Source organism: Rhagoletis zephyria, unplaced genomic scaffold, assembly GCF_001687245.7.
Source record: "Rhagoletis zephyria isolate East Lansing unplaced genomic scaffold, Rhagoletis_zephyria_1.1 Rzeph_scaffold_03784, whole genome shotgun sequence".
Lineage (NCBI taxonomy): Eukaryota > Metazoa > Arthropoda > Insecta > Diptera > Tephritidae > Rhagoletis > Rhagoletis zephyria.
This window is the reverse complement of record NW_016160867.1, coordinates 1-58,285: the sequence shown is the minus strand read 5'-3', so window position 1 is coordinate 58,285 and position 58,285 is coordinate 1. Positions and strand designations below refer to the sequence as shown.

The window sequence follows — 58,285 nt, the reverse complement described above, 5'->3', positions numbered from 1 at the left end:
GCTACTAAAGCGACCACAAAGCTCAGCGCAAGCCGACTTGCTAGCGCAGTGTGTTATTCCCAAGAAGCGCAGCCAACGCAGTGGCGCTCTGCTGTAAAATGCTTTATAACAACATAAACACACACACACACTTTCAGGTACTTAGGTGAAGAAATTGAAAGCGAAAGCAAATGAAAGTACGCGTCATCGCATCGAACTGCTTGGAGTTTAGTAAATCCGCCATAAAATTTACGGCAGCGATGAGCAATGTTAAGCGACGTAATCGCCGAGCTATTTGAAAATGAAATGGCAAAGTGAACAAGTAAAGAAGTATAAGTTCGGGCGAAACCGAATTTTATATACCCGGCGGAGGTATCAAAAATCATCGGTTCAACTCTCTCTAAACTACCTAAGAGTGTTTATTTTTCATAGATTGTTGTAATTATTAGCTTGGAGTATATGGGCGTCCTCAGTTATTGAAATGTCGAAGTTTTCGTATATCCGAAAATTTACCGTTATACGGAAAGAGGGCGCTGAAATCGTATAGCGTATAGCTTTTCCGTCCCTAGGTTATTAAGTTTGATAGAAATTGATAAATCGGTTATCGAGATACGCATTTGTGGTCATAAGAGGGCGGCGCCACGCCCAAAATCCAAAAATTGTATAATAATCTAATTTTCTGCTAAGTGGTTATTCCACTAGTCGATTTTGAGTCAATTAGCTTTAGTAACCAGTTACTGATTTATCGCAATTTTCGTATTTCAGTAAATTACCGTTATATGGGAGGTCTGATCATTTATGTATACATTTGTCTATATCTAAATCGATTCCTTTAGGCTGTTACAAACAACCGTTATGCGAACAAAGTTATAATACCCTTGTGCCAAAGTGCGCTCGGGTATAAAAAAGTTTAAACTTAAAAGCTGAGAAGTAAACAAAGAAAATGTATGAAGGAAAGCCAATTGTAAAATAGAAAAGACGTAGATAGATAGCGCAGCTGTTGGCTGACCACGTACCACGAGTCAACTGCAGCCGCTGCCAATGAGCAACCTGTCGCCAACAAACGCTCGCAAGCTAACGCACCTGTATTTGTTAATCCGGCGCTGACTGTGACTCGCAAGTGTATGTGTGAGCGCGCCGCAGCCTCTGCTGACGTCGTCAAAGCTTAGACGCAAAACGGAAATGATGCAGAAAATCATTGGCGCTGACGACGCTGTGGCTTAAGTGTTGAACTAAAGCGTACATATTACCGAGTTTTAGAGAGAATACATGAAGCTATAGATAAAGAGCGTAAGAGACCAAAGTTTATTAAATACGCAAGATTTAGAGCAATGGGTAGTGTGAGTAAAATGTATGCCTGTGAAAATAGAGTTGGAAGCAGGAACAACGCTGGCGGAGATTGATGCGAAATCATAAATGCTAAACAAGCAGGAAGCAAGTGAACAGTGTTCAGTATGCACTCGTTGTGGAAAAATAAAGTTACTCGTATAATGCTAAAAGCGGGAAAGAAGAACGCAGTTGGAACTCAAAATAAGCGGTGGGTACCATTAAACAAATTTATCAAGTTCGTTCCCTATTTGGACGTCGTAACCAATATTTCATAAATTTTTAAAATTTAGGAAACATGGAAAAATCTTTTCCCGGTTAGCTTGAAATTTTACGATTATGATTTAGTTCATACCAGGTGATAGCAGGAAAACAAAAGCAAAATGGCGGCCAAAAAAATTTAAATCGAAACGTTTTCCTGAGGTGTTTTTTTTTTTTTATTGCTAATTACGAATCTGAAATCAGAATGGAAAAAGACAAAAATGCGTTTTAAAATTATTTCTCTGATTTCAGGATTTTTTAAAAGCACCTTGCAATTTCAGTGATATGATTAACTCCAAAAATTATTTTAAGAACTAAATATTAAAATAAAAGATTTGGATTGCTAATTACGAATTCTACAGAACTTCTTCTTTAGTTTCATAACCACGATGGGTTTCTACACTGCACTGAAATTTTTAAATAAGTTCTAGAAATAATCTTATTTTTTTGTTAATTTCAAAGTCCTTTAATAAGAATCCTGACGTCAGTGAGAAAAACCATAAAAGGAGTTTTACAATAATTTGGTCAAGATTTTGCGAATATATAAATTTTTTATGTAAATTCTATCGATAAATTCCCGAATTTTAAAAGACACAAGGCGCTGGTATCACAACCGTCCGCCCTCCTTTTTTACTTGTTTTGGGCAGGAAAAGAAAAGAAATTTTACTTTTATCGTTTTGTGGGTATCGATAATAAAACATGAAATCTTGCGTAATTATTCGAAATTTTATTGGCTCCTTTCAAGGTCCCCAGTCAGTAGTATTTTCGTGCATACAGATTTATTTTGTTTTTAGTTTGCAACTGACCTTACGCACTGTGCAAAAAAGAGTTTTTCTGCTGTGAAAAGTTGAAGCTTGTGAGTTTTTTACATATTTTTTTTTCTCATGAGCATAGATTTTATTGTTAGTTAGCTGATACTTGTGTTTAATGCAAGGAAATCATCGCTCATTAAATAACAAAAGACTTAAGGCGCGAACCTGCTTCGATTTTCCACTATTGGCTTAGTATGTATGTATGTACCTGTGTATGTACATATGTATGTGTGCATCATTGTCTGTACTTCCAACCAATTGCTGCTATTGTTAGCACAGCTATTGCAAAATAATAAAAAAAAAAACAAGCATACACATTGATGTAAGCAAGCGCAATCAAGGCAAGTCATGCCAGAGTTCATTGCAATGAAAAGATGCAAGTCAATCGGAGTTTTTCGTGATTTCAGTGCTGTATACTTGCCGTGGAAAATTACTTCTGCTCACGCTTACTCATCCGAATGTAGTATTGGAATGTTTGCGAACTGCGAAATTGCGCAAAATAATTGCAGCCAACGTCATTGGCCAACATCAATTCGAATTCTGTTAAGCTTTACACACAACAACAACAATGAACGCAGCGGCAAAAAAAAAAAAATTATAAAACAAGTTTTGCAACGCCAAATAAAACAATTCTTAAAGTTCATTGCACTTTTTCAGACAAATTCAGCCGGCAACGACTTAACTAGAACCAGCAAATGCAAAGTAAATTGCAATAAGTCGCAATAACAATTAATTCATTTAAAGGATTTAACATTTGGTTGCACTCTGCAAACTTTGACAAACATAACTGAGGATGGCATTCATTTAAGGGTCAGATCTTTTTTTTGTGCGCATTGACTCTTCAAAAGTAAATTGTTTTTCGTTGGCAAAACTGATTTTTTAACAACAAAAAAATTACATTTAGCCGCCACTCCTTTCTTTTCAATATTTAACTGTCTCAATTCAAAGTTCAACGAATAGTCAAAATCTTTATATAATGTCATAACATTAAAATCCAAAAAGCTATAACCTCACCGCAAAGAAATCCGTAAGATTTCTACATTCACCAATTGTTGCACACTTAATCACAACTTGTTACCATCGTCTTTGTTATGCCTCAATATCCAATGCGATGCCCATTACGTGACTCACAAATGAAATTATTATTTTTTTTCTTTGTTTTTCGGCGCTCTGATATCAGCTGGTGCCGTCGCATTTTGAACGTCGAAAACGACGCCGGCATTGTTGACTTCGACGCTTCATTCGCTCTGTTATTCAATATCCACATTTGCTTGTTATCATCATTTAAGTATAAATCCAGTGAAAGTTGTGATACTAGAATTTTGGTTTTTGGAAAAAGCAAAATTGTTTAAATTATATTTGGGTAGTGAATACACATACATATGTATGTATGTTGGTACCATAAAAGAGGCGAATAAAACAATCAGGCCGATGAAACCTTCAAATATTTCTCTGGATTGTTCCGGGGATTTTTATGACTATTCTGTTTTATTTTGGCCTTTTAAAATTTTTCCTGTAATTTGTGGCTTTACTGGTATATTCACACGTTAACTTTGCTTTCATGAATTAAGGCGTTTTAATTATTTTCTTCTCCAAAGTGTCAGGCTGCAGTGGCACTCATTTCGGACTTACAAAAAAAAAAAAAAAACAATAGTGCATCTAGCTGCTACACGGCGAAGAAGTGAAACTCATTGAAAAAATTGTAGAAATGAAGTAGTTTTAAATATACATATTTTCTAATATATTGTATTTAGTTAAAATTTTTTTGTGGGAAAATTATTTTTATTCTCCACTAGCATTTTCCTGCAGTTGTGATTTCAAATGTAACAAAGAAGGAAATAAATTATCCCCCGAAGTTAGAAAATTTCAAATTAAAATTTGCTGATTGTCTCATGGTTTCATAATTTCATAAAAAATGTCCACTAAATTGGCAATTCCAGCTTAAAAGAAATGTATCTTTCTTAGGTAATCCTATTTAATAATAATTTGAAAATAATTTAAAAAATGTGTCTGAACAAAAACATAAATATATGTATGTATGTACATAACAACATCTTTTCTTTCATATCAATATGTATCTCATTGTTATATTTCACTTATTATTATGCAGAACAAATTAATTAAAATTTGAAATAGGTGGAAAACCTTTGCTGTATTGACGAGCAATATGGTATTTTGCGAATTTTCACTTTCATAAACTGAACTTCATTTTGTAAACAGGTGGGTGAAACCCTCTTCAAAGCTCTTTTAGCAATAAAGCTTTCTTACACATATGTACTTCGTTTGACATAACACTTCATTCTGTTTAACCCGACATCATTTTGAAATGTTTAATTTAATTTATTTACTTCATTTTAATTGAGTTTTAAAAATATTTTCGAAGCGAAACTTTCTCGTACCTCTTCCGATTAAAATCGGTATGGTAATACTTTCATTAACTTATTAAAAAATTGTATTTGAATTTTAAAACGGGTGGCAACCGGCTCAAAATTTGAAAAGAAAAATTATTTATTTAACCCTATTCGTTTGCCACCCGTATTGTAATACCTCGTTTTACTTATTTAACAAAAGTGATTTTCAACTTTTAAATAGGAGGAGATTCTCTTAGATCTTTTCATAATAAAGCTTTTTTAAATCTCGTTTCTTTGGCATCCCTATTCCAACTTGAACTTTTTAAGCAAGTGACAACCCTCTTAAAATATATCGTACTTATTAATCCAGGTGGTAGGTAGGTTATTTCTTTGCCGAAATTACTTACAAAATCCCATACAAACTTTCACATTTATAATATAAGCATAACTTTTTTAACTTTACTTTCGAACAAAACCCCTCTTAAAACTATCTTCCTCACTTGACAGCCATATTTTCAAAAAAAAAAAAAGCTTATCTAAATCCATCTCATCTAGTATCCATTTTACAATAGTTTATTTACCATATTATTTTAATTAATTTTTAATTTCTAAACCGGTGGCAGGCCTGTCTAAAAATATTTTTGAAATTAAGCTTTCTGAAACGTCTCTTTCTTTATTTAAATTTTGAATTGATTTCTTTAACTTTTTAATGAATTACACCAAAAGACTCTCCAATCTTTGCATTTCTGTGCAATTGTCTATGTCCATGTCGTTAGGAAGCTCTTAGAAAATCTCTCGAAAAAAATATTTTCCTAATGGGTTCTCTTCTCTTTAGTATCTTTATCAAATATATTTTCAAGGCCTGCCCACTTTTGTGTTTACATGCCTACGCTGATGATATTCAATTACATGTAATACAACATTTAGACTCGATATAGATTTGGGCTCAATTTTTGAATGGCCTGTGGAAATCCAGCCTAAATACTCAAAAATCGTCTGTTCTCCCTACATACAAAGATGAATTCCAGATTTCTTAGATCGCTCACCTACATATACATATGTATGTTGGGACTGCCAAGGTTCGACAAAGTGAAAATTGTTGGTTTCATAATCTCTACTAGTTTGACATATAATGAGCATACCGTTGTAGGCAAAATTTTCATACATTCTGCTGCCTCAGATTTACCTATCTCTTTGTACCATTAGATACCCAGAGAAAAAAAATGAAGAGCTAAGTTGTTTCCCTCATTACATATTTTGAGTCTGCGTACAGTAATCCTGGCTCTCATTCTCGAAACAAACTGGATGTTGCCTTTAATAATGCCACAAGATATGGGTTTGGTGCTTTGACAATAGCAGATTTTATTTTAATACGGTATGCCTCCTGATTCGGCCAAATGAGGCTCCCTGATGTACTTTGATGAGCAACTAATCCCAGTCACAATAATATTTCAATACCTGTACATTTGTGTGTGTGTTTTTGGTAAAACATATCTAGCCTCTGATTGAAGTACCGAGCTTAGCTCGACTTTAGCTAGCTTAGACTAGGTTTCAGTAGATGCTATAGCTGATATTCTAGAGCTTTTTTCTCTCGGAATGCCATCGGCATAGACTTTCAACCCGCCTCTACTGCGCAGACCACTTTCACACGTCAATGTGAATAGAGATGGCTTCCTTATCATAAACTGGACTCTAGTTACCAAAAAACCTCGATACTTTTTTATCGACAATTCAAAAATGCGCAAATGAAAAAGTAAATTATTATTATTATTAAATTACCCTAAATAAAACACGGGCCTACGTTTTTTTGGAAACAAAATGTTGTGATGCGTTCCTGTTTTTTTAAAAGTCCTCGGGAGCGGTGTGTTTTTCGATATCCCCACCATGTTAAATTGTTTCCTCAGAGTTTTATCCCAAAATGAAATCTTTAGACGCCATGAGGGTTTTAAAAATCATAAAAGAAGGTCAATCCCCAGGATGGGGGAAGGAAATAAAAACTCAATAACTATATTGACATAGTATAATTACGGCGAAAAAAACTCAATTGCCTTGCAGACAACACTTTATCACTCTTTGTGACACGCCTCTAAAAATAATTGAGTCATACAATACTGCAACTAAATTAAATACACCATTAGTATGTGTGTAGATTTCTATAGCGTATGGACAATATTATGGGACAGACAGAAAACTAAGCAACTGTAACAGCAATGAACATTAAATCCAATCATGCGATAAATAAAGACAAGCTTCGCCAACCGCAAACCAAACGAAAAAAAAAAATTAATTTAAATACAGAAATGTAAAAAAATTAAAATGTGTATAAATGTTTGAAGTAGAAAAATGCATAGCTGTGCGTGCATACATACATACACACATACATATGTATGTCTGAGTATATCGCATTATTTCTATAACTAAACATAGTAAATTGGTAGCAAAGAAAAGAAAATGAAGAAAGTTAAACTCAAAGCCATTGCTCGCTTCACAGCTGCCTCATTAAGTGACATTCAGACGGATTTTTGAAATCGCGGACATAGCGCGCGCGCCAACTTGTGTGTGCATAATTTCGTTTGCATTCGTTTATGATTAAATATGTACGTATGTATATGTATATACCTCAACATTTTTATGGAGTATTACAGCAGACATCAGCTAGCAATGTCATGGCTACTACTCGTACCTGCATACCTGTTGAAAAGTGAGAGCGACTGCGCAAGCACTCTCGCTTGTGCTGCCACAGTCGTCGCTGGCGTCGACGTTTATAGATGGCAGCAACTATTGGCGCTTTTGTGAGCGGGAAATTAGCAACTTGTTTTTTACTACAAAACGCACAGTTGTTTATGCCGGCTTGTTGAGCAGGAAGTAAATTTGCGGTGGGAGCTTTTTTTTGCTAGATTTATGTGCAAGCCGCTTGGTGAAGTTGGTTACCATCGGGGCTTATTTGCTTAGCTGCATGCAGTTGTAAAAAAAAAGTAGAGAAATAATGAGTAAGTTGTAAAAAGAGCATGAAAACTGCTGCAATGCAGTAATGCCACAGTACTGAATAGCCGACGCTATTGCCAATAAGGGTAGATTCCAAAGAGCCATGAGGCTACTAATCGTATCGTGTCATCAGATTAAAGTTCTATGTATTTAATTAATTCTTGAAATAATTTTAAATTTAAATATTATTACTTTCTACTACTACTAGTGTGTAGTAGCGTGGTCCAAAAATGTATGTGAAAAAGTAAAGTCGGAATATTAATGCTCTCACCCCCTAGGATTGTTCCATCAAAAAAAAAAATAAAAATTAACCCCCGTTTTTTTATTTTGAAATCAAAAAAATATTTAGAGGTCGCTCAAAGCGCTCAAAGTTTTCCATGTGTTTAAAGCGATGCGGGACCCATTTGAGGTTTTAGGGGTCCTATGAAAAATTATTAATAATAGAAAATTGTTAAATAAATAATTGGGTATTGTTATCGGAAGTCTCTTGAAGGAAAATGAAGTTTTCTGACCGAAAAATATTGATTTTCAAGAATTCCATACCAGCTCTCCAATTTTTTTTTTTTTCAAATAAAGTACATGGAAACCTTTAAGCGCTTTGAGCGACTTCTAAATATTTTTTGATTTCAAAATAAAAAAAAAAATAGGGGTATAACGTTTTTCCGTGGGAGCATTAACATTCCGACTTTACTTTTTTTTTTGACCACCCTAATGTTAGTCTGTGCAAATTTTAAATGAAAAAGGATGTGTGATAACTTTTTTGTTATTGCAGTATTGAAAAAATTTACTACCGAGCAAAAAAATCGCCAGATTACCAGTGTTCGACCCTAATTTAACTGTGACAAAAGCTTTCGATCGAAAAATGTGTTTTTTCTCTGAGTTACGCTTTTTTTTGGAATTTGGGCCACTGAATAGAAATAGCCATACAATCTAACCTTTTCTGAGAAAAAAAAAATTAACGGAAAATCCTATCCTTAAGGTGGAAGAAGTTAAATAAATCACAATAGAGGTACAGCCACAAAATTACTCGTATAATCAAAATAATTATTGTGAGTAATATATTTACGTACATACATATGTAAGATTTAATGTTACAAAAGGGAAAACCATTGTGAAATTACTTCATAAATGGAAAGCAAGTAAGTACTTACCATTGTCAGCAAAAGCCGATTCACTGATGCGGAAGTAGGCTTGTGGGAGGCTCACAATCTAATACATACAAAGACGCCCATTGTGGGTATGTAGAGTATGCCAATAAGTTAATTGGTTCGTAAGACATATGTATGTATGTATGTATCTTGATAATAAACAAAAGCTACAAACTAAACACTTGCACTTGGTGTAACTAATCTAAGTAAACAACTGACCACATTTCCATGTAGGAATATCAGCTAGTAAATGTGAAATATACAACTAAAATTCAAAAAAAAAAACCTAACCAACCAGTCACCCAACTGTAGCATTACTAAACGACATAGTTGCATAGTTGGCGTTGCAGGAACACAAATTGCCAGACATGCGCCCAAATAATGGCAAGGCATACAAAAAACATAAACAAAATGTGGCTAAAATAAAGAGGAAAGCGACAAAAACAACTTATTAAAGTTTCCACTTGTTGCCTTAGCAAGTACTATTTAGTTTGTCTCTATGAATTGTATAGCTACATATGTACATATGTGTGTGGGTATGTATTGCTCATGTGAAGAAATGTTTAAAATAAATGTATAACACTTCCTTGTAGCTATTTTCCGATTGAGGAGTTGGAGTCCACAACAGCAAAAAACCTGTTGCCATAGCAGACCATGGCCGAGAGCCAGCGAGCAGGCGTTAGGTGCCGGCATTGGCAACAGCGCAAAAATTTTGTTTATTAAGTCAATAAGTGATTTGGCGGAGATTTGTGCAAGAAAGTAAAAAAAAAATTAAATTAAGAACTTATTGCCGTAAAATTACTATTTCAATTTCGCAGACAAGTAATTCTTTTAAGAGAAATCCTTGAAAATGAGCGCCGGTTCCAGAGCTTCCGGTTCGGATGATGAGCCTTTGGTGCCGGAGGATTTTGATGATGATTTCTATACGAATTTAATGGATAAAGTACCTGAGGTAGAGTACCGAAATAATTTTCTTATGCATTCTGCTACTGATTATACTCTCTTATTACATATGTACATATATGACTGCGTTGCAGATTACGAAAGCTCTGCGGCAGAAGGACACTCACGATAATGCGGACAATGTTCAACGTATGGTTATTTGCTCGAATCGCTACAAATCAGACTGGCATTTGGAGCAACTGCGCTGCCAAGAGCTTACCGAAGAAATACAGCGCTTGAAAGAACGTTTGGATCATGTCAACAAGATGAGTAAAATGGATCAGGCAACCATAGCGGAGTTGCGTACTGTCATCGGTGGGTGATTGATTGGTAATCGAAGTAATTAAAAAAAATGTTTTAATTAAATTTGTCTCACTAGAGGGCGCTTGGTTGCAAAAGGATGCCGCACAATCACTTTTGTCTCACTAGAGGGCGCTTGGTTGCAAAAGGATGCCGCACAATCACGTGAACAGCACGCTCAGGATGAAATGTTGAAGATGAGAGAAAAAATGGATACACTCGAGCAAATGGTTGAGCATTTAAGCGATAAGCGCTCTGGGTTGCAAAGGTAAGTGAGAGAGATTTTAAGCATTTTTCTTTGTACGAAACACAATATTGACTTTGAGGAATGGAATATGGAAAAGGACGGTCTTATAGTTCAAAAACATAAAACCAGCGCTACGAAATACCTAAACTGGAATGTAGGGATAGGTCTAAAGGGGGGCAGAGGTTTCTAAAAATTAAGTTGGCTAGTCTTCGCCTTCAACTTCGTGTTCGTTTTCATATTCCATATATATGGTATTCGTATTAGACTTCGCATTCACTATCGTATTCGTTTAAGTCGCTATTTTCGTGGTCGTGCGTGAATCATATATTTATTCGCCTCCGTATTTCCTCTTCATATTCGTCGTCGTAGTTTTCTTCATATTAATATATGTCTTCGTCATTGTCGTCATATTCGTATTCATCCCTCTATTCGTATCGCATTCGTGTCCGTGCTGGCTTTGTGTACGTCTTCGCAATCACATTTGTATTCGTCCTCTTTTTCATATTCGTGTGTGTCTTCGTACTCATCTTCGTCGCCGTTTTATATTTCGTCTCCGAATTCGTCTTCCTATTCTACTTTGGCTGGTCTGTGAATTCGTATTCGTATTCGTATTGGTGTTCGTGTTTGTCTTCGTTGCCATCTTCTTATTCGTCTTCGTGTTCGTATTTTCTTCGTATTCGTCTTATTACTCCCCTTCGAGTTCGCGCTCGTAATCGTCTTCCTACTCGTCGTTGCATTCTTTTCCGTTTTCCTCTTCGTACTCGTGTTCGTCTTAGTGGTCTTCGAGTTTTTGTCTTCGGTTGCTCTTCGTATTCGTTTTCGTATGCGTATTGGTCTTCGTTGTTGTTGTAGCGGCACTACTAAGCCCCGGCCAGCTATGTTTGTCCACCAACCTTCGTCGTCAATCTGAACTAGTGATAGGCCCAAGAAATAAGCTGTTCGACGGGGTTGGACCATCGGGAGAGGTTTGTTAGCTGATTAGGGCTGAGCTAAGGTGTGAAGAGGTGGTTGGTGATATTGGGGTCGAGTGCGGAATGTAGCTCTCAGTGCGGTTACAATATCCAGACCATAATTGGGACAGAGTGATGCGGGGCTCTCGTGACAGTGGAAGCTATGTGTCTGCAATGGCGGATCCCATATTTGTCTCCGTCTTCGTATTTGCTGAGATAGAGAAGGGCTGCGCAGCGATCCATAAGTCTATGACCCTTCATTGGTCTGCAAAGGGTTCTTTCAGAGAATGAAAAAGGAAGTGCCACAATACTGAACAAGTACGGATGGTAAACTACACAAAGACTGCTACAGAANGTATGGATACCCCGCCAGAGAAGGGCTGCGCAGCGATCCATACGTCTATGACCCTTCATTGGTCTGCAAAGGGTTCTTTCAGAGAATGAAAAAGGAAGTGCGACAATACTGAACAAGTACGGATGGTAAACTACACAAAGACTGCTACAGAATTTTTTACTGGTAACTGCATAACAATAAAGCACTTGTCAAGCTTGGGAATGTTTCTTTCTGTGAAGTACAGAAAACGGCAAGGTAAATTATTTATGTGCCTTTATGAAGTCCTTACTAGCACATACCCTTAATGGCAATTCGCCAAGAGATTTCGCGAGGGTCCTTAACGATGCGTTGTTGAAAGAAGACCTGTACCCATAAATAAGATTGTTATGATAGATCACTTCTAGCCGCCGTAACTAAATAGTAGATTTACTTCCTCTTCTGATTAAAAATGTAATCTAGATTTCCGCTCATCTTATCAGCAATTTCACTTCCTCCAATAATTCCACGTCGAGGGTCCCAGAAGTGAGGGATACTAAGATAACTCATTAAAAAAAAGAATAGTGAANTGTTGAAAGAAGACCTGTACCCATAAATAAGATTGTTATGATAGATCACTTCTAGCCGCCGTAACTAAATAGTAGATTTACTTCCTCTTCTGATTAAAAATGTAATCTAGATTTCCGCTCATCTTATCAGCAATTTCACTTCCTCCAATAATTCCACGTCGAGGGTCCCAGAAGTGAGGGATACTAAGATAACTCATTAAAAAAAAGAATAGTGAATTTGGACTTGGAGGAAAAAAAATCTTATTACCTCCTCAGCATCGCCTTTCTTCCTATTTTACATTCTTAAATGAAATCAAAGATCTATACCTCTTATTTTTCACAAGCAAACGGGATGAACAAAACGAGCGAGATAAACTTAACAACGAAATTCGGGAACTTAACAAGCGTATCCAAATACAACGCCTCTATACCAGCGAAGTGGAAGCAATGACACAAACACTGGAGGAAAAGAATAAAGCTTTAGTCAAAATGCTTGATGTAAATTCATTTTTTTGAACACTAATTAGCATAACGTGTCCACTTGGTTTGACAAACATCCCCAAAATTGCAGGAAACCTCGAATGAAGCGTACAACAACCGCAAACGTTTGGACTTGCTGGAAAAGGAGCTTGCTCAGACACGCAGCGAAGAAGCCAAAGCCAAAGAGAAGATTCAACAAATCAAATTGCACAATGATCAATTGATCAAATTAAAGGTGCGCCATAATCTACAAATCCTCTCACTAAAGAGCAATCTGGAGCATCTGCATACGCAACATAACACCACAAGCAACAAGCTAGCCAAGACCGTAGTGGAACTCGAATATGCGATACAGGAACGCGATGAGAACAAGCGGGCGTTAACGCAGCGCATTAGTCTGTTGAAGGTGAGTTTTAAGAAATGCTGTAGATTAACTTCTATGTCGATTGTTCGCATTTTAGACGCGAGAGGATGAGATAATCAAACTGAAACGTGAGAACGCAAAGCTGGTCAAATCGGAGGAGAACACCGCACGCAAGTACGCAACCCTAAATGATGCACGCTCCAAGGCGGAGGAGGAGAATGCGCGCTTGAAGTAAGTGAGCTTTTGAATTTACTTTCGACTGGAAAGTATTGATTGCCGCTCATTATTCTTCACAGAACCCAGCTGAGTACACAGGACAAGGAGTTGGAATCGATGCGACGCATTGTACATCAATTCGAAAAGAACAACGAACATCTGACTAAGGAGCGCGACACGCTGAAACGCGACTTGTTCGCCGAACATCAGACAGCCGAACAGACAGACGAACAGTTCCAGGAATCGGCAAAAGAAATTGCAAGAGGACTACAACAAGTGAAAAGGAGAAGACGAAAAAAGTAGATGAAATCCAAGTTTTGTTGGACAAAATCGATGCGCTGCAAAGTGAGCACTACCGGCATTAAACACTACCTATATAATGCTATAATAACTAATACTACTCTTCTTACTCTTAACCACAGACGAAATACAATTGAAAGAAAACTACGAGGTTGAACTAAAACGCGCCATAGGCGATCTCGAGCAAAAGACTAACAATCTACAACGTCAACACGATGGGTTGTTAAACGAGAAAAACAGTGTTATGCGAAATCTGCAGACTTCCGAGGAGAAACATGGAAAGTTGGAGCAACAAATTGCCAAGCTGCAGGAGGATATCGAGTGCTACAAAACTAAGGTTTCCCTCAGAGAGAGTGAAATGGGTCGACTGCAAGTGCAGATCGATAAATTGGAGAAAGAGCGCCGGCTGCTAAAGACTGAGCTACGCTACTCCCAACTGGCGCATCAGCACACACGTTGTGAATTGTTGGAGCGTAAGAAGCTGTGCGATAAGAACACCAAATCGCTGCAGGTCAGTAAGCTACACGCAATTATCTTAGGCTAGAATTAAAACGCCAATAAATATGTCTACTTCCTTTTTATTTTATTTTAGGAGGACAACCAAAAATTATCGCAACTGAAGCGTGAACTGGATCATATCAGAGACGAGAAGAATACCGTCTCAGTGGCGCTCACAAAATGCAATGACGACTACGCGCAGTTAAAAGATCAACTGCAAACACTGCAAACGGCCTACGAGCAAACCGAGCGGCAATATGCGCAAGCGCAAGAAGATATGCGTCTGATGCGCATGGAAATCAAGAATTTACGTACGGAACGCAATGTGTTGCGCAAGGATCGCGAAAATGCGGCAGATTTGCGTCAGGAACTGCTACAAATGCATAGGCTGCTGAATCAGGAACGCATCAAGGCACGCGCCATGCAGGAGGAGATGATGACACCGATGAATGTGCATCGTTGGCGCAATTTGAAAGGACGTGATCCAGAGAAAATGGATCTCATACAGAGAATACAAACTTTGCGAAAGTAAGTGTAGACATCGAAGTGGACTACATACATATCCTTCCTCCTCTTTATTGGCTCTGTAACCGTCTAGGTGATTTTGGCCGAGGCCAAAACAGCCACCAGGCGTTTCTCTTCTATGCCAACTGACGCCAAGTGAAGCCAAGTCCTTCTCCATCTGGTCTTTCCACAACCAGCATCGCGACTGCATATCCAAGTTTATGCATATAATGTTTGTGAACTAACGTCAGGAAAATCTCCCAGTAACATATGTGGAAAGATACAGAGAATCCTTAATAAGATTTATGAATAATGCAGTTTTCGGGATTTTAATGTAAAGCACAGCACACCTGGTTCCGGTGCATGCCTAAGTCTTACCGCGGAAGTGAAATATATTTACGTAACTGTAGAAAGAAGCCTTTAGTAAGACCGTCTATAGTGCTTTGGGTATAATCGTTTATTCACGTATTCTGATGTAGTATAGTGGAGTAGAATCATTTGTCTAGAATGCTGGACTGAGAATGCGAAACGCCGAGAATGCGACTAATTTCAGTGCCTACGAGCTTCATAGGATTAGCCAAGAAGTGCGGGCCAGAAGTTTCCATCTTAGCCTTGCGAAGCCCAACCATCCAAGAGTGGACCTCAGAAGAGCCATACCCGATGATAACATTTCAATGTCTTTGTGGTCCGGCGTCCAAATAAGCCGGATTAAGAAGTATTCCGACGCGATTTAGAAAGGTCAGATATTCCCTTACCGATTTCATCATAGCGGCGAGGGCCCTGATAGCCGCCTGGCTATCAAAATATGTAATAATATCCACCCTAATTGACGTGTACTCTTCTGCAGTGAGTCTCCCATTTCCTTGATGGCAGCTACTTCCGCCTTAAAGACACTGCAGAAGTTCGGAAGCAGAAACATAGTTTTGGTGGAGAAAACACCTCAACGAATCATGCCATCAAGTTTTGATCCATCCTACCACCTTCCTGTAGTCACGCGCCAGCCACACCTGCCTTGAAGAAATCTGGGTAGGAAAGGAGCTATTGGGAGCCATTTTGGAAGCACAGTAATATATTCATTCAGGGACGAAATCACAGCTCTCTAGAACTCCAGAGTGTCCAGCTTTCGAGTAAGTTAACCTTCTGGCTTCCCTTAGCCTAATGGAAGTTTGTGCTACGAAAACTCAGCCCGCAATATCTACAGGGCTGATGTTCAACATGGCGTCAAGCGGCAGTGTAGCCATTGATATGCCAATTAGAGCAATCCCTTGTACCCGCACCAGTTGCTTAGAAGTGTGACCTTCTCTACCACTCTCAACGCCCCGACGCCCCGTACCACTAGACAACGCCCCGTAAACAAGACACTCTTGACTATGCTTTCATAGTGCCAATGACTTTGGACGAGAGACACCACCTCTTACCAATAGCTCCGCTGCAGCAGAATTTATTGTGGACAAGCAGTAAAAGGCAAACGACGCCTTTCTTGCCCTTTCTTTATTGTTAGGATTCCCCAATATCTTCCAGGATCAGACCTAAGTACTTGACTCTGTTGGAGAGCTGCACATACGCACACCCCCGATCGGGGGAAGAGCTACACCGGGGACCTTGTACTTCCTAGTAAACAAGACCGTCTTACTGGAATTCACTACGGCGCGGCAGTTGGACGCTCACCTTTTACCAAGTTCAGGTTACTTTGCGTTAAAACAAAGACATCTAGAAATCTTCCCCTAACCATAAGCACCACATCATCTGCGTAGTGCATAGGCGATAACCCATCAGCCCAATTTCTCTCGTTCCTTCAGAAGGTCCTTTACAACCGCTAACCAAAGCAGTAGGCAGAGAACCACCTTTCGGAGTGCATCTATTGACTCTACGCTGAGGGCAGGCTTTTCGACTCGAAAGTTCTGTCGCGAAGTAAACCTTAAATGAGTCTTACTAGATTGGTTTCAACCCCTCCATAATCACATATTTGAAGGTCCCCTCGATGTCGGGGAAGGCTCTTACTGCATAATATTTTTGAGTGAAGGCTTACTCTATCCACTTTATTAATGTATGTTGGGCGGTATCCATCGATGTTGATCCCTCGAAAGACAGTGACGAGAAATCTCGTCTCTTGTGTGCAGATCAATCAGTATATCTATCGTAAAAAATGTAAAATGTAATCACATTCTCTTTGATTTGGGTACCACGAAGTTCCGGGAAAAGAGGCTGTTTAAAAGATTGTCAGAATATTACCCTTTTGTCGTTGGCCCTAAATATCAAACTAAACTCTCTATACCGACAGCTCCAAGAATAAAAATTAAGTTGGTTAAGCAACCAAGTGTATCCTAAAAATAGTGATGTGCGAAATTCCTTATCTAACACAGAGGGAAGGAGCTACGAACAATCACATTGATCGAGTCTGTCTCTGAGTGGAAGCACCGATCATTTCGTACGCGCTTTCCTTATCTAACCTAACCAACAAGCTCTTATATGAATAACTATAGGACACGATCTATGGTGGCAACAAATGGTGGTATTTATTGTGGACAACCCCCTTTCTACGCCTTGCTGGGAGATTGAAGATGGTATAAAGCATTTTCTTCACCATATTGATATAGTAAATTTTTGGGTTAGATGTACTGAGAATGACGAGTTAAGTTATCTTTCCCTCGACACAAACTACTAAAGTTCATTAGTGCCTAAAAATTTTTACACCTATTTCGCAATTCTTTTTATCCTTTCCATAGGCCTAGTTCTTAAATACCTGAAAAAACGATCTTGAGTTTTCCGGCCTACCATGAATCCATTCCATTCATTCTAAGTGGGAGTTGAAAGGGAAAAAGGAATGGAAATAAATTGACAGCTAAAGTATTTTTCTTGTTATTCTAGGCAAATACTACAACAAAACGTGACAGTACTGCATCACGAAGAAGCGCTCGAGGAATCGCAACGGCTTTATGAGGCACTTAAAGAGTTTATGCTTAAGCTGCCGAGTCATAAAGTGCGTGCCGAATTGAATAGCGTGAAAGTTAGTACATATTATAGTTGCTTGAGTTAAGCTGTGTTTCTTTAACTCGCACTGAAAATATATATACTTGCAGGCTACTTTGTCTGGCAAAGAGCGTAAATTGAAAGCACTAATGGCTGAACTGCACGTGAAAGAATTGGACGAGAAAAGTAATTCCCAAAAGTTAGACGAACTAAAGGTACGTCTTACCGATGCCAAATCTCAGCTGAACCACGAGAAAAGACAGAAGCAAAAACTTCTAGAAGAGCGTCAGCTATTGGTACAAATGCAGGCACAATGCTTCTCAGCGCCACCAAATATGCAACGCACACTGGGCGCTGGCTTCAAGCTCATAACTGGAGCGTAAACAGGAAACAAGTGTGTTCATGTTTTTTTTAGTTTATTTTTTTTTTAACTTGTGTATTTAATCGTGTTTTAAAATACTAAAGAAAATAGATATAGATATGGATAAAGTGCAGAAAATGAGCCGAGACTTTTATTATTTTTTGTTTATCAAGTTACAAAACAGGTATGGTATTTTATATGAGTGAAAGTTCCCAGCAGGAATGAGCAGCACATATTAATATTGAGAAGACGGAAATAAGAGATGTTCCTCTCATCTCATCATCATCATCTCTCATTGCACTCATCGTTGCTCGGCCTCTGATAAATTTCGAATACAATTATACATCTGAGAATGTATTAAGGTAAAAATTGTTTCCATAAAGATGCGTTCTTCGTGCCCTTAAACCGAAACTGTATATAAATTTCCACTTAAAAACATAAAAAAAAATAATAATATTTCGNGGTAAAAATTGTTTCCATAAAGATGCGTTCTTCGTGCCCTTAAACCGAAAATGTATATAAATTTCCACTTAAACACATAAAAAAAAAATAATATTTCTTCAGCGTGTTAAACTGTCTTCAGCTCCTGCGTATCTTGGCTGGGATCGCTGGTCTCCACAAAAATGCAATCCATATAATTCTCCTGGCTTGAGTAGGCGAAGGGCACAACGGCGCTCGATGTTGCAGACTGCGTTGGCTGTGTAATGCTTTGCTGCTCATAATTGTTTTGCTGCTTTGCTTTCTTTAGCGTGTCTTTGAATTCTTCAATGATGCATTCACGCGCTTTTAATTCAATTTGATTGATCGATAATTCCGCACTGAGCGCTTTCAATTTTTTTAACTGTGAGCGATTAATGCGCTAAAGAGAGAGAGAGAGAAATAGATCAGATGTAGAAAGAGTATCAAATGTTGTGTGAGCTCGAACTTACCTGCGTTACTACAAGCTTTTCTTTGACATCTGTTGTCGGCAAATTCTCCACCACACGTTTTAGAGAATCACACACACGATGCGTCTCTTCCAGCTTTTGCTCTAGCTTCTCTTTATATATCTCTTGTTTCAGATTTCGCCTGCGGATAAATTAATTCTTGTATATATGTATACTACCCCTTCCCACAGTAAAGAGACTAGTGCCCTTGGCTTTGTTTAAATTTTATAAGCGCGGAGATGTTCAAATGCTAAACAATACCAGAGATGAACTTTTTACCTTTCACATTGAGCTCAGTCAGTGATAGGCGCAACCATCAGAGTTTTTAAAATGCTGGGTTAGGGGGCAGCTCTTGGTAAGTGTTCATCCAGAGGCCGCAAAGAACCTTTGTGATACCCAGGAGAGGATTTCCCCAGACCTGCCTTTGCAACTCCTTAAAGCACCCTTGTCTAGTAGACCCTGTAGTGGAATTTTCCTCAAACTGTCTTAAGTTCTCAAAGAAATGATTCGCAGATCTTTTAGGCGTTTTCCCCGGAGTGCAGGGTATTCACATAGGAAGCGCTGAATGAATTATATCTCTTCTCAACATCGTCTATAGAAATTGTTACGCGGCACNTCAGATTTCGCCTGCGGATAAATTAATTCTTGTATATATGTATACTACCCTGCCCACAGTAAAGAGACTAGTGCCCTTGACTTTGTTTAAATTTTAAAAGCGCGGAGATGTTCAAATGCTAAACAATACCAGAGATTAACTTTTTACCTTTCACATTGAGCTCAGTCAGTGATGGGCGCAACCATCAGAGTTTATAAAATGCTGGGTTAGAGGACAGCTCTTGGTAAGTGTTCATCCAGAGGCCGCAAAGAACCTTTGTGATACCTAGGGGAGGATATCCCCAGACCTGCCTTTGCAACTCCTTAAAGCATCCTTGTCTAGTAAACCCTGTAGTGGAGTCTTCTTCAAACTGTCTAAGTTCTCTAAGAAATGGTTCGCAGAGATTTTAGGCGCTTTCCCCGGAGTGCAGCGCATTCACATAGGAAGCGCTGAATGAATTATATCTCTTCTCAACATCGTCTATAGAAATTGTTACGCGGCACTCAGATCTTATGCGTCTTATGACCAATTATCCAGTATCCCGTTAGTATTACTTTGAGAGGCCGAACAGTCGGCACTGATAAGCTCGGCAATCCCTGTGCTCTGCGTTCAACGATCAGTGCCTATATTAAGCGCGATATATTGCAGTTGCTGTTCTAGCCATCTCTTCAACTTCTGGCAACGGAAANCTCAGATCTTATGCGTCTTATGACCAATTATCCAGTATCCCGTTAGTATTACTTTGAGAGGCCGAACAGTCGGCACTGATAAGCTCGGCAATCCCTGTGCTCTGCGTTCAACGATCAGTGCTTATATTAAGCGCGATATATTGCAGTTGCCATCTCTTCAACTTCTGGCAACGGAACTCTTAAGAAGACAGTATGCCTAGACCCCATCCCCTAATCTTTTCTTAAAAACCCTTTCTTTCACTCTCGCCAAATTCTTTCCAGCTCTGAACTTTCATATGATTTCAGCAAATAATATTGAAATTCTGAACTGCATATTAGGTCATGCGGGTCCTGACGGTAATGAAAAACCAAAACGCTTCGTAAAACTCTAAGCTACAGAGTGTACACTCACTGGACATTCTTTCCTCAGCAAATAGCTTAGTCACCGCTAAGCTTTCACATACAATAATCTAGTATTTCTGTAAGTTCAACTTCCTACCGCTCCACCCAATTTATACTCTTCTCTCACCTCTGTAACATTTGCACTTTTTCCAACAGCTGATAGCGATTCGGATCTTCACCCTTGAGTATGCGCCAGCGATGTACACCGGTTGGTGTCTTTGCATCCTCAGTGAGTGAGCGTACCTTGATACGTTCCTGATTTAAAGAACGTTGCAATCTTATGATTTCTTCGCGCATATTCGCTGTACTCTTTATGGCACGCGTCAGGCAATCACGTTCCGTTTGTAAGTTAGTTATTTCCATTTTAAGCAAACGTATATCTTCAACACGTTGATTGTACTGCGTTTGTCCTTCGCGAATATTGGAAAATAACATATACATATGTATAGACACCGCACAACAAAGCAAGAGTAATATAAATTTACGAACCTTGATCCAAAGCCGTTTGCGTATTATTGAGCTTTTCACGCAGCACTACGATCTCATCATTGCGTCGCACCATTTGCAGCCCAACCAGGTTCTTCTCCTTGCGTGTTTCATCGAGATCCTGTGACATTTTCATGAACTTCAACTCATCTTCGTGTATAGTCTTGAGAAGGTTGTCGTTTTTGGTCTTCATTTCGCGTAAATCACGACGTACACTGGCCAACAGATTCTCCTTGTTCTTCAATTCGGACTGCAGCTCTTTTTTGTCGTTGTTCAGGCGCTCAATTTGCAAGTTGAGGTTGGAAATCTTGTTTTGGTTGGCCATTATTTCTGCGGTGAGTTGTTGAATTTGATGATTCGTTTTCTAAAGAATAAAACAAAAAAAAGTGAGCTAATCGGAGAGTGATGCTCCAATGTTAAAATGCTAGAAGAGGTAAATATGCTGATCCTTTCTTTCTTTTAGGCAGTCTATTTTTGTATGTATATTAATCTCGTTGTTTTAAGTCAGTGATCTCTGTAATAATTTTTTATTCAGCTGCAATCTCTTACCGTCTGCAATATGCGGAAATTATCGCGTTCCTGCGTACACGTTTCCAAATTTCGTTTCAGCACCATTTTCTCTGAATGGACCGTTTCCAACTGTTTTTTCACGTTGATCAATGCTAAGTGCTTTTGCTGTAGTTTTTCGCTCAAATCCGTAACTTGATTCGATTTCAACTGAATTTGTTCTTAATGAAAAAATTATAATTATAAAAAGTTAGAGGNACCATTTTCTCTGAATGGACCGTTTCCAACTGTTTTTTCACGTTGATCAAAGCTAAGTGCTTTTGCTGTAGTTTTTCGCTCAAATCCGTAACTTGATTCGATTTCAACTGAATTTGTTCTTAATGAAAAAATTATAATTATAAAAAGTTAGAGGTCAGAATTTTTAACTATAAATTTTTTAGCATGACCTTTTAGGTTAGAGGTTAGCTGTGTGCGTGAAGTTAACTGTTACCAGGCGAATTCATATAAGGTGGTGAGTGTCAAATGTCAGCTATTCTGCACTCGAGGAAGAAAAGGGAAAGAAAATTTAAACAGGCTCACTTCCTCATTCACTTAGAGGAAATTTAGACACACGTGTACCGAAGCGCATCAGAACAGCTGTCCTAGCAGCAGCATCTAACATAAATTCGACTGGATTTTAAATGTTTTTTGTCGACTGAAAGCTTAAATATTTCGTTTATTCTTGGATCTAGACAAAAAAAAATGGGGACTTTTAGATCAATGATTTCGATCATTTTCACGGAAGCTTTTTCGGCGCTACTATCTCTGGCGTTAGGATTACAGCATTTTATCGAAAAGAAGTTTTCAGGGCCTAACCCANCGACTGAAAGCTTAAATATTTCGTTTATTCTTGGATCTAGACAAAAAAAATGGGGACTTTTAGATCAATGATTTCGATCATTTTCACGGAAGCTTTTTCGGCGGTACTATCTCTGGCGTTAGGATTACAGCATTTTATCGAAAAGAAGTTTTCAGGGCCTAACCCAAAACCGTAAATGGATTTATGACCAGCGGATTCGCATTGAATGATGCACTTTAAATCGCTACTATCGATCAATTATACAACTTCATATGGATATGGTGCAACGATTAACACTGTTCTGGTATGATACCTGCCACTCTCAGTCACATAACTACCCTTCTGTCTAAACTTTCGGCTCACATTTCCAAATAGATCAAGAGTCAGGATCTTCGGGATCTTCTTTAGTTGCAAAAAATACTGCATAGGCCTCAGTTTCGATCTGTAAGGGTTCTTCTCTGCTTCTTCTGTTAATTTGTAAATAATTTCAGATGCATTAGTGTCCACTGCCTACTACATGCAGTATCTTGAGCCCAAGATTCCTGACTGGACGATGTTCGAAACAACCAATCAGTGCGGTGTGTCGGCCCAGTCTTCAATATTTGGGATGAGCCTACACAAAAGTCCAACGGACATTGGGAGATGAGTTCCATCGTTCCTGTCATTCGGTTCGCGGGCGCTTTCTTGCCAGTGTTCGTAAACTTGATGAAACCATGCAGCTGCTAATGGTCAACGAGGCCTATATCTCCAGTAGATCGGTAGGACTGAAAGCCGCCCCACAAACGTTTCGTCTTCCAAACTGTCTTAAAAAGCAGAAAAGTGCCAAAATTCACGTTGCATNTCGATCAATTATACAACTTCATATGGATATGGTGCAACGATTAACACTGTCCTGGTATGATACCTGCCACTCTCAGTCACATAACTACCCTTCTGTCTAAACTTTCGGCTCACATTTCCAAATAGATCAGGAGTCAGGATCTTCGGGATCTTCTTTAGTTGCAAAAAATACTGCATAGGCTTCAGTTTCGACCTGTAAGGGTTCTTCTCTGCTTCTTCTGTTAATTTGTAAATAATTTCAGATGCGTTAGTGTCCACTGCCTACTACATGCAGTATCTTGAGCCCTAGATTCCTGACTGGACGATGTTCGAAACAAACAATCAGTGCGGTTTGTCGGCCCAGTCTTCAATATTTGGGATGAGCCTATACATAAGTCCAACGGGCATTGGGAGATGAGTTCCATCGTCCCTGTCATTCGGTTCGCGGGCGCTTTCTTGCCAGTCTTCGTAAACTTGATGAAACCATGCAGCTGGTAATGGTCAACGAGGCCTATATCTCCAGTAGATCGGTAGGACTGAAAGCCGCCCCCACAAACGTTTCGTCTTCCAAACTGTCTTAAAAAGCAAAAAAGTGCCAAAATTCACGTAGCACATTCATACATATATTTGCTTCTTCGACTGCATAAAGCCCCATTAAAAGCAAATAACCAAATCTGAGGGTCCTAGAAAACCACGGTTTCATAACACTCGCCTGCAGTGGTCGCCTACAGTATTTGGTCACTGCGGAATGCTCATCGTCTATACTAATTTTGTCTACCTCGTACTGGGGAGAGGTAGGACATCTTAGACAGGCCATACTTTTTGGTTATCCTTTTGCCAGAAAAGATATAAATATATACCGGTCATAATCACCTACACTCTCACAGGCACCGTCATTGGTCATTGGTCTTTCCTCTACCGTCATTGCCTTGAAGATGAAGAGATGTCGGAGCATATTATGTGTAATTGTCCAGCACTAGCCAGACTAAGATTGCAGTACTTCAGTTCTTCCTCAATTCATTCCCTCAAGGTTAGAAATTCATCTACCGAGAAACGTTTTAGCTTTTTTAAGGAATACTAATAACGTCTTGAACCGTCAGGGTTAGCGACCATCACAGGGATACAAGAGCTATTCTAGACCGCGGTGTCCTTTGTTTCTGTTGAAGCCAACAAATTTACCATTTATATTACATTTAGGACCAGTTTTTTTATTACTCGTTCGCATGAGTTACTCACACCATACCAGTACCACTCGACTACTTACATACGTTTATACCTAAGGAACAGAGTCTGAATTACGACCTTGCCTTTGTGGCAATATGAACTAAAACCTTCAGTTATTGTAAAGGTGAATTCACAAACATCAAAACTTTGTCTTTTAGGAAACCAAAATTTCCTCGTGTAATATTACAGGTATTTTAGGGCATGGTATCTCTTCGCTCATCTTCAAATACCTACCTTGTTGATATTCGATGCGTTCGTGCAGCGTCTCGACCTCTTGCGCCATTTCGTCGCGCTCCTTCTGCGACTTCGACACGCTTATACGCGCTTCGTCTAGTTTCACATTCAATTTATTTATATCCAAATGAAGTCCATCGATATTGATAGTTTGCATCATAATGGTGTGTTTGAGATCGGCTATCTGATTGTTCAACTTGACGATATCGCTGCGCAATGCATCTCGCTCGTGTTGCATGTTATCCTTAACATTGCGCAGTTCGTCAAATTTGTAAGTGGAATTAACCAGATCCTTTTCCAATGCATTGATTTGGTTTCTAAGCACAGGGTTAATGCACATCGTAATGATTATTTAAGCTTAAGAGAGTAACCACAATGCATTAAGTTAGACTCACTTCAGCCGTGCAATATCCTCGCCCAATGTGTTATTCAGTCGATTCAGTTTGTACAGCTTAGATGAAATGGAGCTGTGATCTTGCACGGCCTTCTTGTATTTTTTTGCCATTTGATTTATTGTGTTGGCTTTTACTTTATCCTCCAGTCGTAACGCTTTAATAAGCTCCTCATTTGCGCGCTGGTCCTTTCGCATCTCAGTTATTTCTTCATCATTCTTGAGCAACTGTCGATTGCTTATTGCATTGTCATTACGCAATTTCTCCATCGTATGCTTTTGCTGATCGTAGTCTTCTACTTTCTTCGCTAACTTTTTTTGTGTTTCCATCAACTGGACGTTGTAAAGGAATAGTCAAGAAACAAGTAGTACCTAAGCAACAACACCGTATACTACATATGTACCTCACGATTAACGGCATCCAATTTCAAAGCTGTGCGCGTTGTGATTTCCTTCTGATCGTCGAGATTACTTTGCAAACTTCGAATTTTTACCTCGAAATTTCCCTTTTCCGTTTCGAGCATGCGCATTTGCTTATTATTCTTTGCTAAAGTCTCTTCATTGTTTTTGTTGATATACTCGAGAGATTCAGAGTAGTACCGTTGGAATTGTAAACGTTTCTCAAGATCAATCACCTCACCGTTGAGACGATCGCGTTCACGCAAAATAATGTTTTTGTATTTTGCTAAATTACCAAATCTGTGAAGAGAATTAATTATAACATAAGTGGAAATTGTGTACCAAGCTTTAAAATGATAGAGCTTTCCTTCAAAGCTTAACTAAAAACCTTTTCTACAGGAATCCCATGAAAACCAAAGGGGGCCTATTTAATGTGCAAGATGTGAACCCGCCTACGGCAGCAATTACTACTGCCCATGTGAGTTTGATTCACGGCAACTCCCCGTTACGCCTTTGAAGAGAGCTGCGGAACGAAAATCAAAAGCGGACTGCAGATCCAAAAGAGCTTACGTGGCGTGAGTACTGTGGGGGAATCTATTCCCTGCCCGAGGCATTACCCCTATAGAACACCCTCAAATTTGATCAATCGTATTGTCTATGAATTGTCTAACAACCAGATGGGTCTCCCAAAAGGAGTCCAGCAAGTTTTCTCAAGAAACCTACTTCCCAGGCTTTCTTTCGCAGAACCTAATTATTAAGAGAATCGCGAAGGCGCCTTGTATGCGAACAGGAGGACGAGAGTCTTAGCGGGAACCATTTTAAGTGAGAAATTACTCTGAACCATCACAATGCTTATACCATCTCCTAGTCCAGGCGAAATTTACTCATGTTTACTACAACATAGTACAGGTATAATTGCTATCAGGGAAGGTCGTTGCAGTCAGGCGGCATTGAACACGTTCGGTTCCAGGGTGGTAGAGTCGAAAGTAGTTTCGAATGTCGTGCATCGTTGGCTTAGTAAATAGCTGGGATAGTAAATAGTTTAACAGACACAATACTGACAATATGGAATAACTTCGGTTAGAAGGATGTGTGTGTCCTCCTGGTATTCATTCACAATGCGCATGTCTGCTCCGAGTGGATGAAGTAGACATTCGCACGCGCTTTCGCAATCTAATCTAATCAATCAATCATATTCCAAGTATGGGACAGAGCCAGACTCTGCTGTCCTGGTAGCTGGCTTATGAAATCCCAGAGCATAAATTATTGGATTGCTCACATTTTATACTCGTAAGTCAAGGGGTAATACACTCTGAAAACCTGTTATCGTCCCCACCCGAAATGTGAAACATGCCAATCCCTAGTGGACAATTTCATGAACAACCACAGATTGGAATGATTTCTCAAAGCCTAAGAGGGAAAGGTGTATGTATACAGGTTCCAAATCAAACGGAAGTCTTTAAATCTACCAACACCATCGCAATCACTTACTCCGATGTATCATCCTGTTTCTTCGCCTCCTTGCTCTCTATTCCTTCACATTTTATCATTACTTCCTGCAAACGCTCTTGCGTATCCTGTTCCCGCAATAATGAGGCGTCACTTTCCATCCAGGCTTTGCCTATGGCAGGGAAAAAAAAATTAATATCGTTCAATACCACAACACATCAGTGACACAAATCGGTTGCCCACTTACTTAGAGCTTCGCGCAGCCGCNCCTTCACATTTTATCATTACTTCCTGCAAACGCTCTTGCGTATCCTGTTCGCGCAATAATGAGGCGTCACTCTCCATCCAGGCTTTGCCTATGGAAGGTAAAAAAAAAATTAATATCGTTCAATACCACAACACATCAGTGACACAAATCGGTTGCCCACTTACTTAGAGCTTCGCGCAGCCGTTCCATAGCCTCCTCGGAATTGGCGGTCAGCTCCAAGGCCAAGCGCAACTTATTCTCCGCGCGTATTACTTGTGGTCGCAGCACGGACGTCTCTTTCACTTCATCGGCATAGCGACGATGTAAATTGAAAATTATATCCACGTATTTCTTAATTTTCGAAGCTTCATAAGTGCGATTCGCTTCCATGAGTTTTTGTATAGTCTGAGCGAAGCGAAAGAAAAAAGTTAAAATTGAATTTAGCGTTGGATTGGTGAACATTGCCGTTGCGTCACCTGATTGGCTGCCGAGAAGAAGTCATCGTTAAGGTCATCCAACAAGTCCAATTCACGCTCATTTATAGAAGTGTCAGATAATTCAATTTGTGGCTCCGGCTCCACTTCCGGTACGGGCTCTTTTTTCTTTTTGCCTTTTCCCTTAACCTTTTTCGGTGGCATTTCGTTTTAGTTTCCTTTTCTATCACTGATAATAAAAAATTTATTTATATAAAATATATTTTATTTATTTTTGGAGTACACAAAAAAGCTTCGTGCAGATTTTTTTGCAAGCGTGCGCTTTTGCCGTAAAAGCTTTTTATATTTGAGGAAAATTGATTTACTCCAAAAAATTAAATTTTTCAGTTTGTAAATTGTATTCGTTCGAAAGTGATTGAGTCAAAAAGCGTTGTCAAGGTCAGTTAGTGATTGTGGGAATTTTTTAAAAATCGATAATAAAAGAGGGCGACACAAATTAAGGTTTTATACTCATCATAAAAATTTTTAAGTTCCAACCACTTCCAGCACTTGCAGCAATATAAGAATTTCACGCTGTATTTTGTCGCATCAGAATTTTGTTCCCTGTATGTATGTTCGACGGGCGCCATCATTACTGATAAGGAAGTTTTATCTAAAGATCCACCTGACGTCGCTGCGGTCGAATTTAGAGGAACGACTTTATAACGGCCTCCAGATATATATATATACCTTATGTCCGTTTTATATCATGTAAGATTGTAACCTCTTTAAAAGCTAGTTTACTTCCTGTTTTTGACACGATTTCTTGAAAAGAAATTTGGCAAAGCTGGTAAACGATGTTTATTTACTGCCTGTACAACGTTGGAGCTAGCAGTAGTGTATATTCCGGTATACCCTGGACGGTAAAAAAAAAAAATTGGGGTGAATTTGTTTTCAGGCGAAACTCAGGACGAGGCGATATTCTTCCTTAAGTGGCAGCATGAAGGCCTCGTTTTCAGATGTGTTCAAGCAACATGAGAAGGCATCCCGTGCGAGTCCATAGTGCGATGTTCGGACAGGTCCATAAAATTTTCTGATTATTAAGCGTAAATGCACAATTGCAGCTTGACCCTTAGTGGAGACGCCGTCGTTGTTGCAGCGGCAACGCTAAGGCCCCATGTGGCTAAAAAGCGAACGTGATTTTAGACATGGCCGTTTATTTTCAATACTATTGGTGAACGCCAATATTGAACAGTGGTCCTCGGAGCTCTCCTTCTTACCTACGACGTTGGATTTGAAAATTGTCGACTAAGCAGACAATTCGCCGTCCACCTTTTGCCTCCTTTAATGGGCAATATGTAAATATCTGCTCAAGACCTTAGTTTCTAAAATGTTTGGAGTATGAAAAAAGCATAGTATTCCGGCATCTGAAACTGAATTTGTCATCCTTACCATCAAACCCCAAAGTATCGCATATTATAGCATAATATTTCAGAGTACCGTTAATTTCTTCATGGTCCAATCATCGGAACTAAATCAAATTGAGGTACCGCCTTTCCGATCCACAACTATTCGGTAACAGAACGGTATTTCTAATAACGATTCGACAAAAATTAAACACGATTTTTCATTTTTACATTGTTTTGTGTATATAATGTATATATACTTATTTATTTAATTTTTTTAAACAAATTAATTTTACGATTCACCAGTATACAATAAAATTTTGGAAATTGGTAGTTTTTTTAGGTATTACAAAGAAAATCGCAAATCAGCGAAATAAAAAAGTAAAACAAAACTTTTAGATCACAAAATTCTTCACGTTTCATATAAAAAATAATAATAAATTTTAGCAACATAAAATTATTGTTGACAGTTGAATTTGTAAATACGTATATTTTTTTATAGCAGTTTTTTCGGCCATTTCGTTATATAGTCATAAAATAAATTTCTTCTTTTTTATTTATTTATTTATTTTTTTTTTATTTAACGGCTAACAAATGCAATGCAAATTGTTAGTTTCCAGCGAATGCCATTTAAGTGCCATTACAACTAATACATTACAATAGCGAAAATGTTGAAAAATTAAAACAATTACATATGTATGGGTAAATATCAACTAAACAAAATCAAAGATAAATTGAAGTCAAGTAAACGCGTATACATACATACGAATGTTAAGACACTTCAGCGAGTCACATAGGAAATTAATTAATAGGGGAATTCGCTCTTATGTATGTGTATTTGTTGTATGAGTACATCAAATACACATGTACTTAACAACAACCACACGCTCGTCCAGTTACACTTACGCAGGATACAGCGAATACACACAAGCGCGAATACCACTTATATGTTTATTACATATTTATATTTTTTTTTTACAAAAGCAATGCAATAAAAAAGTAAGGCTATATGTGTTTGATTCATATTTACTTACTATTGCAAAGAAAATGTGTATGTATTAATATAACTGATAGAATACCCAAAATATCAGAACTCAACTTATTTCAGAAATTTCCTAGACTACACTANGATTCATATTTACTTACTATTGCAAAGAAAATGTGTATGTATTAATATAATTCATAGAATACCCAAAATATCAGAACTCAACTTATTTCAGAAATTTCCTAGACTACACTTNATTTTTTTTTTACAAAAGCAATGCAATAAAAAAGTAAGGCTATATGTGTTTGATTCATATTTACTTACTATTGCAAAGAAAATGTGTATGTATTAATATAACTGATAGAATACCCAAAATATCAGAACTCAACTTATTTCAGAAATTTCCTAGACTACACTATTTTCACTCTTTCTCTTATCATCTCATTACTCTCGCCCGCACGCATCTCAGAAACACAATTATGCAATATAAAACAGATATGGGCGTGTCTTAATATTTTTATTTTCAGTTTTTGTTAAAAAATTATTTTTAGTATCCTCTTCACTAAAAAATGCAATACAAAAACTTCTTATTACTACGAAACTAACAGTTGTCTATGTTCATCAGTTATGTTTTTATTGTTTTAAATTTCATTAAATACTAAGTTATACAAAAATAGACCAAGTTCTAAGTTGTACATAAGAATACATACATACACTGTGGTTGCTGACTCTTTTACTACATATGCGAATGTTTGATAAAACTTAAATCAAACTTGTATTTTTGAAAAAAAAGAAATATGTTAATCAAAAATCCAAACCGTATGCAAATGTAAGCGTAAGCAGTTTTCTGCTAGGAGGGTATTTAGACTTGAGCTAGGAACAAGTTATTAATTTTAAAGGAAATTGCATTGTTATATCACAAACACAAACGTAAGCTGAATATGAAAATTTCCGAAACGGGATTCTGCGCTGAATCTAAAACGTTTTACACGAAATTATTAAAAAATATTTGAGTTTCAAAATTCACAAAAATGCTGCTTTTTGCTGTCTCAATTAAATATCTTTGTTTTTATGGAATCGTAGTGTTATAATTTATTATACGAAACAACTGGAAATGCATAATTTAGGCAAAACGCAAGCCGGTGTTATAGCTCAGAGCTAATACATTGCTCCTATTTCCGAAAAAAACAAACTGTTTAGTAACAGTCTACCTATGGAACTGTACTCCCTTACGCAAACATCATTATCTGAATTGTTGACATCGATTTGTTAATTGTAAACGCTATTCTGGCTTACAACAAACACACAGTTGTAATTGACGCTAACTTAAAAGTCCAATACAATCCATATTTACACATTTGCATTGTGTAACTTTTCACAATTTAAAATTAAACAAACAAAAATCGAAAAACATTTAGTTTATAATGTTCCACAGACGACGCGTGGCAAAGAATGGTAAAGCAGCAGTAAAGCAATACGAAAGCCTAGCTTTTCATTTTTATCAGTTCCGCGAGTGAGCTCCCTCTGAGCCCTACCCATTGCTGCAGTTCGCTTTTCTACGACCCGCCAGCTGTTGCTGCCGCCGCTGTTGCCCGCGGCGATATGACAGTGCTACGCCCAGCGCCGCCACCAGTGACAGTGGTATTGGCGCGCACCTCACGCACATAGCAATCACGGCATACGCGTACTGCCTTTGTCAGTCCATATTTGGGTAATGGTGCCGATGCATTCGAACAGACACCACAGAATACGCCACCGCAGTTGCGACAGTGATGGCGACGGCGGAATGCTGTGAACTGTGTGCGACAAGCCATGCAACGCGGCGCCTTATCGTCCGGCACCCAAGCGGGCGGGGACAGGCGTGTATTTATGCTGGCGGTGCGCATACTAGTAGCGGCAGCGGCAGCGGCAGCAGCAGACGGTGGTGACGTTCTTGTTGCTGTTAGATTATTATTGTTGTTACTGCTAGCTGGGTTGGGTATTGAAGCGCGCTGACTAACTGGTGAATTGCTTTCGGACGAGGCAGATGATGAAGAGCTGGATGAGATGGGCGAAGTGCTACCCACTGAATCATTTCGATTTCGGCGTTGCCGCTGTCCACTGATGTAAGCGCTTAAGCGGCGACTACTTTGAAGGCCGACCGTCGTTGTTGCGGACGATGTGGCAGGTGTCGCGCCTATATCACTGTGATCGTGATCACCCAAACTGCGGCTGCGACTGACATGCGTGCGCCCCACGGACACACCGGACGACACAACATTCGGATCTGATACATCTATGGTATTGCCACGCTGTATGGCGCCACCAAGGGAATGCCGATTATTGCTATTGCTGACGCTGACGCTAGCGCTGCTGCTGCTGCTGCTGTTGCTGCTGTTGCTGCTGTTGCTGCTGCTACTGTTATTACCGCTGCCGGAACCACTACCGCCACTGTTGTGGAACACATTGTCCAGCTCGGGATTGACTTCCTCTGCTGAATAAATGCTCTGGTTGGAGCCGGCATTCTCCTGTATCACATCCTGTTCGGAAGCACGGAACTCAAACAGTTCCGATTCCTTTGGTTTTTCGGGTATGTCGAGCTCTTCCTGCACGGGTGACATATTCATAAGGAACACGCTGCGTAGTATTTGACGTAAATCAGCTGCAAAATTGGTCTGCAGTTGATCAGCCACTCCGGCAATGCAAACAAACAGGCGATGGAGAAGATTTTCAATAGTTCTAAAAGAATAAAAATATGAAATAAAAAATTTAATTTTTTAAGTGCGCCTGCGAGACAGTACGGAAGTGAAACTTCTCTCGAATTGCTTTTATCTTAGGCATCTTATACCTTAAATCGTGGTGTAGCTCTTAATATTCATACAGCTGGCAAGAGAGGGGGATATGGAAGAATGAAGAGAAATGCACTTCCATTGCATCCCAGCTGTCACATTTATTTATGACGATTTTTTAATTCACCACCGACGTCAAAGAAGTTTCACTTCAATAATTTAAAAGCATACACATAAACTTACTTAAATCTCTTGCGTGTGGACACCTTTATAGCCTGATTAACTTCGTTAGGTTGTTGGTGCGCATCAACAACGCCATCCGACAGCGAAGATGCCGTGCTGCTATCTGCGCTCGAGGAGCTGTTGTTACAAGTAGTCGTCTTCGACTTGTTGAACTCTTTCACATCACCCGAGTTTCCTAGCTGTAGAGTGGTTGCGTCGTTACTAACACAATCCTCAGCTGCGCTGCTTTTCGCCTTCGTTGTGTGATCACTGCCTCTTCGATTACGCCGATGATGATGATGGTGATGGTGATGTTGATTTTGGTGTCGAAAAGGAGGGCTACCGTGCGTATGATGACTGTGAGTTTTATGTGGTCTTCCCGCCGAGCAGCTATGATCAAGGTGACGGTGATGATGACTGCTAGAGTGACGTTGGCTTGTCTCTTTCCCACTTACTTCACTCTTTTTGCTTTGCGTCGACGAGGATGACGGAGACTCACAGCTACAGGCAGACAATTTATCAGTTTCACTACTGCCACTCGAAAGAGATGACTTTGGTGAAAGTGTTATAGTTGTTGCTGCTGCTGTTGGCGCGATTATTGTCGCTTTATCGCCACTTTGCATGGCAGAGTGTTCAGTTGGATTGCTGAGGCGTAGTCGCCTCAATGCCGCGCTAGTGGTGGGTACATCTGAAAAAGCGTGCTCATCTTCCACCTCAACATTGGCATTACTGGACGCGTCATCTTCACTGGCAATAAAATTGCCTGTCAAAGGAACATCTTGGGGTTGCAAAAGATTGCCGAAATTTGTATTTGGAATGAGATAACCCGAGGCGCAATCAGCAGATACAATGTCTTCGTTTTCACAATCACCAATCACTACCTCATTATCATCATCTTCATCGAGTTCAGCCTCGTCATCTGCATTGATGAGAATATCATCATCGCCATCGTCGTCTTCGTCTTCGTCCTCATCATCGTCGTCTTCATCATCAGACCAGTCTGCAGGTGAGGTAGTGGAGCTATTGGTTACAGCAGATGTAGTAGACGCAATTGAATGTGATGGGGTAGGTGAAGCGGCGGGTGTGGAAAGTACTGAACTGTCACCAGAGGCTGAGGAGACTGAGTGTCGACTGCAAGAGCCACAACGTGACTTCGAGCCAACTGTTCTTAAATCATCTTTTGAACTTCTTGTGCCTGATTCGGCGACGGGGAGTGGTGGGGTCCAATTTTCGGCACTGGGCCGTGTGCTACTTAAATTATTGTTTCGTTGCTCCAATTCTGGTTCTGTGAACTCTTCTGTTCTACTGGAGGGATTTTTTGTGCTAGTACTTGTGCTAATAGTTGTGTTGCTATTGTTATTCTGTTGATCCTCACTCGGCGCTTCAATGCTGCTGTGGCCAACTGGCTGCTAAAAAGAATTACAAATAGAAGAAATTAGTAAATTTAAATAAAGGACCCTGGTCTGCACAAAACGCAAAGCAATCGCACTCACATTCAATTGAATATCTTCATTGGTGCACAAAAGTTTTTCCAGCTGCTGCAATTCACTTTTGCTCAGCGTACGTAGTAGGTCGCGAATTTTTATGAGTATCGTGCGAAAGGGTCGAAACATCTCCGAGAGCTGATCTGCTGACATATCCATATTCAGCGGCCCTTTCGGATAGACGACCAACCCGGTAATAATAGCCAATCGTGGAATGGAAAACATTAAAGCAGGATCGAATGTATCTACTTTGTCCTGATCAATTAGACCCAATTTAATTGCGCGTTGCAGTGTCTCTGAGAAGAGTACACAAATTAGCTCCTGCATTTCATACTCCTCCTTTGTCTTAACCTGCACCATAGCGCTGACGTAACGTAATTCGAATTCGGCAAATAAGCGATCAAAAATCTTCAAACTCTCATACAATTGCTCTGTGCCCGAATCGTTAATATCCAAACGCAATGTTTTGCTGTTCGGCACATTGTTGCGAAGGCACTGATCACGCAACAGACTGCGCACTGTACCCAAACTCTTTGTGACGGCCTGTGCCAATGGACGCATCTCTTTGCTTTCCTGTTCACGATGCATTATCGATGAACCGGCAGCAAGGCACTCGGCGCCGAACCACAATTGGCCGGCAAGATTCTCTTGCAACACTTCTTCGGGAAATTTGGCGCGAAACGCACGCGGATGGCGTTCATCACCGAGCAACTCTTCCATAATCAAATTGGTGATGGCGAGTACTTTGTCCTTTTTTTTGGTTGAATATGAAATTGTCAAATCACAAATTACTTAGTAAAAATATGTATGTTTGGGTTTAAATTAAAGACATATATATGTACCTGTCCCTGGCGCAGCCGACTGACAAGCCGCGAGCAACGATCTGGCTCTGCGCGCCCATCGAAACTGTCCAGTTCGCTGGCGACGGCTGTGAGTGACCGATCTGCATGATAGAAGCGTGCAAGTAGTGATTTATCATCCGCCTGAAAGCAAAAAAAAAGGGTTAAGAGTTTAATGTTGTGCCAGTATATTTCGCCACGAACAGAAAGTATCTTAATCTTATTAAACGTTTGAAGAATCTACAATTTTAGCAAGGATTTTAGCACTTGGATTGAATAGCTTCAAGCGGCATGTAATCTTATCTTGCCTGGCTTAGGTATAAAAGTAACTCTGTAGGGATTATAGAATCCATGCTATTTTCAGTTGACCGACTTTTCTTATCGCTGAAAATTTTGTTCATCCCCGCCGCCCCCTACCCGAAATCATGGCTACGCCACTGTACATATGTATGTAGTTCATCAGACATAATCGAAAAATTTTAGAGCTAAGCAGAATAAATATGTACATACACAACAAGTAATTTTTAGCAAAATTAGTATAGCAGATTAGTATGGGACCACCTCTGAGACACTACCTTTCCGATGCAAAAAGAATTATCGAAATCGGTTGACGTGGTCCAAAGTTATGCGGTAACATACATAAAAAAAAAATAAAATAAAATAAAATAACAATAATAATATTCCGACGAACTGATAACCTCCTCCTTTTTTGTAAGTCGGTTAAAAATTACCAAGCTTCCGAAGGTGTTAATGTGTGCTGAAGTGTTTGTGAAAATCGCCATTCAAAATTTGCAAATTTGCAACTATTTACGTTTGTATTGATGTGTATATGAATATATTTTCCAAGTCAATTATTAAATCATCCTACATACACGCAATGTAAACAATCACACAAACTAATCAATTGATTATCAAGTTTTTAGGCAAACATATGCTGACGAGGGCAAACGATGGGTCAATAAATACAGAAATTAAACCCATGCACAATAAAAAAAAAAAACCATGAATGACTATAAAGGAAGCAACGCGAAAGACGTCACAACGTCGCTTAAAAAGAGGAGCAAAAAAGAAATACAAAATGTCGAACGGAAAGCGAAGTAATAAAAAAAACTATATAGAAATATACAGTGGCTCAAAACAGGGGCCACGTGATTTTTTTTTTTTTTTTTTTTATAATCAATGTTTTTCGAGCTAAACGTTTTTAGTTATTTTTCTATAAAAAATGCCGTCCAAGCTTTAACCAAAACCATATAAACACACACAGTTTCAAACTTTTCAACAACTTTTGATCAAAAATTTCGACTATTTAATCTGAATATTTAGAACATTTTTGGGTAGGTATGCAGTTTAATAGCCCATACAAATTTAGTCTTGTCAAGTGCAAGTTTCAACCGGCTAAAAAATCGCGTTGATTTTTTAGATTTGTTTAAACTGCTTTTGCGTTTTTTTTTTTTATATAAATATACAACAAGTGCGTTTTACAAAAGCCGACGCTAATCTTTTGAAAATTCGTTGCGAGCGTTCTCGCAAAAAAAAATTGTATAGCCTAAAATTGTATGGATTATAAAACTGCATACACAAAAGTGTTCTAAAGACTCAGATTTTAAATGGGAAATTTCGAGGAAAATTTGATGAATTTTTTGTCTTCTTAGTTTTTTTTTATAAAGTTTGAAATTGTGATTTATATGGTTTTGGTTAAAGCTTGGACAATAATTTTATAGAAAAATAACAACAAAAATTTAACTCGCAAAACATTATGAATATTGCAAAAAATTAACACGTGGTCACTTGTTTGAGTCACTGTATGGATGTACGTACGTGTACCTATGTTTGTATGTGTATATGTAAGCATGCGGAAAAATAAGTAAATAAAAGAATCTCAAAATAATTAAATCTCTGCTTAAGATTTGAATGTACGAGTGCAAAAGATTTCAAACTGAAGCGACTGAAATGGCTATGTGGAAATTAAAAAAAGACGAGGCATACGCTTAGCTGCAGGAGAGATCTTGGAGCTACAAGAAAAAAAAATTAAGAATAAATCAGGGTTTCTAAACGAATAATAATGTGTATGCCAAAATGCACTAAAACAGATAACTTAGTTATATGTATGTACATATGTTGTGGAGTAACTAAAAATGTATACGAAAAAAGAAAACAAAAAAAAATTGGTAAATAAAAATTAAATTATAAAATTAAACTTTATTTAAAAAATAAAAATAAATTAAAAATTTAAAAATATAAATTTAAAAAAAAAATATTAAAAATTATAAACCAAGTAGAAAATTGAAAAAAATAAAGTAAAGTAAAGTAAAATAAATATAGATAAATATAAATATAAAAAGTGTAAATAAATATAATGAAATAAACCGACACTAAATTTCAGTTTTATAAGTCGAAGACAGAGAAAAGTGCTCGATGAATGAGGACAACCAGAAATATCGATGTACCGGATAACTAACTTTTTTCCCAATCTCTTAACAGCTATGTATGAATTTACATTCCATCCAATGCGTATGAACAAGCTTACATGTATTCATAAATACACCTACATACATATATGTATATGTATGTATGTAAATACCCTGCGGGAAATGTATCTAACTATAAGTTGATTATTAAGGTCACTATTATCTGTATATTTTCTTTGAGGAAAGCTAACTATATTTCTATGGCTATGGGCGCGACATATTCAAGGCTGGCTACCTCTGCATTAGATGTTGACTAACTTGTAACTAACTACTTTTGGACATAAAATATCAATAAAAAATATATATATTTTTTTACTTTTTAATTATTTACTTTATTTTATTAAATTACATGTTTGTTTACATATTATTCTCTGGTGATCCCATATACGAACTCCGTCAGACATACATAAATTGGAAATGATAATATAAAATTTCGATCTTCCTTTTATTTGTTCTGAATTCGAAAAAAGTATTTGTGAAGTGCAGAAAGAAAATATATTCAAAGTAAAATTTGTATGAGAATATTAAAACTACTCCTACATTACTTGTGGACTAGGTTCAAGTTAGCTTTTTGTAGCTAACTGCAAGCTATATATTTTATAAAAGTCCTGCAAAAAAAACCAACTACAAGTTGATTATTTTTTATCAATTAATAATTTTTTTTTCTGCAGGGTATGAATGTACAGATTAACATACAAATGTAGATGTGTGTGTGTGTACACGAAAAATAAGTCGCGACACCTTTTAATCACACTTGCGAAGAAGTAAACTGACTACAACCGACTAATTGTTGGCCAAGACAGTCCACAATAAATCAAAACAGTTGACAAATGCCATCACAATGGCGATAAACCGTTGACGCCACAACGGAGTTTTAACATTCAATCAGGTTATTGGCGATCACCTTCTCGCTATAAACATTTTCATAGCTACATATATTACATACAAACAAAACTACAACAACAATATGATGTACAAACATAAGAAAAGCTGGCCAAAAGTCAAAAGCACACAGTCTTAAGACGTGGTTTTTATACACACACACACACACACACACACACACACACACACAATCACTGCGTAAGTGTGGAGCATACGTAGATGGATATAAATGTTGGAGCAAAACAAAGCGTTAAAAGCCAGCAGCAAAGTCAAAAGAAAATGTCCAGAGAATTTCAAAAGTAAAAAAAAAGCTGTTGAACTTGTTATGTTTTTCTTGTTTTTATTTTTGCGCGACTATTTAAACATTAAATTAACTTTTTAAGAAAAAAAAGAAGGAAAATTTGTATACAACCAGCAAATGAGTTAAGTAAATTTCGCACATACATACTTACATACAAATGTATAACATATTTGCGAATGTTAAAATATATAACTTGATAAAAGTTAGCTTATAGTTAGATACATTTCCTGCAGGGTACATATACAGTGACTCAAACAAATGACCACCTGTTGCTTTTCTTCGAATATTCGTAATGTTTTCCCGAGATAAATTTTTTTTGTTATTCTTATATAAAAATATCGTCTTTATATATATATATATATAAATATCGTTTATAGCTTTAACCAACACCGTGTAAATTACAGTTTCAAACTTTATACAAATTTTAGGAAAATTAAACAAATTTTAGGAAAATTAAACAAATTTTAGGAAAATTAAACAAATTTTAGGAAAATTAAACAAATTTTAGGAAAATTAAACAAATTTTAGGAAAATTAAACAAATTTTAGGAAAATTAAACAAATTTTAGGAAAATTAAACAAATTTTAGGAAAATTAAACAAATTTTAGGAAAATTAAACAAATTTTAGGAAAATTAAACAAATTTTAGGAAAATTAAACAAATTTTAGGAAAATTAAACAAATTTTAGGAAAATTAAACAAATTTTAGGAAAATTAAACAAATTTTAGGAAAATTAAACAAATTTTAGGAAAATTAAACAAATTTTAGGAAAATTAAACAAATTTTAGGAAAATTAAACAAATTTTAGGAAAATTAAACAAATTTTAGGAAAATTAAACAAATTTTCATCAAAATTTCAAACTTGAATTTTTAGAAGATTTTTTAATATTTTTATTGAGCTTTGTACCACGATTGTTTATTAGGAAAAATTGAAAAAGCAACAAAGTCTAAGCGGTAGAAGTTATAGCACTATTTCGGAGATCACCACATCTCCTCATCAGACTTCTTTTTTCTAGACTTCAGCAGGGATCGAACCTGCGAATTCGATGTTCAAAGTCAGAAGCGTTAACCACTGAGCTATGTACATCCCGTAAACTCTTGTTGCTAATTCATTTTCCTTATTCAACCAACTACTATCAAGTGCAGCTGATTTGCCGCTATTTAAACTCGACAGCGTGGTTGTTGTTGTCAATTCTATACATCCATTTGCTTATTTGCTTTTTTGTATAGTTTCAGGCAGGCTCTTCCTTCATAACATTGACAAATACGAAGATTTTTTGGTATGCAGTTTTATAGCCCATATTTTAGTCTAATGAAGTGCAAGTTTCAAATGTCTAAAAAATCGACTTGATTTTTGAGAACTTTTTTTTTTTAGGCTACTTTTTTTGGGTTTTTTAATATAATAAGCGCAATTTACAAAAACTTGCGTTGATATTTTGAAATTTTGTTGCTGACGGCTCCATGTACATGAAAAAAGTGCAAAAATCCGCCACCAAAAAAAAAAATTCTAAAAAATCAACGCGATTTTTTAGCCGTTTGAAACTTGCACTTCGCTAGACTAAAATTGTATGGGCTTTAAAACTGCATACTTAAACATTTTCTAGAAATTCAGAACAAAAAGTGGAAATTTTGATGAAAATTTGTTGAATTTTTCTAAATTTTGTATAAAGTTTGAAGCTGTGATTTACACGGTTTTGGTCACAAGTTTAGACGATATTTTTATATAAAAATAACAAAAAAAAAGTATCTCGAAAAACATTACGAATATTTGAAGGAAATCAACACGTGGTCATTTGTTTGAGTCACTGTATGTATCTAATTATTTAAGTTGGCTGACTAACTGACTGATTTGTTCGTTAGCTGCTAGCTGGTTGACTTTGCGGCTCGATTGTTGGCCGTTGGGCAGTTATTTGGCTGATTGGATAGCGGTGAATGCAAACTCGAGTTGCCTGTATGCGTGTGTTTCTTTATTTTGTTTGCTTTATGTATTGGCAGTAAATTGCGCAGTTCGCAAAAAAAAAACGTTGTTATTTCGCATAAAACTGGTAAATCGAAAGAGAAGAAAAATTTACGATATATACATACATATGTATGAGCGCATAAAACGAAAGCCAAATTGGTTGCAAAGTGAAAAAGGCAGAAACAAAATGCAAGTAAAACAAAAAAACAAAAGTAAATGCGATTTAAAGTAAATAATTACAATTGAATTTCAAGCACAAAGTACTTTAGCTACCATTAATGCTTGCATAGAAAAAAACTTACAATTTTATTAATTATAGTAATTTGGAAGAAACCGAGGCTACTGTTAAAGAGGTGGATGTAGTACATGTGTATGTACATATGTATGCATACACTAAGCTTTTTCAAATTAAACAAGCGGTGCAAAAAATCAAGGTCTTGTTACGAAGCTTTTGAGTTCTTAACGCAGCTCTTCGAAAATAACAACTGTTTTCGAAAACTCAATTTAAAAAGATAAAACCAAAGCGACTTCAATTCTCATATAAAAATTTATGGGTACCGTTAATTTCTTCATGAAGAGAGTTAACGAAATCGGTTAACGTGGGCCAAAATTATGCCGTAACATACAAAAAAAAAATAAAAAAAATATTAAGACTAATTGATAACCTCCTCCGGACTTAATCCGGATCAACTGCAGTTAATTCCCGAGTTGAGCCAGGTCAACGCTGCCGTCTGTTTATGCTTTTAGCTAAGGAGTATAAATCGTAATGATTTAAGTTTTTGGATTTTTTTTTTCCAAAAAGTCAATAAGTAATCGATTTTTACCGGTATTTTATCACAATTAAAATTGTATAACAATTAAAATATGACTTTTTATATTTTTTCATATAAAATAACAGTTAAAATTTTACTTTTTTCTTTTTTCGATCGAAACCTAAAGTTAAAATTTATAAAATAAAAAACAAAGCTTTACTTATAATGAATTTTTTCAAAATGTTTGCATTTTTTATTTAACAAAACCATAGATATTTCCTTCAACTTCGCCATATCGAGGTTTTACTGTACTTATTATTGAGAGATGCCCAAATGCTCAAGTAAAAAGCTTAGGTATTTTGGAGTTGCTAAATACTAAGGTAAATAAAATCCAATTAGATTTCAAAAAATTACACGATGCAGGAAAAGATGTGATAATCGGTAATTTTTGCTTAAAACAAGACTGACCAAATAATGAAATGATTTATGAACTTTGAAGTTTACCAGGACTTTTAAAGATTTCCTCTGAATTTTTTACGATTCTCGCGGGGCTCTTCTTATTTTACTATTCAGGATTATATTTAGTAGGAACCTTTGCCTTTTTTCGAGGCCTTTCTTCACTTTTTCAGTATTTGTAACGATTATTCGTGTTAAATTTTTCGGGATAGTTCGGGGTTTCAGGAATTTTCGAGATAATTCGTGTTCATTCGGAATTTTCCGAGATTTCTGAACTTTTTTGGGATCACTTTTGTAGATAGTATTAAATGAAGTCCTACGTATGAACAAGGTACTTTTAAACGCAGTACTTCCTTGAAAATGTGCACACTAAAACAAGAGGGTGCGGGAAACCCACTCACCCCAAACGACCATAATAAATTATTCAGAAACATATGTACATACATGTAATGTACTGAGGAATATGACAACAACAGTTCATATGCATAAATAATTGTGTAAGTACATAATAATTATAAACAATGTCGTAATATCCATTCATTACACACAATTACAATGGCTCCTCCAACGTCATATGTACATACATACGCATACATACATATGTATGTATGAATAAATTACTTGCGTGTGTGCTACGCCATAAAAGCCTGAGAATAAGTAAACAAAATTAACAACGTTTTTATCAAGATAAGCGTCGTTGTTGAATAGCTTTCAGTTAAGAAAACAGCAAACAGCATTTACGCTAAATTAGTGTTAAGTTGAAATAAAATAATGAAAAAGTGTGAATAAAGTCCCAAACNGTGCCGGAAAAAGAATTAGTTTTATAGTTCCGCTAAAGCATTGCCTTTGGTCTATGCCAGAACGTACGAAATATACGGTAAATTTGGGAAAAGAATGAAACTTACGATACCTGTATCCTGGTGTAGGTATCAGGGAATCTCTAAACAGCCAAAGACGGAGTGTCTTTGCCTGAGAAACGTGAAATTGAAAGCCCGATTACTCGGTAATTACTCAGTAAAGACTAAAAAATTGCTGTTGCGCATTATGGAAAGTAGTGAGTAACGCCGGATTTTCGCTAGTCTTTAAATGACTCAAATTCTAATGACAAAATAGGTCATTGAAATATATCTGTGCCATTACGTTAAGAAAAATAGCCAATAAATTCGTTTCCACATGGTTTTTTTTTTTAAAATGGCATATATTTTTCGTAATGAGTATGAGGTGTTTTCGTGCAGTTCTCTGGTGTTGCGTAGTACGACAGAGAGGGCCAGAAGCAAGAACCGGGGAAACGGATCTTTTAGAGAACCGACCGGTGCGGTTCTTACAAGAACCTAAAAACAACGGGTCTAACGGAACCGAACGAACCTCGATTCAAAAAGGGCGTGATTTCCGCTACCACTTTTTCGAGAACTGGAACCGGTAGAAATTCCCACTTCTCCTTGGAACCGGACTAAACAAACCCGGTTCTTTGAATACTCGGATTCCAGCATACTACCCCATCGAGCACATTCTCCTGATTTAGTCCTCAGCGACTATTTCCTGTTTCCTAAACTAAAAGCATAAATGGTCATCACTGAAATAATTACTTATTTGGGGGACCTTAAGGAAACTTTTTAATTGGAGGACTATCACTGAATTATCGAACCTCTATCGTACATATTATACAGATGGAATATACACTTCTGGCTTCCGCTTGCTGAAGGGTAGAAATTTTACAGTGGTCTGTTGATATTATACCAGTCTGATTTTCAAAGTAAATATTTCTTTTTTGAGATTTACTTATTGAAGAATTGGTCTGGTAGTTTTTAGGTTCTGGTGATGTTCTCTACAGCAGCACTTCCACAAACTCTAAAATTCAATGTGATTCGGTTCTGTGGTGCGAACGACTTAGAAAATGTTTAAAGCGATTCGCTGGAACCACGTCTCGGTTCGTTTCGGGCTGCGATTGAAGCTCAGAAAATGCCGATGATTTGATTCAGCTGTACTCTACAGACCATTACACTTTTCAGTTTTGAATACGGATGCCAGTTGAAGAGTTGTGATGAAAATTGCAGTAATCTTAACACTGTAGAATATTTTTAGGGGGTTTCAGGGGGAAAAACTAACAGCAGCAATCTATTAGGGCTGTGGAATTTTTTAATGTCAGTAAAAATTGAATGGAGTGCGGCATCAACGCTAGGTTTAAGAGGAAATATGTTCCCAAATTTATACATTTCTTGGATTTCCTGTTTACGTGAGGAGTAAACCCAACAACCTTCAGAAAAATACAAGCAAGTCTTATCAGCCTCACAGTCATTAACACTGAATGAAAGAGTAATAATAAAATCTTCCTGAGACGCTTAATAAGTCAGACAATGTACTCAGATGTCAGCAGACAAATAATTTTCACAACACAAACGCTTATTAGCTACTGGCCGGGGCGTTATTAACAACACTCTGCCAAATTTTTCATTAGGCTTTCAGCAGGTTGCTCAGTAACCAACTTATTTACTCTAATGCTAATATTTGCCAGAATGGTAGATGAAATTATCCAAGTTAGACATTTATATAAGTAGGTAAAAATAAATGAGATAAAGAAACTCGTTTCAACCTTGAACGGGGTCACGCGAACACACATTTTTGTGCCGGTGAAAGCATTTAGTCAAGCTTTTGCTCAAAATTTTGGTATACCTTTTTGTTGCCCCAAACGCATGGAGAGACCTATGTACCCACTGTTGTATGGCATTTCCGAAGGACGGAGAGATTTTTGCTTACCATTTTATATATTATACGCTAAAAAGTCGGCAAAGTTCTGAGTTTAATAGATTTTTATTATTGTGGGACGTATAAAATAAATATTTATAAAAGATTTTGTTTGCATTGGCTGTGTTTTGAACGATAATAAAAAAACCCCCATCGCATTTATTGTATTTGGCAAATAAATAAAAAAAAACAATTATCGCTAATCGGTGGGAATATGAAAATGAGTCATTGCTTTACTGCACTGGGCTAGAAAAAAAAAATAAAAATTTGCTGCACGAGTGCACACGAAAGCCGCATTCATATTGAAGCAAGCCATTAAAAATGGCGGGCTAAACTTAATAGAACCAAATAGAATGCGACTAACTAATCAATCGCATATGCATATCCTGAGCGTATGGGTGAGTGGGAATCACAAGTTATAATTACAGGAAAGTGTGCAGGCAGGAGGCAGTGGAATCGACAAGCAATTTGCAGTAAATGTAGATTTTTTTGCGTGGCAAAATTAAACGGAATTGTTATCGCTTTTAATAAATCATTAAAAGTTGGGGGAAAAAAACAAACAAAAAGGTGCAAGCCAAAAGCAATCAATGTAAATGCAGCGTTGGGCATAGCAATATTAATTTCATTATCACCCACAGACAGATAGCCTTTGAAGGCAGCCATGAAAGTGAAGGCAAATATTTTGTTTGTTCACAGCCTTGAAACGGCAATATTTTTATGGTTTGCATGGCATTGCACAGCCGGTCATTCAGCAAAGAGCCATCAAAAGTGGGGAGCCATCATTCATGGTCACTTTCCAATTTTCACTGGCACTCGGGTTTCATTCGCCGCCAAAAGATGATTTAATGACAAAGCTTTCGAAAAGTTTATCTGCGTACGTACATACATATGTATGCACTTACATACATTTACATTTACATATATAGATATGTACATATTTATGTACATACATTAGACTGCATCACTCCCCATACAAAAAAAAAAAAAATCGGTACTGCTTTTCATAAATAAAAACAGTATCAGAATAGTTTTTGGCCCAGTTATTTAAGTTTTTCGTAAATCGGTCTCTGAAAAAAGTAAAAAAAAAACACCAAAAATCTCATTATTACGATTCCGTTGAAAAGATTTTTAAATATTTTTAAGCAGATTTTTTAAGCCTAATCTGGTTTGTCATATGAGAGGACTTTTTTCAAAAAGTTCTTTAAGAAACTATTTTTATTCATAAAAAACTCTATTTTTGGAGGTATTTTCAAATCGGTCCAGCTCGCTTAAATCTTAATATTTTTCCGAAATATTTTAGTGGGCATTTTAAAATATAATACATTTTGTAAATCCGGCGGAAAAACCGCATTTTTTTTTTTAAGTGATGCAGTCTAATGTACATGCATACAAACAGCACCAAAAATTTCTCTCAAAATGCAATGACGGCGTAATAGCGCGTTGGCAAAAGTATAAATAAAAGAAAGGAAAAATTAGAAGTAGAAACAGTAAAAAGAGAAAACTAAAAACAAGCCCGAAGCAATGAAAACAAACAATTAAACATTCGCTGGACTGAATCTGCTCATTAATGCAAAAGCGGAAAATTTCATTCATGCATTCGTAGCCTCTCTTCCTCTCTCTCTGCCTAAATATGTATTCAGACTGATATCCGAATGTGGAAAATTTTGAACGCTAAGTACTACTACCAATGATGAGATCCGCCTACTTGCGTGTGCAACACGAAGGCTTAATTACATTTTATAGACCAGTGGGTATTTGGCGACAACAGAGCCGGCAATTACCAATGAGCTGTGAGCACAAAGTATAAGGATTTATTTGAAATTCAAAAACAAAAATTTAGGTCAGTTGAATTATCGTGATTGACATAAGTAGTATTGTATAGATATACTTACTCAACGCTTTCAAAACAAACTGAGATTTAAGAACGAAATTTTCTCTTAGGTACAATGAGGGAATGCATTGTAAAAATGAATACTTTATATTTGATTATCGTTTAAAAATGTACGAATTTAAAAATAATATTTTCATACAAAATTTATTACGCACGTATTTGACTGTTCACATCTGAGTATATACATATGTATATGAGCGTACATATGCACCCCAAGCATGCAAAGCGCCGCTCTGAGAGCAGTGACAACACACACATTCATACATAGTACATGTTTATCCGTACAAATCGCGTGCTATGGTGTTGATGGATATTTCAACATTTGAAAGCAAATTTATATGCCTGGGTGTAGCTGAGTGCGCAAAGATGCATGCCACAATTTGTTGATATCCAGAAGATGGTCAAGGGTTCGAATTCCACTGCAGGCAACATGCAAGTTAAATAACATTTTTTTTTTAGTTTTTGTCTTGATTATTCACTTCATGGATGCTTTTTCAGTACGAACGCGGTCATTTTAATATGCGCGTAATTGAATTGAATATTTACCAATATACAGTACTTTCGTTGACGTTTATAGTAAGATCAATTACGTTTCTATTTGATTTTAATATTTTTTTCCCTCAGTGTATGTTTCAGAAATTTCAACTCTAGCAAGGCGTTTCTGGTTTTATGCATCGGAATCTGTAAGTATATGGCTCAGAAGCACAAACAATTACATCGGAATAGAAGACGGCTCTTAGACTTTTCGAGGCGAAAGTATTCCGAAATAGCACACAGTGTTCTATTTTGGAAAAAATATGTGGAGAATGAGAAGTGATAGCGAAATTGGATGTTGCTGTTTTTGGCTTTAAATTTATTATGAATCGTTCCTATTCGTTAGAATCGTTCCTATTCCATCCGATGTATTGGAGAATGCAAAGTTGTATCCATTCATGCTGGTGTCTATGTTACTGCTAAGCAAAGTCTCTGATAACATTGCAGCGTTTAAACACAGTTCCAATGGTTCTTTAACAATTTTGTTAGTGTCGATGGCTACTTCTGATACCTTAACGGCTGGGATGGCCTCTCTCCATTCTTGCATCGTCTGGCTACCATTTATTTGCTCTCTTTGTCTGTTAAGATTACCCTTTTTGGTGACTTTTGAGTATGGTTGAGTATGGCCTGCGAACAATAGACACGCCTAAAGTGAACTCCTCTTGTTGACTAGGAAATATTGGATATACCATGCAACGCTTACCTCAATTGGAGGCATTCAACGGATCACCGTGCCAAACTGGCAGCAAAATAGCTCTTCTCCACTCACATTTTTTCCAAGGATGATCGAATGAGAATTAATAGTTTTTAAAGCTTTAAGAAAGCAGATGCGCGACTTTGACAAAACTAGTAGGGGAATGACTGACGTCTCTTTCAGTTGCGTCTGATTTTTGCTAGTCGGACTTATAGGGGTACTGGGCCATATCGAATTGCGTTGCGGTTAAGTTGTTCAGTATACGATTCTTGCGTTGGCCTCACCAGGAGCGGTTTCGCCGTAGGATAGCTGTTACTGTTCGTAGTGATGGCACAAAGGACTGATGCTTGTGGAACAAAAGTGTCCATAATGTTTGGAGCAATCATCTTAACCTATCCTAACTCAACCTTTAACCGCACTGGTCGATGAATTGATTTATACTTTCTTTGACGTTGGCCTTAGAGGAGTTTCTTAAGCCAAATATTCTGGAGCGTCGCTGCTGTTACAAGCCATTTTGAAAGATAAGTACTTTGAAGCAGTTTTATGCAGAGTAAAATCATAACTCCGCTCACAGCTGAGATTTTGTTAATATTTATACGTTTTGCTATAGTAGCCGGACTTGTTCAAATTTTTCATATATGTATATATGTACACGTGTACAGTAAGTACAGTGATTCAAACAAGTGCTCAGCCGTTGATTGTTTATAATATTCATAATGTTTTCCAGGTTAAAATTCGATTATTACTTTTTAATAAAAATTTCATTTATGCTTTAAACGAAACTATCAAATCAAAGTTTCAAAACTTTCGCAATTTTTAATCTGAATTTCTAGAAAATGTTCGGGTATACGGTTAGCTCATACAATTTTAGTTTAATAAAGTGCAAATCACGTCGATTTTAATAATACATATCAAAGGTCTAAATTTTGACGGGATTTTGTTGACTTTTTCTAATTTTTGTATATAATTTGCAATACAGTTCATTAACTAATAAAATCCATATAACGTAGATTTCAAACTTTCTAGAAAAAATATAAAAATCAACAAAATTTTACAACTTTTTTTATTTTAATTTTTGATATTTGTTTGCCGGCAGGTTTATTATTTTCTTCCATGCAAAAAAAAACTTTTCGAACACACTTTGTATGGGAGAAAATGTGTGACACCGTCAGCAAAAAAGAAATAAAAAGTCTTAATAAAACGGTTAATGTTTTGTAAAATTTTGTTGTATAAAAGGTTTGAAATTTTTGCTAAATAATGAACTGTATTTTTATAAAAAAAAGGATAATAAAATTCAACAAACCAAAGCAAAATAGCCAAAATAAGTCAAATGTCCCTATTATTTTTCATATAACTCTGTATGTATAAATAATTAATATGTGAACACTTATTGGAGTCACTGTACATATAACGAGTTTAATTGACGCATGGCGCCAATTAAGAAAAAGTGTAAGATTTCAATAAAACTTTTTGACAAACAGCAATTAACAAAATGTCGCTGGTACTAAGCAGTTCAGTGAGGTTAAATCTCTTTGGCAATTAAGCATTTTGTTTGACAAGAAAAAGCAATTAAATTGATACATTCATATCGCTTACAAAAGTTTTACTACTTCAATGCTACAGCATGTGTACAAACAATCATATAACTCTGTATTAATGCACATACATATGTACATAAGTATGTATGTAAGTACATATGTACATATATGTATGTATGCATATATACTCGAGAAAAATTACCATAAAAGGGGTGAGGCCAACAGATTTCTGTAATGTGCGCTGAATTTAATCGAACTAGTAATCGAATTGCGAGAACAAATACAACATATACACATATAAATAAATATGCAAATCATGTCGCTGCTGTCAATGCCTTCACTGTATATTGATTGTGCACTAGGCGACAAATTAAAGTGCACACCTTGCCTAGGATAATATTCACAATTTATTTTTTAAAACGATTTTTAGCATTTATTATTTATGAAAATAGAGTTCTTTCTACCAAATAAAAACCATATAAATGAAAGTTTCACAGTTTATATAAAGTTCACAAAAATTAAAAAAAAAAATCATCAAAATTTTCAACTTTTAATTCAGAATTTCTATACAATTTTTGAGAACTTAAGCCGTTTGGTAGCCCATTCAATTTTAGTAAAGCAAAGCGCAAATTTTAAGTCGCTAAAAATTACCGTTGGCTTTTTAGGATTTTTTTACGCATTTGCATTTTTTGTGTAATTTTTATATGGGAAAATCCGCAACACCCTACATAAAGAAATTCTACAAAAATCAACGATAATTTTTAGCGACTTGAAACTTGCACTTTGCTTTACTAAAATTTAATGGGCTACCGAACGGCATAAGTTCTCAAAAATTTTCTAGATATTCTGAATAAAAAGTAGAAAATTTTTTTTTTTTTTTTTTTGAACTTTATATAAAGTGTGAGACTTTGGTTTATATATAGAATGAACTATATTTTCATAAATAATAAATGCGAAAAATGAATGGGCTACAAAACTGCATAAGTACTCGAACATTTTCTAGAAATTCAGAGTAAAAAGTCCAAAATTTTGATGGTTTTCATAATAAATATAGAACAAGGTGTGCATTTTAAAATGTCGCCTAGTGTATGTACTATATATGGATTTCATTTCAGTATAAGATTTGTGTGGCTGTGTTACAAGACATTCGATGATTCGTTTTCTATCTACTACTTGGCTTTAATTTATAAGCCTATGAAATAAATCAAAATTGCAAAGTAGTGAACAAAGCACGACTTTAGTAAAGAAATATATAAAAATGTATGGTGATATGTACTTTTACAAATATATGTATATATATTATATGTATGTATACACTAGCATGGCTCACGTAAAAAGAAATGTCGCTTCCCGTTTTCCATTACCTCTGGACGACAGAATAATGCCAACTTAAAAGGGCATCCGAACCTGAAGTGAATACAGCCAATGGTCCAGTTTTCCAAACGTTCGTTTTTGATATATTAAGCATTTGGTATTTTTTTATGAGTACTGCGATATTTAGTAATACTTTCAACGCGGCCCTGCTCACAAATGATGTTGGTGAAAAGTATTCATTTTTTTTTAAGGAGTGTGAAATCGCCTAATACGTACATATACATATATGTATGTATAGTGTTTATTTGTCCACAGAGCCACACACTTACATATAAATAAAAAGATGCATCACTAACAAATGCATATGTACATACTATGTATACATACAGTGAGCGTCAAAATAAGTATACCCTGACGTTTTGACGATTTTATTTATTTATATTTTCCAAAGAAAAATTTTTCTAATTTTTTTATAGTCAATATGTTCATTCAACAGCAAAATCCACAAGAATAAATTTTTTTAACTTCATACAGACGGGGAAAATGAAAATTTTCATCGAAATTTTCAGCTTATCCAATCGATTACTTTACTCTTTTACTAAAAATTTTCAGTAAGCTGTATTGTAGTCCATTAAATTTTAGTATAATAAAGTGCAAGTTTCAAGTCGCTAAAAGTTGGCGTTGATTTCTAAAAAAAATTTTGATGAACACAAACTTTTTTTTTTAAGAAAATTAGGCGATTTTACAGGCAACTTTTAGTTGAAAGCAAGGATCGGCTGGTGTGAACGGCCTTTCAACGAATCGTTTCCAATAAAATTGGGAGGGGCAGCCATCTTTTGATTCAACTAATCGCGTCTCAAGTTGCCTGTAAAGTCGCCTCATCTAAACATCGTATTAGCGAAAAAAAATTCTCAAAAATCTTGTGATTTTGCTGTTGAATAAACTACATATATTTTTTATGAAAAAAATAATTAGGAAAATTTAGTATGGAAAATATAAATAAAGCGAAATCAATAAAACGTCAGGGTATACTTATTTTTGACGGTCACTATATACATACCTTGTAAATATGTACATAAATTTAGAGCAGGGAAATTTTTTGTTTCTGTTGTTCTTAGTCTTGCCGCTCTACTGCATACTTACATACATATGTACACACATATATTCTCGTATTTTACTACTGAAGCGAAAGAAGCTCAAGGGCACTATTACGTATTGACAAGCAGATACGATTGTGGCGACGTTATCTCTTCGAATGTGCTCTTTGTCACTTTTACGGTTGTATACTATTTGTACTTTTCATTATTTATTATTTACATTGGTTTCGTTTTAATTACCATGCGACAACTGTTTGTTGCTTATATTTTGTTTTGTTGTTCGTTTTTTATTTAACTACATTGTTGTAGCTTATTTGCCGCTAAAGACTTGTAATTTCGGCAAACAACGATAGGGTTCTTAATGTAGCGCATGTTATCAATAATTTCCAAAATTTCATTTCATTTCTGCATTGCTTTGGAATATTTGTTTATTTTTTTGTATTTTTTTTTTTGTTGGCTTAGAAGCAATATTGCAATTATATTAAAAATTTTGTTATGTGAAAAAATTTATTATATGAAAAATTTTATTATATGAAAAATTTTATTATTTGAAAAATTTTATTATTTGAAAAATTTTATTATTTGAAAAATTTTATTATTTGAAAAATTTTATTATTTGAAAAATTTTATTATTTGAAAAATTTTATTATTTGAAAAATTTTATTATTTGAAAAATTTTATTATTTGAAAAATTTTATTATTTGAAAAATTTTATTATTTGAAAAATTTTATTATTTGAAAAATTTTATTATTTGAAAAATTTTATTATTTGAAAAATTTTATTATTTGAAAAATTTTATTATTTGAAAAATTTTATTATTTGAAAAATTTTATTATTTGAAAAATTTTATTATTTGAAAAATTTTATTATTTGAAAAATTTTATTATTTGAAAAATTTTATTATTTGAAAAATTTTATTATTTGAAAAATTTTATTATTTGAAAAATTTTATTATTTGAAAAATTTTATTATTTGAAAAATTTTATTATTTGAAAAATTGTATTATATGAAAGTTTATGAAAATTTATATTTATATATGAAAATTTTTATTATATTAAAAATTTTATTGCAATTATGTATATTAAAAATTTTATCGCAATTATGTATATTAAAAATTTTATTTAGCTTAAGGCGGATTTTAATGAAAAATGTTCTGGAGTTCTTCATCGAGTTCACTGGGACTTGAACCAGCAACTACGGCGTTCAAAGCTAGCAGTCTACCCACTGAGCTGAGAGTTCGACATGTGAATTGTTGTTGCTTTTTGCACTTATTTCACAACTACAACAAACTCAATACTACTTCCGAGCATACAATAAAATAAATTGCTACCAAATTCATTAGAAGCACATCAGTTCGCATCGCTATATTTGTGTGGTATTATATTTTGCTGCGCGGTTGTTATTTAATTCATTTTAAACTTTGGAAACAATACAACGTTCAACAAACTTGTACAAATATTTGCTCGCAACTCGCTGAACAAATGTTTTGCATTCATTCCACTTTATTGCTGTGTATGCCGCCTGACTTCCAGCTTGCCGCTGCTAATGACGTGAGTGCTGAAAATTTCCCAGAAAAATTATACGCACCCATACGTCACCCATACATACAAACAAACATACTTACATACATATGTACTGTAAATACATTGTACTTATTTCACGCTTTCGATTAATATTGCAACTAAGAATTATAATTATTTATTTGTCTTCACATTTCAATAATACATGCTAAAAGTTTAGTTGCACCGTGAAGTTTAAAACAAAGATAAATAACAAAATAAAATTAATAAATACTTATGTATGTATGTCAAGTCATTGCAACTTTTCTATGAACGCTCGAAGTCGCAAACACGTGGTTCAATCACCCACCCACAGATACCTGAAATTCTATGAAATCAGCTGCCGCAGCTGTTGTCGTCACGTGGATTAGGGGTGTGAACTGAACTTGAAAAACAGTTACAGTTATATATAGAGATGCTGGCATTCACAGACTTGCATTTGCTCAAGTTACTGAAAATTTCTGTAAACCACTTAAATACATACAGTGGCGTTCAAAATTAAGTAAACACATGTGCCCACGATATTATAAGATCAGCCGCATTGCACGAAAATGGCATAATTTTAGCAATAATTTTAAATTAGAATGGCGATAATTTAAAATTAGAATTAGTTGAAATAAAAGAATGTACTATTCATTGGACTATTTTAAGTCTAACTTATTGTAGCTCCAAGACTTTTGCAGCGATTTTTTCTACCTTGTTTTTAAATATAAATAAGACGTGATCTAGTAACTATGAAAACTGATTTTTTTTTTTAAGTATAGCATTCTGAATTTCATTAACATTTAGTTCAAACTAATAAATGTTGAAAATTGAACTGTGTGCAAGCACTGCTGTGCGAAAGGCAGTTACATATAAATTTACACAAATCATGTAAAATTAAACATTCAACAAATCTTCAGAAGGTCGCTATCTTAAATTATACAAATCCTCCATTAAGAAACTAAAATATCATCAGAACTTGTAGATTCCAGAATAAAAAGTAATTCTGAATCATATTAGAGCTCGAAAAAGGGCAGGCTTTTTAAGGACTGCATAGTCTCTATGTACGCTCTAATCGAAGAAATGTGAATGCCTCATGTTTTGTACAGCAAAAAGGCGTACCTATTTCCCATGAGATACTAGCATTTATTAGCCGATGAACACATAAAACGCAGACTTAAACGGCGTTTTTTTTTTATAATCCTTTGGGATATGTTTGGACTACATATATGTATGTAGATGATGAAACTTATGTCATGATATACTGAAAAATCATGAATTCCATGTTTGCCTGTTTTTCTACAGCTGGATTTAGTCTGTTTACCTTCACTCAACACACACACACTGTATGAGTATACTGCATGTCTGAAAAATGGAGCAACTAACTTGGCTAGTATGTCCACCGGGGCGTATGAGTAATCTGCCGTTCGATACATTTTCCCAACGTTGCGGTTCGCAAAATAAGTTGATTGCATACATAAATATGTATGTAGTACAAAAACTAAAACGCGCAAGAGTACTTCAATTTTAATTGCGTTTTTATGCATACTAACTGCTCCTTGCTGGAGTAAATTACCCAATTTAAATTGTATAAGTTGCACCAAAATCTTTCGCCTCAACTTAGCGTCATTTGTTAGCCCAACAGCATGGAAAATAAGGTATGTTCTATGGAAATATACTAAACAGTTCAAGCATATCTTATCTATTTTTGATTTCTAAGAAATTTATGAAAGGCTATTTCCCCTATTTCAGCTTTACAGAAATTAACCTATTCAGAGCCTAAAATTTGCGAATTTTTCACTAAAAAATGTTGAATGTATGTATATTTAGCACACGATATGTATAGTGGGAGAAAAACTTTTTTTTTAACGATACTTGGGAAAGGAAAATCCGTCAAGAGGTATTAGAGTTAATTACGTTTCTATAAAAGATGCATAAAAATATTGCCTGAAATTATTTTAAAAACGTCGATATTTTGCACGCAGTGTGGAGTTTTCCAATTTTTTTTTTTTTTTTTTTGTCTAGCACGATTTCGAAACTTCGAATCACGAAAGTTAAGCAAGATATGGACGGATTATTTATATTTTCCAATTGGACTAAATTTGTCAGTAAAGGTTTGCATTTGTTGCTCATCAAGGGTGTTTACTGTAAGAAAAGGGTTCCGACTAAAAGTTGTATGACGTAAAAAAAGCGATTTTAATAAGTTTTTTTATAAAATGGGCATCTGCACACGAACTCCACCTAGGAGCTAAATTTAGATGTTGGTATTTTTAAATACAATGAAACTCGCTGAATGCCCGTGCTTATGGCAAGAGTATGGGACGAGTTTGTTCCAAGAAGGCAACATTTGAAATGTGTTTGTGTGTATAATGGGAGAAATTTTATATGCGATAAGTTTAACACCTCAGTTAATCCACCTCACTTTGATAATAACGTCACAATGGGGATATACATATGTATGTATGTACATCAGCTACAGGTGTGTGCAATATTTTTTACACTCGAATACAAAAGAGCTATTAATAAACTCATACGACGCCACAGACACTCTGCATGAAAATGTGGGACAATTTTCTAAAGAGAAGCTGGGTGTCAAAGCCAAATGATAAAGGCTATGGTGTTGAAGGTTGCAGGTTTAGCGATGACGAAGAAATCAATCAATAAATATGAAAATTTTTTTTTAACTTTCATTTTTATTGTACCAGATTTTATGGTAACAAGCAAAGCAAAAAAAATTACATTTGGTCATGCATTATACCAGCAAATAATGAATAGGAATAGGATAAAACAAATTAGCAGCAAAAAACTTACTGAAAAAAAAAAACACTTTTCTCCCACTCAATTTTAAAGCCGCCTTGATCGCAAGGACAGTGATTAAATACAATAAAATGTAGTTTCGCAAGGAATAAATTGAATAATGTTTTGCTGCTTTCTTGGTGGGAGCAAGCTACAATGTCACGGCCCTGATTTCAGTGCAGCAGGAAAAAAGAGTACAAAAGCTTTCCTCACGTGCTAAGTTGTTTAACAACGTCACCAGCACGCGTGCACATATACACAGAGTATCCTGCATATGGCATTCCGGTAAACGTGACCTTCACGTTGTTCCTTTCGAACTTGATTGTTTTATTGTTTTCGCGTTCATTCTTTTGTTACAGATGTTGGCCAAAGATGTGTGGAAATTTTTGAAGAAGAAGAGCAACAAAACAAAATGTCGTCGATCCAAACGACGCACACATACATACATACTTAGATATATAATACGTTGATAAGTATTTGAAATTAAAATGAAGAAATTACTTTTTGAAAAAACATAAATTAATTTACTCTTTTCTCGCCCCAATATTTTCCATTTTTTTTTTCGAATTAACCCTTCAATGAATAGCATGTGTTAAATACATAAATATTTGCCACTTAAAGTGCCACTATTACATAACTGACAGCTGCTTATTTAACAATTTAAAATTATTACATCGGTTGCAGTTTCCATGCAACAAATTAAAGGCTACGCTGAAAATAGAAACTGCAACGAACATGAGCGCAATTAAATTGCCAGCGATGCCATAGAATTGCCATTAAAAGTAAATTTAATTGATTCCACCAATTCAATAATGAGCGGAAGCAGCTTGATAAGATGCACGCAAATGCGAAGAAAGCTGGTGCAAATAAAGAGTAGAGCAGAACTTAGAACAAATTAACCTACTTTCAAATAAATAAGCCGTCCATAGGGCTCGTTTTTTTTTTTTTGTTGCTGTACCTACAGGAAATTGTTTTCGACTAGGGCTGGGAGCGCTATCCGGATTTCGTTTTTATATGCGGATAATCGAATATCTGACAAAAAAATCCGAATAACAAAATCTACGGATCTTTTGTTATTTTTAGATGCGAAAATCCGAACATCCGGATAACCAAATGAATGGATATTAACCGAATATACGGATAGCCACAATCCTAGTTTTCACATATTAACTTTTCCGTGTTGCACTGCCATGATTTACGCTTCCAGGCGGCGGGCCTTATTGTAGTATAGTTGCAGAAGAGTTTTAAAGCTTGTGCCAACATACATAACAAGTTCTTACTAAGCCATAGAGGGTATCTCATGAAACATGCTACAAAAAAAAATGTGATTAACATCCTCTATTGGCACATGTGCCATATGTAGTACTGGAAATTTACCTCTGAAAACAAGCTCGGACTTAGCAGACTGGCGCAATCTCCCATACAAATTGACTCACCCTAACATACATACATATTGACGTGTGCGCATCTTAGCTCCCGGTATGGGTAAAATTTGCCTTCGTAGCTATTTCAGGACGATTTCTGGCGTAGCTCACGGCTATTTCAGGACCCTTTCGGGACTTTTTCTGGGCTATTTCACGAACATTTCGGGACTAGTTCGGTATCATTTTGGGGCTAGTAATGGACAATTTCGGGACGGTTGCAAGACTTATTCGATGTCCTTTCGGGATAAGTTTACGAAGTGGTTATGAAAAAGTCGTATTTTTGTACCGTCGTCAAAACGAATAAAATGAAATGAAATTAATGCTTAATTTCTAAACTACTGAAACTTTCGACATGTGATAGTTCAGTTTGCGGTGCTCTGTAAGATTTTCCGTAATTATTCGTATAAGAGCTTTGGAATGCTCAAGGAGTGGTAAATTGTTCCAGTAGCCATTTCTTTAAGCTTCTTCTTGCTGTTTGGCCAGGGTAGTGAGTGCCTTCCTGCTATGCCACAGAGAGGCTCTCGGCAGATGAAACGGGTTCATGCTCTTTCTGACGCTAGTCTATCAGCAATCTCGTTTACTTCAATACTTCCAAACTTCCAAACTTGAATGGTCGGACATCACCAGTTTAGATGTTCCCTGACGAGATACACAAGATCGGAATGTTCGGATTTCGGTGAAATTTGCTAAAGAAAGTTCTAGAGGTGAATAGACTCAAT

General features: G+C 36.4%; 3 protein-coding genes across 5 annotated transcripts; 1 reads left to right on the top strand and 2 right to left on the bottom strand.

Moving 5' to 3' along the window:
- Positions 1 to 9,413: 9,413 nt before the first annotated feature.
- On the top strand, positions 9,414 to 17,912 carry LOC108369633 (cilia- and flagella-associated protein 58). Its single transcript, XM_017624791.1, is given in 12 exon segments — positions 9,414 to 9,814; positions 9,900 to 10,119; positions 10,234 to 10,372; positions 12,525 to 12,678; positions 12,752 to 13,066; positions 13,122 to 13,255; positions 13,321 to 13,496; positions 13,499 to 13,585; positions 13,663 to 14,051; positions 14,133 to 14,566; positions 17,411 to 17,549; positions 17,623 to 17,912. Coding segments are annotated over 12 exon segments (2,562 nt in total). The 5' UTR covers positions 9,414 to 9,712; the 3' UTR covers positions 17,896 to 17,912.
- A 455-nt stretch (positions 17,913 to 18,367) lies between these two features.
- Positions 18,368 to 27,784, bottom strand: LOC108369632 (cilia- and flagella-associated protein 58-like). The gene is made up of 12 exons (XM_017624790.1): positions 27,535 to 27,784; positions 27,244 to 27,463; positions 26,854 to 26,983; positions 25,368 to 25,662; positions 24,968 to 25,296; positions 24,573 to 24,889; positions 21,718 to 21,833; positions 21,500 to 21,667; positions 20,954 to 21,314; positions 20,592 to 20,874; positions 18,803 to 18,941; positions 18,368 to 18,732 (listed from the first exon to the last, which is right to left on the bottom strand). Exons 1-12 carry the CDS (start codon positions 27,694 to 27,696, stop codon positions 18,442 to 18,444), a joined length of 2,811 nt encoding a protein of 936 aa, XP_017480279.1. The 5' UTR covers positions 27,697 to 27,784; the 3' UTR covers positions 18,368 to 18,441.
- Positions 27,785 to 30,913: 3,129 nt separating this feature from the next.
- LOC108369631 (lateral signaling target protein 2 homolog) lies at positions 30,914 to 35,315 on the bottom strand. 3 transcript variants are annotated; one of them, XM_017624788.1, is made up of 5 exons: positions 35,179 to 35,262; positions 34,346 to 35,086; positions 32,874 to 34,261; positions 32,259 to 32,580; positions 30,914 to 32,225 (listed from the first exon to the last, which is right to left on the bottom strand). In XM_017624788.1, exons 2-5 carry the CDS (start codon positions 35,054 to 35,056, stop codon positions 31,419 to 31,421), a joined length of 3,228 nt encoding a protein of 1,075 aa, XP_017480277.1. In that variant the 5' UTR covers positions 35,057 to 35,086; positions 35,179 to 35,262; the 3' UTR covers positions 30,914 to 31,418. The 3 variants fall into 3 exon arrangements, with proteins under 3 accessions (XP_017480277.1, XP_017480278.1, XP_017480276.1); XM_017624789.1 differs by having other exon boundaries at positions 30,914 to 32,580; positions 35,179 to 35,315; XM_017624787.1 differs by having other exon boundaries at positions 30,914 to 32,580; positions 32,874 to 34,258.
- Between the last annotated feature and the right edge of the window lie 22,970 nt (positions 35,316 to 58,285).

Coding starts and splice junctions, on each gene's coding strand:
- LOC108369632 (XM_017624790.1), bottom strand. CDS start 27,696: ATGCCACCGAAAAAGGTTAAGGGAAAAGGCAAAAAGAAAAAAGAGCCC. Junction 25,297..25,367: donor TGGATGCCGTTAATCGTGAG/GTACATATGTAG, acceptor TACAACGTCCAG/TTGATGGAAACACAAAAAAA. Junction 21,315..21,499: donor ATTTCCGCATATTGCAGACG/GTAAGAGATTGC, acceptor TTTATTCTTTAG/AAAACGAATCATCAAATTCA.
- LOC108369631 (XM_017624789.1), bottom strand. CDS start 35,056: ATGGAAGAGTTGCTCGGTGATGAACGCCATCCGCGTGCGTTTCGCGCC. Junction 34,262..34,345: donor ATGAAGATATTCAATTGAAT/GTGAGTGCGATT, acceptor AATTCTTTTTAG/CAGCCAGTTGGCCACAGCAG. Junction 32,581..32,873: donor TCCACACGCAAGAGATTTAA/GTAAGTTTATGT, acceptor TTATTCTTTTAG/AACTATTGAAAATCTTCTCC.